At 35.1% G+C, this 71080-nt stretch overlaps 6 protein-coding genes and 1 non-coding gene across 13 annotated transcripts in view; 5 read left to right on the forward strand and 2 right to left on the reverse strand.

The window, feature by feature from the left end:
* Window positions 1–8247: 8247 nt before the first annotated feature.
* LOC110708815 lies at window positions 8248–9036 on the forward strand. The gene has a single exon (XM_021887041.1). The coding sequence runs from the start codon at window positions 8248–8250 to the stop codon at window positions 9034–9036; it is 789 nt and encodes a 262-aa protein (XP_021742733.1).
* A 9466-nt stretch (window positions 9037–18502) lies between these two features.
* LOC110708285 (ammonium transporter 3 member 1) lies at window positions 18503–25356 on the forward strand. Its single transcript, XM_021886377.1, has 3 exons — window positions 18503–19251; window positions 24089–24374; window positions 24524–25356. Exons 1-3 carry the CDS (start codon window positions 18613–18615, stop codon window positions 25057–25059), a joined length of 1461 nt encoding a protein of 486 aa, XP_021742069.1. The 5' UTR covers window positions 18503–18612; the 3' UTR covers window positions 25060–25356.
* A 2836-nt stretch (window positions 25357–28192) lies between these two features.
* Window positions 28193–40260, forward strand: LOC110708286 (DNA repair protein XRCC2 homolog). Of its 4 annotated transcripts, XM_021886378.1 has the most exons (11): window positions 28194–28677; window positions 28767–28914; window positions 30120–30244; window positions 30599–30669; window positions 31183–31245; window positions 31863–32000; window positions 32965–33067; window positions 38696–38756; window positions 39008–39090; window positions 39661–39733; window positions 40173–40260. In XM_021886378.1, the coding sequence occupies exons 1-10, from the start codon at window positions 28498–28500 to the stop codon at window positions 39682–39684; spliced, it is 996 nt and encodes a 331-aa protein (XP_021742070.1). In that variant the 5' UTR covers window positions 28194–28497; the 3' UTR covers window positions 39685–39733; window positions 40173–40260. The 4 variants fall into 4 exon arrangements, with proteins under 4 accessions (XP_021742072.1, XP_021742070.1, XP_021742071.1 ...); XM_021886379.1 differs by lacking the exons at window positions 39661–39733; window positions 40173–40260 and having other exon boundaries at window positions 39008–39332; XM_021886381.1 differs by lacking the exons at window positions 39661–39733; window positions 40173–40260 and having other exon boundaries at window positions 38696–38767; window positions 39008–39091.
* On the reverse strand, window positions 28305–28377 carry TRNAA-UGC. The gene has a single exon. It is a non-coding gene; the product is annotated as a tRNA-Ala (tRNA).
* A 670-nt stretch (window positions 40261–40930) lies between the features above and the next one.
* Window positions 40931–43848, forward strand: LOC110708287 (E3 ubiquitin ligase BIG BROTHER-related-like). 2 transcript variants are annotated; one of them, XM_021886382.1, is made up of 7 exons: window positions 40931–41153; window positions 41587–41719; window positions 42008–42057; window positions 42514–42555; window positions 42759–42880; window positions 43171–43279; window positions 43569–43848. In XM_021886382.1, exons 1-7 carry the CDS (start codon window positions 41013–41015, stop codon window positions 43614–43616), a joined length of 645 nt encoding a protein of 214 aa, XP_021742074.1. In that variant the 5' UTR covers window positions 40931–41012; the 3' UTR covers window positions 43617–43848. The 2 variants fall into 2 exon arrangements, with proteins under 2 accessions (XP_021742074.1, XP_021742075.1); XM_021886383.1 differs by lacking the exon at window positions 42514–42555.
* Window positions 43849–61981: 18133 nt separating this feature from the next.
* Window positions 61982–64582, forward strand: LOC110708290 (beta-1,3-galactosyltransferase 7-like). Of its 2 annotated transcripts, XM_021886386.1 has the most exons (9): window positions 61982–62128; window positions 62277–62335; window positions 62677–62909; window positions 63090–63153; window positions 63247–63319; window positions 63424–63544; window positions 63671–63758; window positions 64035–64160; window positions 64285–64582. In XM_021886386.1, the coding sequence occupies exons 2-9, from the start codon at window positions 62301–62303 to the stop codon at window positions 64550–64552; spliced, it is 1008 nt and encodes a 335-aa protein (XP_021742078.1). In that variant the 5' UTR covers window positions 61982–62128; window positions 62277–62300; the 3' UTR covers window positions 64553–64582. The 2 variants fall into 2 exon arrangements, with proteins under 2 accessions (XP_021742078.1, XP_021742080.1); XM_021886388.1 differs by lacking the exon at window positions 61982–62128 and having other exon boundaries at window positions 62159–62335.
* A 114-nt stretch (window positions 64583–64696) lies between these two features.
* LOC110708289 (translation factor GUF1 homolog, chloroplastic) overlaps window positions 64697–71080 on the reverse strand; it is a 20266-nt gene continuing 13882 nt past the window's right edge. For both annotated transcript variants that reach the window (XM_021886385.1, XM_021886384.1), the window contains exons 13-22: window positions 69824–69904; window positions 69649–69735; window positions 69256–69327; window positions 69021–69155; window positions 68836–68909; window positions 68590–68677; window positions 67426–67503; window positions 65547–65622; window positions 65261–65301; window positions 64697–65039 (exon numbers count right to left, since the gene is read on the reverse strand). In XM_021886385.1, coding sequence (XP_021742077.1) covers window positions 64944–65039; window positions 65261–65301; window positions 65547–65622; window positions 67426–67503; window positions 68590–68677; window positions 68836–68909; window positions 69021–69155; window positions 69256–69327; window positions 69649–69735; window positions 69824–69904 — 828 coding nt within the window. In that variant the 3' untranslated portion in view covers window positions 64697–64943. The remainder of the gene's footprint in view (window positions 65040–65260; window positions 65302–65546; window positions 65623–67425; window positions 67504–68589; window positions 68678–68835; window positions 68910–69020; window positions 69156–69255; window positions 69328–69648; window positions 69736–69823; window positions 69905–71080) is intronic.

A 71080-nucleotide genomic window follows, 5' to 3' on the forward strand; every position in this document is an offset into this window, starting at 1 on the left:
GAAGGTTTCAGACGAGGCTGAATAAACAATTTCCAACTGTTGCTGTTATCCTTGATTTTCTGTCTATTATTAAAAAATGGATATCCGAAACACAGGGCCAACTGAAGGCAATGTTTCGGATAATGGCTTTCTGGGATACAAGGCTCAGTTAAGGAAATATCCCAGAATTGTCCATGGATTCATGTCTTTGGAGAACAAGTCTTACTAAAGTTTGACTTCAGCTGAAAGACCAGTGTTCTTTAAAAAGACGAGTTTTGTCAGCAATCTGAAACCCAGTTACCCGAAGGCGAAGGTTTCAGACGAGGCTGAATAAACAATTTCCAACTATCGCTGTTATCCTTGATTTTCTGTCTATCATTGAAAAATGGATATCCGAAACACAGGGCCAACTGAAGGCAATGTTTCGGATAATGGCTTTCTGGGATACAAGGCTCAGTTAAGGCAATATCCCAGAATTGTCCATGGACTCATGTCTTTGGAGAACAAATCTTACCGAAGCTTGACTTCAGCTGAAAGACCAGTGTTCTTTAAAAAGACGAGTTTTGTCAGCAATCTGAAACCCAGTTACCCGAAGGAGAAGGTTTCAGACGAGGCTGAATAAAAAACCCTTAAAGAGTAGATAGAACCAAGAAAACTTTGAAAGGATAAAAAGTTGCAAACATTTATATAAATGGTGGCTCCAAGGCCTTTCATTAGTTCAAAATGTACTTACAAAGATTGTCCTGCCCCGAAGGGTTTACACATGATATTTTTTCAGTACATCAGCGTTCCAGTGATTTTTCAACTCAGTTCCATCCAACTGCCGAAGTCGGTATGTCCCTGGCTGAAGCTCATCACAGATTTCATAAGGCCCTTCCCATGCAGCTGAGAGTTTCCCATGGATTCGGCCTTTCTGAACTACAGCAGCATTTCGAAGGACAAGGTCTCCAATTTTAAGAGGCCTTGCATGGACCCTTCGGTTATAAAATTTGCTGATTCTCTGCTTATAAGCGGCCATTCTGTCTCGGGCTGAGTCTCTTACTTCGTCGAGGAAATCGAGAGATTCCCTCATCAGTCGCTCATTCTCAGCCGAGAAGTGGTGCACTCGTAGGCTCTTAGAGCCAATTTCCACTGGAAGAACGGCTTCGGCACCATACACCAGTTCAAAAGGTGAATAGCCCGTTGCCTCTTTTTCAATTGTCCGAAGGGACCAAAGGGTTCCAGGGAGCTCCTCCAGCCACTTGGACTTTTGATCTTCCACCCTCTTCTTGAGGGCATTTAGGATCTGTTTATTTGCAGCTTCGGCTTGTCCGTTACTTTGCGGGTGGCATACCGCTGAATATGCCAGTTTGATGCCGAACTGATCTGTATACCGCTTCAATGGTAAGTTATCAAATTGCCTCCCATGATCGAAGACAAATACTCTCGGGATGCCAAAACGAGTGATGATATTCTGCCAGATAAATTTTCTGACAGTTTGCTCTGTAATGTTCGAGGCTGCTTCGGCCTCGATCCATTTACTGAAGTAGTCAACACCAACTATCAGCCATTTTTTCTGGTACACAGCCTCTGGAAATGGTCCTAGTATATCCAGTCCCCATTGGGCAAACGGGAGTGGATTAAGGATCGGCTGAAGATCCCTTGCTGGATGGTGGATAACTGGAGCGTATTTTTGGCATTTTTCGCATTTCGGGACCAGCTCCTTAGCATCTGCGATCATGGTGGGCCAGTAATATCCAGCCCTCAATGCCTTGTGGGCTAAGGTCCTTCCCCCAATGTGGCTCCCACAGATGCCGAGGTGAATCTCCCGTAGGATATAATCTGCATCTGTTGGTCCCACGCATTTCAGCAATGGGGCTGAGAAGTACTTTTTCAGAAGTTCCCCCCTGAAGACAATGAACCTTGAGCTGGTTCTCTTCATCTTGGAGGCCAAAGCTTTATCTTCGGGAGTTTCTCCCCGAAGCTTGAAAGCTAGGATGGGGTCCATCCAACTAGGCTCTGGGTCAGCGCAGCACACTTCAGGTGCTTCGTCGACACTTCTCTCTCGACGCACTTCTACATATACAGATCTGTTCAGCTCGGTAAGAGATGAACTGGCAAGTTTGGAGAGGGCATCGGCTTGAGTATTCTGACCCCTTGGGATCAGCTGAACCTCAAAATTTTTCAGCTCTGCAATGACTGACTTGGTCTTGGCAAGATAAGCTATCATGGAGGGCTCTTTGGCCTCGTAGCTGCCGCTAATCTGATATGCAACTAGCTGAGAGTCTGTTTTCAGGAAGACATGATCGGCTTCCAGGGAGATGCACAATTCTAGGCCGGCGATTGCTGCCTCATATTCGGCTTCGTTGTTCGAGGCCTTAAAAGAAAATTTTAGTGCATACTCAAAGGATTTGCCTTCGGGAGAAGTTATCACTACTCCTGCCCCCGAACCGTTTTCAGTGGAAGATCCATCTGTAAACACGGTCCAGACTTTCTTTTCATTGTCTAGCGCTTCTTGGTATGAGCATTCGGCCAAGAAATCCGCTAGAGCTTGAGCCTTAATGGCAGCCCTCGGACGGTAGCTGATGCTGAATTCGGTGAGCTCAAAAGCCCACTTGGCTAGCCTACCAGATTTTTCAACCTTGCCGAGAACTTTTTCCAACGGCTGATCAGTTAAGACCACTATCTGATGGCAATCAAAATAGGGCCTCAGCTTCCGAGCAGCTACTACTACCGCGAAAGCGACTTTCTCGAGTAGAGGGTAGCGAGTCTCGGCATCCGTCAGTGTATGACTGACAAAGTAGATCGGTTGCTGACTTTTACTTTCTTCCTTCAGCAGTACTGCGCTGATGGTGGCTGGGCTAACGGCCACATACAGGTACAAAGTTTCTCCTTCTGCTGGGCTAGCCAGCGTTGGGAGTTGAGCCAGATGCTCCCGAAGCTGTTTAAAGGCGTCTTTTTGCTCTTCCTCCCAAACGAGCTCTTTTGTTTTCGGGAGTTTCAGGGCTTTGAAGAAAGGTAACCCCTTATCTGAAGCTCTGGAAATGAACCTCGAGAGGGCTGACATTCTTCCGGTGAGCCGCTGAACATCCCGCTTTGTTTTCGGCTCAGGAAGGTCGAGCGCTGCTTTGACTTTGGAGGGATTGGCATCAATCCCCCTTTTGCTGACTATGAACCCAAGGAATTTCCCTGACTTCACGCCGAAGACACACTTCTTCGGATTCAGCTTCATTTGATGCTTTCTTAAGGTGGCGAAAGTTTCAGCCAGGTCCTTAACATGGTCCTCAGGTTTTTTGCTTTTGACGATCGAATCGTCGACATAGACTTCCATGTTTCGGCCCTTTTGATCGGCAAAAACTTGATCCACCAGCCTTTGATAGGTTGCCCCCGCATTTTTCAATCCGAAGGGCATCATTTTGTAATTGTACACCCCAGCGTTCGTGACGAATGTTGTCTTTGCTCGATCGTCGGGGTGCATGAAGATCTGATGATACCCCGAGAATGCGTCCATGAAACTAAGCAAGGCATGGCCACTTGTCGAATCGACTAGCTCATCGATCCTCGGCAAGGGATAGAAATCCTTTGGACAAGCCTTATTTAGGTCCGTGAAGTCAACGCACATCCTCCAAGTACCATTGGCCTTCTGAACCATCACCACATTTGCCAGCCATTCTGGATATTGGCAAGGTTCGATGAAGCCTGCCTCCAGCAATTTTTTGACCTCGACTGCGATGTCTCGGTTCTTATTAGCGGAGTAATTCCGCTTCTTTTGCTTAATTGGTCGACACGTTGGGTCAACATTAAGCTTATGGGAGATGAGGTCTGGACTTATCCCGGGCATATCAGTTCCCGAGAAAGCAAACACATCTCTGTTGTCCCGAAGGAGCTGAATAAGTTCACAACGGGTGTTCGGATCAAGGTCCATCCCGATTGTTACAGATTTCTCAACGTCTCCTTCGGCCAACTCAACTGTTTCAGTCTGTTGGTCCATGTCCATTGCTGATGGACTGGACTCTTCATAATCTGGCCTGCTGCCTATGTCAGCAGGTGTCCCAGTCTTTTTGTTCTTCGACTGGCTCTCTGAGTCTTGCTGTTCAGCTGAAGAGCTAGCCTTTTCCCTTTCGGGCCCTTTACCTCTGGGTTCAGATCCTTGGGCCGAAGCACTTAGGCCTTTCGGCTTTTTTGTGCTTGGCTCTCTTTCTTTTTCTTTCTCCTCCTCATCCTTGTCGTCATCTGGGCGACTACTGGATGGCTTGAGTTAGTTGCACCTTCGGGCGTCCTTTTGGTTGCCCTGTATCCTTTCGGGGAAGCCGGCGTCTGAGACGTAAATCATCAGCTGATGATAAGTTGAGACGACCCCTTGGATCTCATGAATTATGGGTCTCCCCAAAATCACGTTGTACACTGAAGGAGCGTCAATGACCAAAAAATTCAATCATGACGTTCCTGGCTACCTCATCGCAGCCGATGGTGATAGGAAGTGTCACCTTCCCATCTGGATAAGTTGAAGCCCCGTTGAACCCGGATACCGGTTAGGGTACCGACGTAAGGTGCTTGGGCTTCAGCTTGATTTGATTATAGGCCTTTCGGAACAGAATGTTTGCTCCGCTGCCACCGTCAACAAGGACCTTACTGACGTCGTGGTTGGCCACCGTGGCGATGATCACCAACGGATCCTCGTGAGGGAACGTTATCCCCCGGCAGTCGGCGGCTGTGAACGTCATGTTCGGCACCGGCGATTGGGGAGACTGAATGTCAGCGTTGTTCACCTGGTGAGTCAAAGCCCTAAGGTGTCGCTTGTGCTCCCTCCGGGAGCATATTCCTCCCGAGATAACATTGATCGGAGAGAATTTCCCCTCCGGCTTTTTACTATTCTTCCGGGGGAAGTCGAGGTCTTGCCGAGAGTCCTTTGCTGACTTCTCGGACTCTTTTTTCTCGCGGTGATCCGCGATGTATTTTTTCAAGTATCCCTTCCGGACCATGTCCTCTATCTGGTCCTTCAGTTGGATACACTCCTCAGTGTTGTGTCCCGGAGACTCGTGGAACTCGCACCACTGATTTTTATTTTTTCGCTGATACCACTCTGGGAGTGGTCTCGGCTTTCGGTAACTCTGCTCCTCCTTCGTCACGCTGTAAGTTTTGGCGCGTGGAAGAGAGAGCGGAGTGTAGGACTCGTATCTGCCTGTGTATGAGGCAGATTTTTCCTTCTTTGGGTCGCTGGCCGAAGATTGCTCCGAGGCCTTTGACTTTCCCTTTGCCTTATGGCCTTGGCCTTCAGACAAGGGTATTTGTCTTTGTTTCCCTCCCCCGAATTGAGGTTGGGTTTTCGCTTTGTTCCATTCTTCGGCTCGGATGAACTTATCCGAGGCATTCAGAGCTTCCTCCAAGGTCTGCGGGGTATGCATGACCATGAAGTCTAGGAACTTCCTGGGCTGAAGGCCATTCTGCATTGCAAAAACGGCTAGCCCCTGGTCCAGCTGAGAGACGCTGGATGACTCGTTACTGAAACGGGTCAGATAGTCTCGGAGGCTTTCGGTTTCCCCCTGTTGCAGACTCATGAGTTCTGCAGTAGTCTTCTCTCAGCAGTTTGCCGTGGAAAACTTGCTCCTAAATTTGGAGGACAGATCATCCCACCCTGTTATGGAGCCTTGCTTTACTCCCTTGGAGATCCACGCTTGCGCGACCCCCTTGAGAGTGGTTGGGAAATATTTGCACCAAGTCGCTTCGGATCTGGGGCAAAGATGCATATGAGTCTCATACGAGGCCACGTGGTCCTTCGGATCCGAGGTCCCGTCATATGTGATGTGCGACGGTATTTTAACCGTGGGCACGTGCTCTTCCAGTATCCATTGCTCGAATGGCGAACTGGCGGGTAGCATAACGGCCTTGCCCTTGTTCCTGGCCGAAGGGACCGCGCTCCGCCCTCTTAGAGAGGTAGGAGTGGTTTTCGTCCCTGGCTGGGAAGTCTGGGCCTCGGCCGCAGGGAACGAGAGGCGACTGCGCACGCTCGGTTCCTTGCCGCCGAGTCGGTCGAGGACACTTCGGCGAACAGTCTCAGGTTCTCGGTGAGTAGATTCTGGCCGAGAAGCTGAGCTGCTGCTCTTATGCGTTTCTGGTCGGGAGGATGAGGATCCTTTTAAAAATTGAGGGTTCTTTTTCCTCTCTTTTTCATTTTTCCAGGTATCCTCTTCCCACTCTTCCAGTTCCCGGAAGGAAGGAAGCTTCCCACCATCATGGTCTAGCTTCCTCCGCTGATGCCGGGTATGCGGAGGAGTTCGATCACGAGGTGGTGGCATATTTTGTGCCCTCATCGCCTCCATGAGCACTGCCAGCGCTCTTGCCACCTCCTCCGAGCTGGGCCCCGTCAAAGGGGTCCTTGGCCGAGTATGGGAATGAGGGCGCACAGTCAATGGTTGGCTTTGGGGCACTGAATGTGTCCTATGATCGCACTCACCCCTGCTAGACCGAGAGTGACTCGGCCTATGATGAGAGTCATGAATTACGGGAGAAAGGAAATCCTCCCTGTATGATCCTCCCCCCGAGCTGGCACCCTTGGGAGAGTTCCGGTCCGGCGAGGGTGATGGTGTAGGGGTTTTAGGCTTTTCACCCGCTCCTTGACGGAGGCCTTTGCTCTTGCGGTTCTTAGCCATTGCTACTAAGATAATTGCAAGATGATCTTGGTTAGAAATTTGGCTTAAAGATTTTTGAAAGTCTTCCCCACAGACAGCGCCAAATTGTTTCGGGTGAAAACAATGGGACCTTGCCGAAGGTCCGATGAAGTGGTGAAGACTAGATTCGATCCAAGAAATGTTGGGCCGAAGGTTTCCTGCACAGTAAACACACGTAAAATAGCCTCGGGGGTGTTGCCGAGGAAGGCCCCTCCGATGCTAAAGTCAGTACAGTGCGTAGAAAGAGAACACTATGCAAGAGAATTAATTGCTTGAGGCTTTGCTTGAATGAATGTACAAATGTAATATTGATGGCTTTTATACCTCTTCATACATGGAGAAGTTGGGCCTTAGCCCAATTGGCTTGCCTTGAGGACTGATCTTTGACTTTAGCACAATTGGAGAGATGAACCTTGACCTTGGGCTTTTAATTGGATCATTTAATGCCTAAGCCCAATTGGACTAAATTGGACCCAAACAAAAGTAATGACATGATTGTGCACAATAATCCTCTACATAATCAGAACCAAAAACCAGAGGAAGTCGAGGATTTTTGTTCTTGGATTCTTGTCAAGAAACCAGCCAGAAAAAGGAACTCTGCCACCGTGCCTGATGGTCCTAAGGGGCCAGACAAAGGTGGTGTTCGAACTGAGCAAACCAGGGGTGAAAAAGGAAAGAATATGCAAAATATTGGGAATACTGGAAATAAGGGGATCGGTTCACGATTTGCAGCTCTTGATTTACATGAAGAAGATATTGTGGAGCAAGAAGAGGAAAGAAATAAGGAATTGGTAAATTTGGAGAATATCTCCCAAGATAAGGATAATTTCAAATTTCCTTCTATCAATTTAGGAGATAATTCCCAGTAAAACAAATCAAAAAATATTCCTAATCCCATGATGAGAGTAAATAATAACTCAAAGAGTCAACAGCAATCAAAGCCAAAAAAATCGGTTACCAAAGTTTATCAAGATAAGAATAAAAAAAATATCTTCTCAAGATCTAAGGGAGACACTAAAGGAAAAAGAAGTCAATACGGTTGATTCTGTTACTAATATTTTCACTCAAGCAAATCAAGGAAAGGAAAACTCTATTTTCCAATTCGAAGCAAACCATCAATCCATCCCTCAAGCTACCCTCGAGACTTTCCAAGCCACTAAACTGCCAGAAGAAGCCAATTTTGAGAATTCTCCCTCTATCAGTCATGTTTCGAGCTCCTTACCCGATCACTCTGAACATCCCCCCGGGGAAAACCCTGTTTGTTGGATACGAGATGGAGCAACCGTACCTAATGATCATGCACCCTAAGTCTCATGTTCTGGAGATGAATCTAGACTCATTCCTACCACCAATCTCGACTCCGAAGGAATTGGTGGAAACCTTGAAAATTCCAGTTGAGCTCCAACGCTTGTTGAGACTCATTAGCCAAGCTTATTTATCAACCCTTTCATAAATTCCTATGTCTATGGAAGAAAGCTTACCTAATTTGGCTTTGGATTACTTACCAGTTACTTGTATGATGTGGAATGTGCAAGGATCTGGAAGCAGCAACTTCATCAGTTCTTTGAAAGATCTAGTTCGAACTCATTAACCTAATGTCTTGACCCTTGTCGAGACTCATATGGGAGGGGAGCAAGCAGAAAAAATAGCAAAAATTATTGGCTATGATGGCCATGAAAGAGTGGATGCTATGGGGTTTAGTGGAGGTATTTGGGTGTATCGGAAAAAAGATTTAGTGACAATCAACCCAATCCATAAACACAACCAACACATCACAATGGAAATCACTAGAGTGGGTGCAACTCCTTGGTTTTTCTCTATTGTGTATGCAAGTCCGGATGCCACGAAAAGAAAAGAATTGTGGGAAGAATTGAAATCCTTTGCTACTCAACACAACAAACCTTGGTTGATAGCAGGAGATTTTAATGACACAAAGTTCCTCTCGGAGAGGAATACTTCATGTAGGGAAACTGATAGAAGATCCGCCTTATTCAATGAAAGGATTGAGGATATGGATCTCATTGAGGTTGAATTCTCAGGGGCGGCTCATACTTGGGCCAGAGGTCGTTCACTGGAAACTAGGCAAAGTGGTAGACTCGATAGAGCTTTATGTAATGAAGGATGGGCTTTGCGTTTTGAGAAGGCTTCAATGAAACATCTTACTGCCATTCACTCTGACCATTGCCCAATTTTTATATCCCCTAATGGTTTTGTTCCAATTCAAGCTCTTCATAGACCCTTTCGATTCCAATCTACATGGATGTCACATGAAAATTTCCAGGAATTTGTGTCTCAAAAATGGGATAAAAGCAGGCCCTTGATGTCTGCTCTGTCAAAGCTTTCAAATGATTTAATGCTATGGAATCGAGATACTTTCGGAAACATATTTGAGCAGAAAAGACCTTGGTAGCTAGAATTGGTGGTATTCAACGCATGCTATCTACCAAGCAGGATAGGGGATTGATTAAGCTTGAAAGCAAGCTTCGTCGAGACTTGGATGAATTTTTGACTAGAGAAGAAACATTGTGGTACCAAAAATCTCGAATTGATTGGTTGAGAGATGGAGATAGAAACACGACTTTCTTTCACCTAAGTACAATTGTCCGTAGGTGGAAGAACCGTATTGTTGCTATTAAAGGAAGTGATGGTGAATGGTTACAAGACAAAGATCGAATCAAGGATAACATTGTGGGTTACTTCTCTAAATTGTTCACAGAAGAAGGAGAACCAAGTCACTTTGACGTCCCTCAAGACGTATTTCCAGAGCTTCCTTTAGATTTATGGAGACAGCTTACTCAACACTACTCAAAATTTGAAATTGATGCTGTAGTGAAAGAGATGGCTGCTTTGAAGGCACCCAGACCTGATGGGTATCAAGCGTTGTTCTATAAAAAAAATTGGGAACTTGTGGCAGCAAATGTGTATGATACAGTTATCCCAATCTTGGAAGGAAATGACATTCCAAAAAATTTTAATAACACTTTTCTAGCCTTAATTCCAAAGAAAGAGAAACCGGAAGTTGCATCTCAATTTCGCCCCATAGGGCTGTGTAATGTGGCTTACAAGATTGTCACTAAAGTCATCATTAATCGCCTCAAGCCAATCCTACCGAATCTCATCTCTAATACCCAATCAAGCTTTGTCCCGGGTAGACAAATAACTGATAACATTGTGATTATGCAAGAGGTCCTTCACACTATGAGACGAAAGCAAGGAAAAAAAGGGTATATGGCCATCAAAATCGACTTCGAAAAGGCATATGATAGACTTTGATGGTCCTTTATTCGTGATACCTTAGTTCAAATGAACCTCCCTATCACTATGATAGAGGTTATAATGGAATGTATCACTACAACGTCGATGCAAGTCTTGTGGAATGGAGAACCTTCATCTAGCTTCAAACCGAGTCGAGGTATTCGCCAAGGTGATCCCCTATCACCCTATTTGTTTGTGATGTGTGTGGAGCGATTTTATCAAATTATTGAGGCTTCGATTGTGGGTGGTTATTGGAGGCCTATTCGTGCTAGTAGAGATGGTCCTCTCCTCTCTAATTTATTTTGTGGATGATATTGTACTCTTTGCCGAAGCATCAGTAGACCAAGCTATTTTGATCCAAGCTTGCCTCGACAGATTTTGTCAAGCCTCGGGTCAAAAAGTTAGTCTACCTAAATCCCGTATTTTTTTCTCAAACAATGTTGATCATGTGTTGCAAGCTAAGATCAATGCAGCCTTAGAGATGGAAGTTACCACGGATTTAGGTTTGTACTTGGGTATGCCGACTCTCACAAGCCGAGTCACAAAAGACACATACAGTCATCTTTGCGAAAAAATAGATCGTAGGTTAGCTGGGTGGAAATCCAAATATTTATCCCTTGCGGGACGTATCACTTTGGCCAAATCAACATTGTCAACCATGTCTCTTTACTCAATGCAAACAGCAAAAATACCTCGTACAATTTGCGATAGCATTGACAAGAAAATGAGGAGATTTATTTGGGGTGGGAATAAAGACAAGCGCAAGGTCCATCTGTTATCCTAGGAAACACTCCAAAGGCCGAAAGGAAATGGTGGAATAGGCATATATTCGGCTAAGCAAGCGAATACATCATTCCTTGCAAAACTGGGCTAGAGAACACTCACTGAACCACACTCTCTTTTGTCACGGGTTCTTCGTGCAAAATACTGTAAAGGGCGTTGTGACATAGATATGTTTGAGCCTAAACAAGGTATGTCGAATGTATGGAGTGGAATTACAAGTACAGAAAAATTTCTTAGTGAAGGGATGCATATGGCAGTGGGAAATGGTGATAATACGCTTTTTTGGGATCATAAATGGGTAGGAGATGGGCTGCTAAGTGATTTAGCTACTCAACCTATTCCACCAGAGCTTGCAGGGGCTACAGTGGCTGAAATGTGGGAAGAAAATCATGGATGGAAGTGGCATATCTTTTCTCCTTTTCTATCACAAGATACACTAAAACTCATTCAGAGTTATGAACTTCGAATGGACCCAAGTATTGGTGACTTGGCCTATTGGAAGGGTGATGCAAAAGGGAAATACACCATCAAATCTGCTTTGCAAATCTTGCGCCATGAAATGGATATAATTGATTATCACTGCTGGGATTTAATATGGAAAGCCCCTGTGCAACAGAGAATTAGAGCTTTCCTTTGGCTTTCTTGTCATGATCGAATTATGTGCATGCAATTTGAATATGTTCAAACACAATCTTACGGATTCCCCAAGATGTTATCTATGTGGTCATCAAGAGGATTCTACTCTTCACATCCTCAGAGATTGTCCAGCTGCAAAATCAGTGTGGCGCAAACTTGTTCACCCCACTCAATTTTTCCAATTTTTTCAAGGTACTTTAAAGAATTGGTTACAATTGAATTTAGCTGGAGAAGAAAGTTATATGACTGAGGACTGGCCTACAATTTTAGGTGTTGTTATTTGGTGGATATGGCGTTGGCGTAATTGCCATGTGCATAATCGAAGCGAGGAAATCCCAATTGACATTAGAGCTTTTCTTCGTATTAGAATTGAAGAAACAAAATGCAGATTTTCTCTTCATGAAGAGCAACCAAAGAAGCAACGAATCAATGCTAACATTTCTTGGCAACCTCCTGCTTTTGATTAGTATGTGCTCAATTGTGATGGTGCTGCTAAGGGCTGCCCTGGACCTGCAGGTGGAGGGGGTATCATCCGTAACAGTGAAGGCAAGTTTATTTCTGGTTTTACAACTAACTTTGGAAGCTGCTCTGCTTTTCGTGCTAAAATATTAGCCTTGGTTAAAGGCCTCCAACTAGCAAAGAATCTGAGAATCAAGCAATTAGAAGTGCAACTCGAAAACCTTGCTTGTGTGCAAATATTACGCAAAGGAGAAGGGAATGGAGGTGAGAATGTTCATGCTATCAACGAATGCTTGAGAATGCTCAACAATGATGAATGGAGGGTAAGAGTAGCACATATCTACAGAGAAGGAAATCGCGCGGCGGATTGGTTGGCCAACTGCGGAGTCTCTCAAGACACAATTTTTAATATTGTTACCTTTGTTCCCATATAGTTAGGAAGGATCTTGGAGGAGGATGCAAGGGGTGTTTCCTAGCCTCGATTTGTACCTCCCTAATTTCCAGTAGCTGTAGTTGGCTTTTTTATTTTCTTTGGTTTTGTTGCTTGCTTCCCCTGTTAACTTTATTTTTCTTTTTTTCTTATTTTCGAAAATATCTTTTGAAAAAAATAAAATCTCCATGTTTCCCAAAACTTGCGGCCTACTCTCCCATGTTCTTCTTCAATCATGGCTTTGCATATTGAGGAGTTCATGGTTCCTTAATTCAAGGGACATGATCTTCTTAGTGGGTATGAGTAGTGGCGTAATGGATTTGCTGCACAATAAGGTTTTTCCAATATGTTTATTGCTCTATAAATAGTCTTTGAAATCTGATGGAAAAACTTACCCTTGCTCACATAAGTTTTCAAGCTTCAAATCGAGTCAAGTGTCAATTCCACACAAGTTCATTTGAGTGTTCTTAATGTTCTTATACTAGAGTTTGTTTATTTTTCGAGTTGTAATTTGGGGAATGGGGAAGTTCGAGTGAACGTTTGTGTATAAGAAAGAGAAGTGAGAAAGAGAAGAGAAAGAGAAGAGAAAGGGAAGAGAGAACAGAGAAGAGAGAAGTAAGAAGAGAGAAAAAGAAGAGAAGAGTGACAAGTTGGGTGACTTGTTCCTCGGGGTTTCAAGTTCGTAGAGGAACTTGAGTTTGAGTCTTTAGTTTGTAATAGGACCATTTTCCCTATTCTAGTGAAGATTCTTTTCCCAAAATCCCAAGTGGTCGTGGTTTTTCTCCTTGTTAGGGCCAAGGAGTTTTCCACGTAAAAATCTCTCTTGCATTGTTTAGTTCCTTTAGTTAATCTTTCAGTTCCTTTAGCTAACTTAATCTTAATTTCGCAAAAAGTTAGGCTAAAGCCTCATACTACAATTCAACCCCCCCTTCTTGTAGTATTCATTGAAACAACAATTGGTATCAGAGCCTAACTTCTAAGAAAATCAGGAAACCCTGAAGAAGAAAGGTCTTGGAGAAAATGAATACTCATGAAAAGCTCGAGGAAGGATACTCAACTCAGAGGCCTCCTATGTTCAACGGCAAGTTCTATACCTACTGGAAGAACCGCATAGAGATCTTTATCAAGGCAGAGAACTACCAAGTCTGGAGGGTCATCGAGGTTGGTGATTTCGAAGTTACCAAAACAAATGCTCAGAATGAGGTAATCCCTAAGCCTATGTCTGAATATGAAAAAGAGGACTTTGATAAAATGGAAATAAATGTTATGGCTGTGAAATTGCTCCACTGTGGACTTGGATCTCACGAACACAATCGTGTCATGGGGTGCAAGAACGCTAAGGAAATCTGGGATTTGCTATAGATTACTCATGAAGGAACTTATGAGGTTAAACGCTCAAAAATCGATCTACTTATGTCTAAGTATGAAAGATTTGAAATGCAACCTAAGGAAACCATTCAAGAGATGCTAACACGTTTTACTAACATCATAAATGAGTTGGTTTCCCTCGGTAGGCAGATTCCTACAGATGAGCAGGTTAGGAAGGTTCTTAAAAGTCTTCCACAAGATGAGAGATGGAGAGCTAAGGTGACAGCCCTTCAGGAAACGAAGGACTTTACAAAGTTCAATATTGAACAACTAGCAGGTTATCTCATGACTCATGAGCTACATCTTGGAGTCAAAAATGAACCCATGAGGAACAAGGGATGGGCTCTTAAGGCTGAAGAGGAGGAAGACTCAGAAGTGGACGAGGATGAGGCTGCCCTGATTGTGAGAAGATTCAAGAAGATGTTCAAGAAAGGCCGAACCTCAAGGAACTTCGGGAAAAAGACCTCAAATTCAAAACCTGACTACAGCTGCCACAAGTGTGGATCCCCAGATCACTTTATCAGAGACTGTCCCCTTTGGGAAAATGATAAAGGAAAAGGAAAGGCTAAGGAACAGGGAAAAGAAAAAGAAAAAATCAACATGAGGAAGGCCATGATAGCAGCCTGGGGAGATTCAGACAATGAAGAAGAAGAAGATGACCAACCAGAAGAGGAGACGGCCAATCTTTGTCTGATGGCCAAATCAGATGATGAAAAGGCTTACGACCTTGAGGAACTCCAGAAAGAGGTATTTCTTGATCCTAAATAGCTTAAAACTCTCTCTAAAGATGTCTTGATAGATATATGTCTAGAAGAAGAAGAATTCATTAGAGATACATGTGTGAAGTTGAATAAATGTGAAAAAGCTCTTAAGGTTTGCAAAGAACATGGTGCTTGGTTAGAAACAACCTATGCCAAGTCTTAAAGCAAACTAAGAGAACTTGATTTTAAATACAAGCACATAACTGAGATAGCTGATAGAATTAAGAATGAAAGTATTCTTCTGAATGTTGAACTAACTCAGTATAAGCTCATAAATTCTGATATCAATTCTAGCAGCTCCTCAAGCGATCAGTTGCTAAAATTCAATGTTGATTTTGAAAATTTGAAAAATGAGCTTTCTACTTTAAAAACCCAAAAGGATCAACTTGAATCGGAACTGAATGCTAGAAAGGATAGAAGTATTGACCCAAAAGTCATACCTAAGTGGATAGCTGAAGCTCAAGGAAAAAGAACTGAAGGCCTTGGTTATATAACCAAGAGGAAAGGTAAGCAAAAGAAATATGTTGAGCTTCCTAGCATGAAGTTATGTACTTTTTATGGTAAGACTGGACATCTCTATGGACAGTGTAGAATAAGAGAAGAAGCTGGTAAAAGAAATGTAAAACAAGTGTGGGTCAAGAAAACTGATATTGCATCCACGTCTAAGGAACCCAAGGAAACCTGGGTTCCTGATCCTAATGCTTAGTTTTCTTGCATGTCCTAGTGAGGGGGAACAACTCGTGGTATCTCAACAGCGGTTGTTCAAAGCATATGACAGGTGATAAATCAAGATTCCTCTCACTAGAAGACTACCCTGGAGGAACAGTAACCTTTGGGGAAAATAAGAAGGGTGAGATCATTGGAAAAGGCAAAATTGGAAGATCAAAATCTCATTCCATTGATAATGTGTTCCTGGTCGAGGGCTTAATGCACAATTTGCTCATTATATCACAATTCTGTGATAAAGGAAACTCTGTAAGTTTTACTTCTGATTCTTGCAAAATCATCAACAACAAGTCAAGAAAGGTTGTTCTAGAAGGAACAAAAAGAGGGAACACTTATACAGCTGACCTCAACTTAATCCCAAGGAACAACCTTACATGTCTGAGTGTTGTTGAAGATGATCCCCTGCTATGGCATAAACGTTTTGGACATGCTAGCTTTTCATTACTGGACAAGCTGAGGTCAAGGAACTTGGTTGTGGGACTTCCTATTATCAAGTTCCTACAGAACAAAGTTTGTGATGCATGTGTGAAAGGCAAGCATGTTCATTCATCTTTTAAATTAAAGAAAATGGTAAGCACTACAAAGCCTTTGGAATTAATCCATATGGATTTGTGTGGTCCCATGAGAATTCAAAGCAGGAGTGGCAAGAAGTATGTGTTGGTTATTGTTGATGATTATTCTAGATTCACTTGGGTTATTTTTCTTGCTAGTAAAGATGAAACTTTTAACGAGTTTGTTGCTTTTGCCAAAAAAATACAGAAAATCAGTGGTCACTCCATAGTCCATCTCAGATCAGATCACAGAACTGAATTTGAGAACTCAAGATTCAATGAGTTTTGCAGGGAAAATGGCATGAATCATAACTTCTCAGCTCCAAGGACTCCCGAACAGAATGGAGTTGTAAAAAGGAAGAATCGAACCCTTGAGGAAATGGCTAGAACGATGTTGATTGCAAGTGGATTGCCAAGGAACTTCTGGGCTGAAGCCGTGAATACAGCATGTTACATCCTCAACATGGTAACAATCAGAAGTATCATCAACAAGACTCTCTATGAACTATTCAGGGGAAGGAAGCCCAACATATCTCATCTTAGAGCCTTTAGTTGTAAGTGCTTTGTACATAATAATGGTAACAAAAACCTAGGGAAATTTGATGAAAGAAGTGAAGAGGCTATATTTCTAGGATATGCCTTTGATAGCAAAGCTTATAGAGTTTACAATAAAAGCTCAATGTGTGTTGAGGAAAGCATTCATATAATCTTTTATGAAGTTAACCAGTTTGTGAGTGTACAGGAACAAGAAGATGATAATGATTTTGAAATTGGATTAATAAGAGACAGGGATGAAGAAGAGACTCAAAAGCAAACCAAGGAAAAGCAGCCTGCTCCAGAAGAGGATCATCAAGAAAATGAAGAAGTTCCTCAACCCGATGAACAGGTAAATGAGGAACAAGCAGAAGAAGTAGGAGGAACAGAAACAGAAGCTCCTCAAATTGGAGTTCCAGCAAGGGAATTTCAACCAGTTCATTCAAGTATCAAGGTTCCCATCCAACTGATCTCATAAATGCTTAATGATTTTGATGATGACACAACCTCACTTACTTAAAAACTAATAAATGCTTAATTGTTTAAGTGTGTACTCAGTTACAAAGACCTGGAGAATAAAGTGTCTTATAAAGATATCATGAGGAACAAGAAGGCCAGAAGCAGAGCTATCCATAAAGAAGAGTTCCCTCACAGGAACTAGCGCTTCAGAAATGAAGACTGGAGAAGAGAAGGTTCCCTCAGGGAACAGAAGCTCCAGAGAAGAAGCCTCATCAGAGAAGAGAAGTTCCTCCTAAGGAACAGAAGCCTCGGAGTAGAAGCTTCATCAGAGACATGAAGACTAAAATATATTTTATATTTTAGGATTTGTGTAAGTATAAGAAGTTAATTATACTCAAAAATTCTGTGTGAAATTAGTCTTAAAAGATAAAACTATGCATGCTAGAAATTAGGAAATTGGTTAAGTTGTTAAATGATTATCTTTTCTTAACTTAAAGATTTTATTTATTTTCTGATTTTCGAAAATATCTAGTGTAGAAAGATTTTTTTTTTTCTTATTTTCGAAAATATCTTTAAAATCTCCATGTTTCCCAAAACTTGCGGCCTACTCTCCCATGTTCTTCTTCAGTCATGGCTTTGCATATTGAGGAGTTCATGGTTCCTTAATTCAAGGGACATGTTCTTCTTAGTGGGTATGAGTAGTGGCGTAATGGATTTGCTGCACAATATGGTTTTTCCAATATGTTTATTGCTCTATAAATAGTCTTTGAAATCTAATGGAAAAACTTACCCTTGCTCACATAAGTTTTCAAGCTTCAAATCGAGTCAAGTGACAATTCCACACAAGTTCATTTGAGTGTTCTTAATGTTCTTATACTAGAGTTTGTTTATTTTTCGAGTTGTAATTTGGGGAATGGGGAAGTTCGAGTGAACGTTTGTGTATGAGAAAGAGAAGTGAGAAAGAGAAGAGAGAACAGAGAAGAGAGAAGAGAGAACAGAGAAGAGAGAAGTGAGAAGAGAGAAAGAGAAGAGAAGAGTGACAAGTTGGGTGACTTGTTCCTCGGGGTTTCAAGTTCGTAGAGGAATTTGAGTTTGAGTCTTTAGTTTGTAATAGGACCATTTGCCCTATTCTAGTGAAGATTCTTTTCCCAAAATCCCAGGTGGTCGTGGTTTTTCTCCTTGTTAGGGCCAAGGAGTTTTCCACGTAAAAATCTCTCTTGCATTCTTTAGTTCCTTTAGTTAATCTTTCAGTTCCTTTAGCTAACTTAATCTTAATTTCGCAAAAAGTTAGGCTAAAGCCTCATACTACAATTCAACCCCCCATCTTGTAGTATTCATTGAAACAATACTATTACTAATACTAGCTAATTTGTGAGCTATAACATTGCCCGATCGTTTAATGAAAGAAATTTTAAATTATATTTGTGTAAAATTAATTTTAGATAGAGTGTTTTTTTTTTTAATCTGAATTTTTTTTTTATTCAAATGTAATATTTTGAAATGATCTGACATAAAATTATTGGTAAGGTAAAACTCAACTCATAATTATGTTTTACCTTTTAAATTATAAGTATCTCATTCTTTATATATTTCAGTGATATATTCTTTTATAAATTCATAATTTATTTTATAATTATTTGATATGTTCTTTCCGCTTTAATTTGGGTATACCATGCACATAGTACACCCGGGTGTACAAACCACCAATTGGTCTAGATAAAGTTACTCTTAATAGTCTCAAATGACACACGGTGTCTCCAATGTCGTCTCCAATAATCTCCTTCAAGTGATGTGCTAATATCTCAATCAAATATAGTCATACTCATAATAAGTCTTTTTCATTTTAATTAAATTCCATAAACCTACTTCAACTAGTCAAAGTCATATATACCTTATTTAAACTACACAACTACTTATATACGTTATTAATAAGCTAGATTCACATCAAATTCCCTCTTCTCATATGATACCTCCCAAACTCTTGGGTCTTTGAAAAGCCAACTTTGTTTCATCTTTACAAAGTCATGGTAGACAACACAACCATAGTCCCAATAGCATACATTAACAACTCAACCTCGGTACCACCATGGCTGAACAAAGGCGACAACGCATGGCAAATGATCGCGGCCACCCTAGTCGGTCTCCAAAGCGTACCGGGCCTAGTAATCCTCTACGGAAGCATAGTAAAAAAGAAATGGGCAGTCAACTCCGCCTTCATGGCACTCTACGCCTTTGCAGCCGTAATAATATGTTGGGTCACATGGGCATACAAGATGTCCTTTGGTAAACAACTTCTTCCATTTTGGGGTACAGCCGGTCCTGCTCTAGGGCAGGACTTCCTCCTAAGCCAATCCGAAATACCGGAATCAGTCCATCGGAATCATAAGCTCCTCAAGCAGATGTATCCGATGGCGGCCATGGTGTGGTACCAAGGGATGTTTGCAGCTATCACTATGATATTGCTAGCAGGGTCATTATTGGGTCGGATGAATATAAGGGCGTGGATGATGTTTGTGCCGCTTTGGTTGACGTTTTCGTATACGGTGGGTGCGTTCAGCTTGTGGGGTGGAGGGTTCTTGTTTCGTTGGGGTGTATTGGATTACTCCGGTGGTTATGTTATCCATGTTTCTTCTGGTATTGCTGGCTTGACTGCTGCTTATTGGGTAACCATTTTTTCTCCTCCTCTCAATTTCATTGATTTTAATCATTATTTTTCTTGTACATTATTATGTCGTCATACATGCATGACTTTATTTGACAATATTGTTGTGGGTTTTAGGGGATAAGTTATTATTTGATCATTTTTATACAGAATACCGTTTTTTTTCTTGGCGAAAAATAATTGCTATTACGAAGTACAAACTTTAGAAGAAGTAAATACAGAGTAACACATTATAGAAGCGTCACAAACCGTTTATTCGATTCATTTTGTTTGCAATACTCGGTGTCTTGGTCATATTTCTATATAATACACCTTACATTTGTCCAGGGCTTTTTTTTTTAATGGAAGAATCTTGAGTTGACTAGTTGAGAATCTTAGGTGGATAAAATGATTGAAAATTAAAATACACCTCTGTATTTAATTTGGTCAATTAAGCAATTACTTAGTAGATTCCAAAAATCAAAAAAATTATATTATACTTTGTGTATATATGTCAAGGGCATTGCGACGAACGCCCCCGGGTCATTGGATACGCATTTAAAATATTACCTTTTCTTTAAGATATTTAAAATATTACTTAAAGTGGTATTAATTTGGGAAAACATAACAAAATCACGGGTTGATCGGAGTAATTAATGTTAATTTTTTATTTAATCCTTCTACTTTTAGCTAGATTATTCAACGCCCTCGGGGTGTTCATTAGCTTTGGCCATATATCAATATATACCTGGACTTATTATATTATAAACTTAAATATAAATGTACAGAATTTTATATTAAAAGAACATATTAACAAAGACAGAAGGATTAATTAATGAGCTAGCAATATCATTCCTTTCGTTGTCAATGATTGTTTTATTTATATTTTCATTTTAAATTATATTTGATTTAGATTGTAAAATCATTGAACATTTGATTTTATATAGATTTGATTATATAATGTTTATGTTAGTCACTACAAGTGTAGAGCTGGAACATGTACATCATTGACTTGTAGTTGGTATTAATTAAAGTAAGGAGGCTTTAAATATCTTGCCTTTCGATTGGTTTATTTTTTTTGTTAGTACTCTATTAATTAGACTAGGCATGACCATCACCTAACTACAAACTATCGTTCCTCTATTATTCCTTATGTAGGATAAACATTAGACAATAGATTCACAAAATGTTTATGCAAATTTTAGAACATAATTTAATATAATTAATGGACATGCATAGTACAGTTAATACTCCATATGTCATTGTCGATTCTTCTAATTTAAAGAAAGTTATCATCGTACTGTATTCATCAAAAAACCTAATAAGGTGTTAATGCACAAATATACTATGAGTGCCCTACATCAATTTTAGTTTGCGAGGCAAGTTGCTCAACAAATTTTACCCAGTACAAATGATGTTAACGACGGCATACTTGTTAATATGCAACTTTGACTAATAAACTCTTTAATTATTTATATGTATAAAATATTGAAATTTGAAGTGTATACATTAAGACGATTCTATGAAGTACTAATCGTAGTATATGACTGTGTTTATTATTAATAATGTAGATAGAGATTAATAGAGTGCATGTAAATAGTGTATAATTTGAAGTAAAAAATTTATTTAGAAACGGAAGGAATAATTACATACATACTCTATATAAAAGCAACTTAGCATAAAACTTGTTCCCCTAGCAATGGTTCTTGATTTTTAAGTATTAGACAATAGAAATTTGTTTAAACTAGATTCTTATTTTGTTTGCATACTGATAGTTATGGCCGCCTTGATTGACTAAATTAATATAATTGGTAAAACATTAGTTGTACAAGGAAAATATTCCCATTGCATCCTAAACAATTGCATGACCCTTTCATGACAATTTCCTATCAATTCCAAAATTTCTACTAGTCAGCTTGTTTTTCGTATTTTTTTTTATCTATTCTCTTTCTTTGATTAAAGATTTATAAATAATACTTCACTTTTAATATTCTAGAAGACGTGGAAGAGATAATTAGAATGAGAAGATTCATTACATAAAAAATTGGACAGAGAATTTTCTTTATTTAGAAAAATACAAATATATATCTTTTAAAAAAAAATGAAAAGACCAAGTCTATTATTGGAGTCTTGACTTCTTGAAAATTAAGAGTTATGCTTGATAAAATTAGTAATAATTTTGATGATCTGCGTCATCATTTGATAACCACAAATATTCAAGTAATACACTTTTAGAATTTTGTCTCCATCAATCAAAACTATATATGGAAATGATAAAAGTAGTGTTTGATAATTAGTTGGGTCTTTTAAGATACTTGTGTCCAAATATAAAGTTAGATCTTTATGAAATTAAAGTTAGAAATACTTGTTATAGATAGCTTTCGGACTTTAAGGAAAATGCTATACATACCCCTTAGGTCTATATATAACCATTAAATTTACACTTAAAAATCGTAAAAAATTTAAGGAATCATCAAAATATAAAAACACTAATTACACTGATTTACGCTTGTTTTTGTCATGAATTCCTAATTTTATTCAATTTTCAAGAGTGTATTTAATACATAGGGCTATATATAGCATTACCCTAACTTAAAATATAATTTCTGGCTAATGTATTGATTGTCAAAAACTATTAATTAGAGCTAAATGTTTTAACTTTATTGTAACATACATGAAATAACAATAACAATTTCGTCAAAGATATACTCTTGAAGTATTGAACACACTTAACCGTTTAAGGGTCTGTTCTCTTACGTTGAAATTCAGTTCAATTCAATTCTGTTCTGTTCAATTCAGCTCAGTTCAGTTCAATTCAGTTCAGTTCAGTTCAGTTCAGCTCAGTTTAGTTCAGTTCAGTTCAGTTCAGTTCAACTCAGCTCCTAATTTCGTTCTCTTATGAAATATTCATTTCACTTCAGTTCAGTTCAGCTTAGTTCAGTTCAGTTCAGTTCAGTTAAGCTCAATTCAGTTCAGTTCAGTTCAGTTAAGCTGAGTTCAGTCAATGAGAACAGACCCTAAATCTTACCCATGAGAGGTTAAGTTTGTTTCGTGTTGTAAGTAAGTTTGTTCGATGATTGTTAACTATTGTAGTAAATGTTAGCTGTGGGAATCTAACTGCTAACACACCAACCATAGAAAACAAAATAATAAAAGTAGTAAAAGAAGTACCAAGTATATTGAAGTATTAAATCTATTATTTCAATTTGAATTTCACAAAATCAATTATCAAAAGTGAAAATTATGCAAATTCTCTCTATTTTTCACTCTATCCAAAAGTAAAGATTTCCCTCTTTTTCCTACCACTCTTTTTTCTTCATAATTCATAATCGTGACAAAAGACAATATTGCAATAACAACTTGGAATCGAGAGAATGCGTGCATAAGTACATGCACTTCATCCTTATCACATTCTTCCAAATTATATGCTGTAACCAATTCAAATTATTTGGTGGCATAGATTGATAGATAGACAAATATTTTGAGTCAATCAATAGAGTCAATGATTGCATTGACTTGGTGACTTTTATCATAACTCAAATTTATAATTTCGATCATAAAATTTTGTTTATTTAGGTGACACACTATAATTATCTCATTCTTTACATCTCTAAAAGTTAGATGGAGTAGATGTTTGATAGTAAGACATTCAATTCACACACCAAGCATTTTGGCACCTTATTTTGTAAGACGAGCATGACTTAATAAGCATTAACAGTATATTAATACATCCACCATAATATCATTATCTAAGTTGAAAATAGCGTTTATTTTTGGAGCTTATATAGTGATATTATACGGAGAGAATAAAGATTTAAAAAAAAAATATACGGAGAGAATAAAGTGTTCATGTTTGAATAATGACAATTGACAAGTTGACAAATGACCAATTTGTCCTTGGCCTACCACAATTGACGACTGATGTTCATATATCGTTCATATTACATACTTCGTATATATGTCTATAAGCCAATATAGTTTAAGCCATGTTTCTACCCCTAGTTGGATTAACCTATTACAACCGTTTTATATTTTTTTCCAATTTTAAAATTTATAATATCTCATAAATAATACTCCGTACACCAAAGTTGTAAAAAATATAAAATGGAGATAGTATATTATTTCTAGCTCAAGACAAAACAAATTTGTACGGGATAATAGAACAAGAAAGCGAAATATCAAATCTAATTTTTAATATATACTACCATACATTGAAAAATATTTTGAATAAGAGCTCAATTTTGAGTTATGATGAACTAACTTGAAATACTTATAACATGATCAGTATTTGATTGTTCACATCCCTCCGTTCTTTTTTTATCTGCTCATTTTCCATTTTGATATGTTATTTTTATTCCTTTATTTGTTTTATCTTCTCAAATCTATTTTTTTTTTTACAAGCTCAAATCTAATTTTTAATATATACTACTTTTGTTTATTCCTTTATTTGTAAAGAAAATTTTCATTTTTCTCACTTCTAATCCCACCACATGCATGATCCACATAAAACTATATACCTAGAAAGTAAATCGGGATGCATGATCCATTTTATATGAGCATTGTTGAAAGATAAAAAGAAAATTAAAAAAAAAAAGAAGTACATCATATAAAAAAATAAAAACCCTAAATATGAAAATATGATCCGATTGAAATTGGACCTAATTCGGCTTTATGAATACGAATGATATATTCCGAAAGGAAATACGGATTACATTCAATTTGGCCAACCTTTCCATGTTATGTAGCTTGATGTCTTGTGTAGTTGTGTGTGATCTAAGTGAGTTGACAATGCATGCATGCGTCATCTAAATGGACACAATATACGTAAGATTGAGTGTAATTGGAAATTTTGTATGTAGGTGGGTCCAAGATTGAAGAAAGATAGAGAAAGGTTTCCTCCAAACAACGTATTATTGATGTTGGCAGGTGCAGGATTACTATGGTTAGGATGGTCAGGTTTTAATGGTGGAGGCACATTTAGTGCTAACATTGAATCTTCCTTGGCTATCATTAACACCAATGTTTGTGCTGCCACTAGCTTGCTCATGTGGACGTTACTTGATGTCCTCTATTTCAAAAAACCTTCCGTTATCGGAGCTGTTCAAGGCATGATGACTGGCCTCGTCTGCATTACTCCTGGTGCTGGTAATTTGTTACTCCCTTTGTTCCATATTACTTTAGATGCAACTAGTTTGACTTTAATTGTCAAACATGACAAACTTTGACCAAATTTAATGTGACATTTAGTTAGTGCTTAAATGGTTAAAAACGTGTTCATTTGTATATATGTATAGGTCTTGTCCAAGGATGGTCAGCAATTGTGATGGGCATATTATCAGGAAGCATACCATGGTTCACAATGATGATTGTCCACAAAAAATGGAAACCAATGCAAGCCATCGACGACACACTAGGAGTTTTCCACACACACGCGGTGGCTGGACTCCTAGGAGGTGTACTCACCGGCATCTTTGCCAACCCTAGACTAACAAGGGTGTTCTTAGGTGAGGAAGGCGTCTCCAAAGACAAACGAGGCGCAATCTATGGTGGTGGAGGAGGAGGAACCCAAGTACTTATGCAAATAGTAGGAGGGTTATTTGTCATAGGGTGGAACCTTGTGTCAACTTCTATAATTTGTGTGTTAATTAGATTGGTAATTCCACTAAGAATGTCCGAAGAAGAGTTGTTGATAGGAGATGATGCCGCGCATGGTGAAGAGGCGTATGCATTGTGGGGTGATGGGGAGAAGTATGACTCTACGGTGCATGCTCGTCAACTTGATGATTATGTGCCTAACACTAGGTCTATTGGTGCTACTCAAGTTGTATAATATAAGCTAAGCTACTATAATATTAGACGGACCAGGGAGTGGCCTGCAGCCCAGGCCACGACCCGCCCCATGATTCAAAAATTGTATAATACAATTAAGTTGCAACAATATTTGTTAGAGACAATTTGGCTGAGTTGGTTGCATCATTGTCTATGTCTTGTTTGGGACTTGATGAGACCAAAATCTAAATTTTAGATTTGAGTTGGAGTGTAACATAACTGAGCTTGGGTAACATGTTAGATTTCAAATGTGCGATGTGTGCTTCAATTCAAATTTGATGATAACCCTAATTTATTCATTTACGGGGATTTTTTTATTTTTTTTTTTATAATAAAAAACCTATATATTTTTTTGTCAAAATTAGTTGTTGTATATTGTGGTAGCTATTAATAAAATGTACTAGCTATCAATAAAATGTACTCAAAGTGATTTAGTTCTAGATTTACTTAAAAGGTTTGCTTTAAATAAATTAAAGTAGACAATAATTTTTCTAGAATTGATCATGCATGCTTGTGAAAGTCAAGCTATAAATACATTCACTGATAAATTAAAACCACTAGGGCTAGCTCATGAATCTAGTGCTTCAATTTACAGGTTCTTTTATTTTTCACAAGTTGACAAGTTGACGCTCATTCAGTGATGTAAAGCTGTCAAACAAATCGTCTCAAGTCATCGATCAAATTTGTATTATTTGTTGATAAAGCTGTCGAAACTCACTTGATTCATTAAATCAATTTTTATTAACTCTCTAAACTAATGCAACACGTAGAATTAAATGATTGGATGTATCGACCCAATGATCATGACTCATTACCTTCTTTGAAGTAAAGTTGTTAAGAAACTTTTAATAAACTAGCTAGATAAATTTGGTATTCCCAATTAGATTGGCAATTCCACTAACAACATGTTCTCTTCGGTTTAAATTCAGTTCAATTCAGTTCCAATCACCTTGATTCAGTTTCTAATTTCCTTCTCTTATAAAATATTTATTTCAACTCTATCCAGTTCAGTTCAGATCAGCTCTAATCAGCTCAATTTAGTTCAGCTCATTTCATAAATCAGAACATGCCTTAAGAATGTCCAATTGAAAGTAGATATTCAAAAGAAAATTAGAGACTAGTGTTTAATATCCACCTATCTTTTGAACGCATTAAATTTCACCTATCTTGACAACATTGTACAATTCTTTTAATGCATACAACAATGTAGCTGTACATACAAGGCATACAATAGTTTCAAGCTTAAATTACAAAATAAATATAAGGTGCTTGCCCACGTACGGCACGACACTTGAAGGTGAGAGCATTAGACCGCAGTACTCATCAGTCATCACTATCATTTTCCCATGATCGAGACTCGTGAAGTTGCATGATCATGACCTAAATGTTAAGAAATGTTAATCCATTCAATTATAAAATATTGAATTCAAAAGTGAACCGATCGGATTATGTATGTTGATGACCCTAACCAATATGGTATTGCCAAATTGATAACTCACTCAACATGAAACCAAACTAACCTCGAATATGTCATAACATACTAATGATATACCCTGTGTCCCTGTCCAAGTACAACTAACCTCAAATATTTCATAACACAATAATGATATACGGGAGTACAAGTATAGAACGTTGGTTATTTGGTAACTCTAAAATGAAAATACATTAAAAAAAATTTCATTTATTAAAAATAAGCTAAAAAACACACACAATACGTACTCGTGTAATATAAGAAACATATTAAGCTCGATCCTCCTTATCCTAATCAGGGGCGAAGCCAGGAATTAAACCTTGAGGGGGCCGAGGCTTATATAAAACAAAATATTTCAATACTTATATATTTTTTTCCTACTTTTTTCATAGCAAAAAAATTACTTTTGCACTATTATACATTAGCTTTGATCTAACCATAATTTTTACTAGTATTTAAATTACATTGTATTATTTTATATATAAAAAAAGTTGCTACATTAACGTTAAGAATTTCATGATTGCCATTATATACCATTAATATGTTACATCATATATTAATAAAAATTATAAAAAGTTGATTGCTTGAACGTAAATGTTGAGATAATTCCAACAAGATCTACAAAAGAGTATTAAAGGAGTATGCGAATGTGTAAAATTTGATACACGGATTATTTTAAAAAAAATAAGTAAGTAAATTAAATTGTATGATTAAACTAATATAATTTTAAATAAATCATATATTATAACTTTACCACTCATTTTTATAGATATCAAACGGTAAGATTCGTCAAAAATGTTGATAAGTAGCTTAAGTGCCAATGTATTAAAAAATAATTAAATAAAAATAAAAGAAAGAAAATATGTTGGATTAAAAGAAACAGGTAATACTAATTTTAATTTTGTAAAAAATTTGAAAGGATAAAGGTAGTATGGATCGATCCTAAGACCTATGTTTTTATTCCACAAGTAGACCTAACTACCACTGAGCTATAAGGCCTATAACATATTAGACAACATTTACACACAAATCTGAATATTTTAAGGGGGCCAACACTGTAAAAACAGAAGACCTGGTTGTTGGGCCACAGGGGCCGGGCCTCCACCAGCCCCCCCTGTGGCTCCGCCCTTGATTCTAATAATAATAGGGGAAAAAAATATAAATAATTAATGGATGTACATTCAAAATCTATCTATACTATATACTAAATTAATCAACGGAGGGACACTTGACATGATTTTATGAAACATTTTCCCCCAAAATGCAATATTTTTTCTCCGTTTTTTTTATAAAAAAAATTAAAGGATAGACATTATTAAATTCAAAAATAAAAAAAAGTTTTACGTAAGTCATTTAATTTCAATTGACTATTATTATATCATATTTTATAACTCCGTGTATTACACAGGGACAAAACTAGTCTGTTGATAAAAAAACGACAAATACCTCCTCTGTTTTCTTTTACTTGCAACACTTCCCTAAAAAGGAAATATCACATTACTTGCAACACACTATAAAAGGAAAGTTACTCTAGGGAAAAACCTATACTATTTCCCTTATTTAAAACACATGACCAACTAAATTACACTCCTAACAACCACTCAAGCTATTTTAAAGTTTATTATATCATGTCAATCCCATATTTCTTAATCACTGCGCTAAATGGTGGGTTGCATCTAAAAGAAAACGGAGGAAGTATAAGATTAAAAATTGTTGAGAAAGGGTAATTTGGAAAACTAAACTTTAGATTGATAGGCAAAAAACCAAATTTTAGATGGAGATGCGGGGGATCGAACCCCGTGCCTCTCGCATGCAAAGCGAGCGCTCTACCATTTGAGCTACATCCCCATTTTATTAATCCCATCACTACAACTATATTTAACCCTTAATCTATCTACTAATTGCTTGTCTACCTCATTCCCGCCTAAAAACAACAAAACCCCAGTCAAAGCAAAAACAACTCCATCAATGGCGGACGTAAGAGAATGGATAACCACCGACGAAACGGCGGAAACATACTATTCTAGGGTTTCAACCTCCCGTCCTCCGCTTCTTCTTCCGCCGCTTCACCGCCTTCCTCTTCGCCCCGGCAATGTCGTCGAAATCGTCGGCCCTTCTCCCTCCGCCAAAACTCACATCCTTCTTCAGGTCCTCTTTTCTCATTTTCCATCATTTTTCTCCCGAGTTTCAAATTTGTTGTTTAAAATTTTTACAATTGTATCATTGTTTTTTTTTAGGTTGCGATTGATTGTATTTTGCCCAAGGAGTGGAAAGGTGTGAGTTATGGAGGGCTTGAGAAATCGGTGATGTTTATTGATTTGGATTGTCGGCTTGATATTTTGCGTCTTCTTCAGCTTCTTAAACTCAGGATTTATAGTTTTCATCGTATGTTTTTTTTCTTGTTTAATTTTGATTGTTTTGGCGTTTTGAGTTGATTTTTGGAGTAAGATTTTGTGGGTTAATTAGTGTTGTTGCATTTGTATGCCGTTAATTGAAAAAAAGGGCAGAATTTTATATGAGACGGACTTACAATTTGATATTCGAAGTTGTTTATTATGAAGCCGAGATGATATTTCTGTTTTTAGGGCTTACTTGGATTGGGGATAAGTTTTATCCATCATCTTCCTAGGATAATGTATAATTCCCCCTTTCATCGTTTCTCGTTGTGGTATCGCTTCATCATCCCTTCCATTGCCACCTAAACTTATCTTCGTTTCCTCAATCCAAGCATGTCCTAAAGAGTGACTTGATTTCTTACTATGTTAGACACACTTAAGTGTCAATATCAGTTTTCAATCACATCCATGGACATTGGTTTAAGCATATATGAGAATAGAATGGTTATAGAGGACAAAGATTTAGGTAATAGCCTAAGGATTGGTATTTACAAGACTTACCTATTTTGTTTCTAATTACTGTACAATTGACACTTTAGAAGTTGCCTTTTTCTTTTTTTGAAGTAGAGGGAGTATTTAGAATTGATGACTTCTAATTTGAGGCATTAGATGCTTAACTTTAATACTAAATATATTGTTCTTGTGTAAATGTGCCATTATAAGTTTTGCTGATTGTTTATAGGGATCCTTTTCTGCTCTTTTGTTAATGCGTTATGGGTGAAGGTCTTGGAAAGGGGAGGCATTTAAAGTTGTAAACTGCTTTATCGAATTGTATACATTACTATGAAAAGCCTCATGGCTAATTTTGGATTCTTCCACCCCCGACTTTTCTTTCCTTAAACAAAGTCTTATGGAATGATAGAGATGATATGAGGCCATTATGAATGTGCTTTTGTGACTACACATCATGACAGCCAAATGTCTAGCATGAGCCATGAGCCCATCAGCCCATGATGCTCGGACCATTTGAGAATTGAGATCAACTGATGGAGGTCTGGGCTTTCGTTGATTTTTAGTTGGGTGCTGGATATAATTTTTAAAATTTGGCACTCTTTAATAATGTTGCCTGACCACCAGAATATTCTGCATCTAAATTTATTGGTCAAAGGTGACCTCAGTGTATGATATTGTAAACTATGTTAGGCTACTGAGTTGCTGAAATTTTTCTTTGACTTTGTTGAGAATGATGTACAGAAGTGAATAACGAGCTACACTCTGTCAGAGATTGGACCTGTGATGAGGAACTAATTCACAACTGTTTGGAGCGCTTCCTATATGTTCGTTGTTATGATAGTTTAGAGTTTCTTGCTACGCTGAAGGTGATGAATGTTAATCTCTTCAAGTGTCAGTAGCTAGATCTGCTTTAGAATGGCCATTTTGACTAGACAAATATGAAGATTAGCTAATAATATTTTGTTATCAATTACCTGAGTAATATGCTGAAACTGAAAAACTATATATCAATTAACAGCTGCGTCAGCTATTATTATCTTTTATCTGTTATTATTGAATTTATATTGATCTTGGAAGATTGGAATCATCATCTGATCAACTTCTGCATATGTTATTTCATTTTAGTTTTTCATTATATATAATTGTTAGTTCATATTAATTGGCATGCCTTATCATCTGATCTTTAGACATTGAGTTTAGTTCTTTTTATTGCCTTGTAGACATTAAATTATCAACTTCAGACCAAAAGGAAGAAGCTTGCTTCAAAAGTCTGCTTCTTGATGATTGACAGGTTTGCCTAAGATTGTAACTGAAATTGTAGTCCTGCTTCTTTTGAATTGATAGTAGTTTCCTATGTTTGCATTTCTTTTTATTAATGTGAGTACAATTATTGTCAATATTACTTATATATGTATATCACTATGTAGTTTTAAATTGTTGGTTATTTTATCTCTTGTAATATTGAAGTTGGATCTTTCTACTCAAGTTGAAAAGATAAAACAAACGAAGTAAAATCAATAGTCGGCATATATTTTAAATTAGGATGTCTACAGGAATTAGTATTTTTTGTCCATATTTAATTAGTGGGAGGGTTGATTTATTTTTCTGAATTAATGATTAAATCAAGAGATAGTGAGCTGAACTTGCAACTCTTTATGGTTATTATTTAGTCCACATTAGCAAAAACTTAAGACAATAATTTGAGATCTCATGCTAAGCCTACGTTCATAGTTCTTTTGAATTGGAAGAGTAGTATCACAATGAAATTTCTTTGATAAAATGCTCAGGCTCTATTTTTTGTCAGTATAGGAGCTTACTATTGGGTTGACCGTGCTTCAACATCCATGCCTCTTGGGTCAAACAATAGGTACCTTCTTTCCCAAGTTATAAGTGTATTTTTGCCTTTTTGTTAATTTTCTCTTTTGATGTTCTGTGCTGAGTCATGTCTGCTGTTTTTGAACTTTCATGGTTATACTTTGAATGTTCCATGTTTCTTTTTCTCTTCTCCAAACATTTTTATTTCGCACATTTGAGAGAAGAATAAATTTTTGGAGCTGAGATCTACCTGATAAGTTTGTTGCTATCCCTAAGAACCTTTTGTTATCTTAAGCTGTAAAGCTTTCTTCTCTTTCTACACTGCCTGGAGGTGGTAGAGTGGTTTTGAGGTTTTCAAATTGTAGGGGAAGTAAGTGATGCATTGTTGATCTTATTGTCATTGTTTTGAATTCAAGTATATGACTGGAATTAGAGCAACTGATGTTGGTGATTTTAGATTTACACATGACCACTTTCAAAGTGTTTATAATCTTAATATAACAGTTATGCGGTTATGTCACTTAGGTACTTTATGTCAGCATGTTGAAGAGAGTTTCCATCTCTGTCTTTCATTTTTCCTGCTGCAAATGTGTCAGTCATATTGATCCTGTCAACTGTGATTCATAAGAAGTATTTAGAAACCATAACTACTTTATCAAAAAATTTCAGGAAATTATTCTCTCTTCAAAGTGTGATGGAAGCTGTAGTCTGTGAGATGAAAAATTGTCTGCAGGTGCAACCAATGCTTGTTTTGGCTACAAAAGCTACAATATTTGGTGATAAGTCAGTAACCAATGACATCAAAAGGTAATATGTACTCTGAATTGCAGCTGTTAATGAAATCCTTGTTGTTTAGAATTGGATAACTATTTCCACTCTAAGCAATAAAAATTTTCCATTTAAGATTTTAAGCAAGACACGAAGTGTTATGTTTAGCTGAAGGAATAAATCAATAAAATTCATTAAACCTTCATCGATTAGGCCCAAACTCATTAATGCACCATAGTCTGTTGTCACTTGTCTTCTCCTGAAAGCATTTAGATGAGAGTAACAATAATTATTTTTCTTTAGGTCCATAATTTATGTTCTTATAGAATCAGATAAACATAAATTACAGAAGGATACAATATTTTACAAAATGATGTACTACTAAGCCTTTGTTTCCTACTAGTTGCAGTTTGCAACATACCATCTTGGCAAGCATTTTAAGAAGTTAAACTTTTCTAAATGCTCCTTAAAATTTAAATATTAAGTTAAAACCTATAAACCCAACTCTTTCCTCTAACTGGCGTTTAAGTTATTCAATCAAGTTGTTCGTTGGCTTTATTCAATCTGTTCTTTAAACTGCATAGTGCATTCCCAAAGGTTTGTGTTGCATGTATAAAGAAACAAAGGATCATGATGATTATAATGATAATTTTAAATTTCCAGTAGACCAAACTTTAAATAAAGAGACCAAATCACACCAGACTTAAATATATATAGACCAGATTCCCTTTTTTTTTTTTTTTTTTTTTTTTTTGAGGTGAATGGAACGTTATCACTAATAATATATTTTCACTGCCAAGGTAATTGTCCTTGGGTAAGCAATCTTTAAAGAGTACTACTTATTATTTATACATGATTTCTTATACAATTTTGTTTACTGTACTTGCTGTTAGTAAAATTCAAAATCATTTTGGTATATAATGGATTAAAAGTCTGGTGACTGTATGCAATCTCAACGTAAGTGATAAGTACCTTAGCTCGGTTTTAGTTGCCATTTGAACAGGCCTTTCAGAAAGTGGTCTTCACAAGATGCATCTGGTCAACACACTATAGAAAGCAGTTCTGAGAATGTATTGCACCGTGAATATATGCCTTCGGCCTGGCAGGTAAATTATTTGTATAATAAAATATGCAGATGTGCTGATGCTTAGAGTTTTCTTGTTGTTCCTTTTTCTTTTCGTAATATTATATACGGATTTTTCACCAAATACCACTGAGTTTAAACTTAATTCACCGTATACCACCAAAAACTTTGTAATACACCTTGTACCACTCAGTTACTGTACATTAACACGAAATGCCTTTTTCCTTAACTGCCGTTAGTCTGCCATTTGAGGGAATTTACCAATTCACCATATACCACTACTGTTAAAAATTATTTCACCATATACCATTATTTAAAAGTTATTTCACTACTTACCAATTTTTTTGTAACGGTAATATTTTTAAAAAAAATAACCCTTGCACACTTGTAACAGCTACTTTGTTTATATAAATGTAGTGTTTGAGGGAGATACTAAATCAAGTCACACTTCTAAAAGCTAGAGTAAAAATGTAAACAAACTTTGTTTATATAAATTGGTAGATGTTTGTCTTCAAAAAATTTAGGGCTACATGATTTTGCAATGGTTGTAATAAACAAGTTTGTTGCATAACAACTAAGTGGTTAGCATTTTGTCCAAAAAAACCTGACACTAGTTTGAAATGTTTTCCCCAAAAAATTATACATAATATGGCAGCTTCAAGGATTCTAACTGTCAGCCTTTCTCTTCCTCCCTCTTCCTTTGCCTTGCTGCGAACTGGATGCTGCATTTTCTGCTTGTTTTGCTGCTTCCTTTCTTGCCTTACAGGTTTTTGCATTGTGTCCCAACTCCTTGCAAAGACTGTACTTGTTGTTCTTGTGCCTCTTTCCTTTTCTTGCTTCATGAGATGCTCTCCTTCTCTGCTTAGCTGGTCTCTTAGCTGGTCTGCCTGCAGCTCTTTTGACAGTTGGTGGTGCTATTTCAGGCACATCAAATGCTGGCCAGTGACTTGGATCTGACATGGGATGGATGTGGTCTCCATAAGTCAGCTTGTAAGCAGCTCCCTTGAAGTATGGTGACACATAATCTGCAGCTTGAAGTCTTTGGCTGTATATGACCCTTAGACCATGTCTGCATGGTATTCCTGACCCTTGCCACTTCCCACAACCACAGGTCATTGTCTCACAGGGAACTTCACATGCCCATCCCTGACCTCAAACTCTCCACCACCAGCTACTGTCACATGACACAATCTGGACTCCTCACTTCTTGTCTCCAAAACTCCCTTAGCAAACTCTGTTAGCTCATTAGGATCCATATCAATTGCTTTGTCAAACCTAGAACCCATCCTTTTCATGCACCAATTCCTTACAGCTGGTTTAAGTCCAAAAAAAAAAAAAAAAGGAAAAAAAAACAAAACCAACACAAAGAAATCACAAACCATCAGAACATGGTTCTTACTGTTTAATCACAAAGAAATTAAGGGGTCAAATGTTACCTTCCATTAAAGTCAGGACAGGCAAATCTCTGTTGTCCTTTGTACATGAGTTGAATGACTCGACAAAGTTTGTTGTGTTATGATCACAACAAACTGTTCTGTCAAACATGTACCTACTCCATTGCTCTTCAGTAAGGTAATCAAATGCTGCTGCATCATATTTCTTGATCTTTGACATTGCCTTGTCATACACATATGCATTGTATGCATTGCCTGCAATCCAAAAGAGTTTATGAAACTCTGTCCCACTCCACCCACCTTTTTTGCAGTTAGAGTACACATGCTGACAGCAGACCCTCCTAGTTGCTCTTGGGAATACCTCAAAAAGGGCTGATTCAACACCCTTCAACATACAAACACAAAGTTAGGTACTGAAAATTAACAAAAGAAAGACAAAGTTTAATTATTTTAAAAAGCAAGAAACTAACCCTCATCCTGTCACTTATAAAAGTCCAGTCATCCCTTTCAGATCCATATTGTGCAAATAAGATCCTTAGGTTTCTGAAAAAGTAAGTCCAGCTGTCTATACTCTCAGACCATAAACTATCACAAAAATCTCATTATTGCCATCAATGGACACTGTGCAAATAAGATCCTTAGGTTTCTGAAAAAGTAAGTCCAGCTGTCTATACTCTCTGTATCAACCAGACCATAAGCTATCACAAAAATCTCATTATTGCCATCAATGGACACTGCAGTGAGCATGACTCCTTTGTAATAGCCACTGAGGTGGGCACCATCAATCCCTATAATGGGTCTGCAGCCACCCAAGAACCCTTTCACCTGAGCTGCAAAAGAGATGAAACATGCCTTGAACTTTTCACCATTGCCCCCACTGTCAGTCCAAGTAATGAGAGCATATGAGCCAGGATTGGTGGCCTTTATTATCTCAGCATATTTTGGTAACAGAGCATAGGACTGGGCAAAACCACCATGAATTTGTTCCCTGGCCAAACACTTCACTTTGTAAAACAGCCTGGACTTTACTTGGATCCTAAACCTCTCCAGGCACATCATTTGTAGTGCATCAACAGGGATATCTGGGTTTGCTTCCAGATCTGGCCTCAAATGTCTACAAAGCCATGCTGAAGACACCATAGGATTCTCTTCCAGCCTCCCACAAGTTTTATGTTCCCCTTCCAGTATCTTTATCTTTATTGCCCAGCTGACCATGAATCCTCCAATTGCAATCATTGATCAGACACCTTGCAGTATATCTATGATTGTCAGCATAGTCTATTGTCACAGCAAAGCCTTCTTGTATGCAAAAATCTCTGAAGACATCATGAAATTGTTCCCTGGTTTCAAATATTAACCAAGGTTCAAGTTGAATTGACCCAAATGGTAAGTTAGACCAGACCTTGCCATTTTTGTACAGCTTGTCTAAAACATGAGTCCCATCCAGGTAGTCTTCAAAAGTCTTCTCTTGTATATTATCAGCTAGGTCTTCTTCTTCCACAATATACTCATCATCAAGGTTCAATTCCATATCCAAATCATAGTCATCATCTTCACTATCCTCAGAAGGCCATGGATCAGATTCACCATCACTGTCCTCAACTTGCACAGGTTTTTCGCTCCTTGTATTCACTTCCCTCCCTACTCTTTTATTCTTCACAACCTCAACACCATACTTTTCATACTTTTTTGCTGTGCTTCTTGGCACCCTCCACTCTTTTGGTTTAACTCTAGATTGCACTTTAGGCTTGGCAACAGAACTAGAAGCAGCAGTAGGTTGGGGTGGTGGGGGTGGTGGTGGTGGGGGTGGTGTAGGCTCCCTGGCTTGGGGTGGTGATTCATGCATGTGTGGGTTATTTGGGGAAGCATGGTGTGTTGGTGTTGCTGGTGGAGAAGGGTGCTGACTTGGTGGTGGAGATGTAGGCTGACTTGGTTGAGTTGACTGCTTAGGTTGGGTTTTTTTCTTCCTTGGAGTTACTTTTTTCCTTCTACGAGATTTTTTGGGTGGTGATGGTGTCTTACTTTTTTCATTTGAGGGTTGAGATGGTTCATTTTGTGAAGGTTGAGGTTGAGAAATGACTCTCATCAGCTGCTGCAGTGTGGAATACCCTAACATATTCAGTCTTATCTTCTTCTGCATTCACAACAGGGACCTCTACAGCAACAGTAAATGGTTCTTGAGCATTAAGCTCCTCCTCAACTTCTTCAGCCTCTGATTTCTCCTTCTCTCTTCCTCCTTCTGCCTAATTTTGTCAGCCCTCGTCTTCAAATTTCTTGCCCAACTAGTTTCTGCAGACTTGAAGACAACATATGGGTTTTCTGTCTCTTCTATGAACACTTCTATTTCACCCTTCCCTTCATTCAACTCCCACATTTTCAACATTGCCCCATCATCAACTAACTCTAGCTTACGATTAGTTCTAGGTTTACTCACAAACAAAGTGAAGTACTTAGGGAGGAAAACATTCTGCTTTACTGAATCCTCAAACATATACTCAAACAACTCCATCAAATTGGTCTTATCAGTGTCATCCACCCTAACATCAAAACTACCACCTGGCGAACGAACTAATAGCCACAATGCACTCATCCTAACAATGAATAATAAGCAACAACAATTAACATCACATCACCAGTTAACATCAAACTTAATCTAATCACCAGTTAACAACTTCCAAACTAATCATTCGAAGTTAATAGCATAACATCCAAACTAACATAATCATTTTCGAATAAACCCTAACCCTAACTCAATTTCGCAAAAAACAACAAAATCAGAGCTCGAAAATCAAATCAATGAGAAGAATATTACCTTTAGAAAGCTTAACTCAACACAGGTGAGAATTTCGAGCGAAATTCAGTCACGAACAACTTCCTCTCTCAAACCGCTCCAAACAGGTTCCGTGTTCAATCGAAAAGCCCTAATTATCGTCCTACTAGCAACGTCTACTTTAGATCGAAGAAAGTTTACAGCTTTTGGATTGATTTTTGAGGATCAACTTCAATGGTGAAGAACAGAGAGAAGCTTCAATGGAAAGGGAAAATGGGGGGTCAATTTTTTTGAATTACAAGTGTGATGTTTGGGGGAGTCAACCCTATTGATGGCGCCAGTTTTATGTATAAGGGCAAATTGGTAAATTCCCTCAAACGGCAGACTAACGGCAGTTAAGGAAAAAGGCATTTCGTGTTAATGTACAGTAACTGAGTGGTACAAGGTGTATTACAAAGTTTTTGGTGGTATACGGTGAATTAAGTTTAAACTCAGTGGTATTTGGTGAAAAATCCGTATTATATATTCCATTTTGGGTAATAAGATATGTATTTGCTATGCACTATGAGCTTTGAATCTGTCTTTCATGATCAGCTTTACCAAAGGAGATGAATTTGAGGATAGTTCCATTTGGTGAATGGCTTAAACCTAGTTTAACTTGAATTAGTATCAACATGATCAGATGCCATTTGGGTTATCTTGAAGGGGCTTCACTAAATGGCCAATCTCAGAGTTACTGTATTTTTAGTTGGCACACTTATGGCCTGTTCAGTACATAACATTGTCTGCGTAGAAAGAAATGAGGTGCTCACTCTCTTATGTATGACCTATGGTGTTCATGTTAAAAACAAAAATCAGGTTATTATTGTTTGTACATTTGTTTACATCCAAGGGCCACACCCAGCAACTTTCTGGTTGCTTATTTATGCTCATATGCAAATGAAATTGAGCTTAAAATATGCTATAAAGTCATTGCTCCTTTGTGACCGGTCTTGCATTTACTTCAGAGTATTTATTCTAACTTTAAGCTAACCCAACTATTCCCCCCTCTCCCTAGATTTGTTACTCTTGCACACAGCAACTTGTATGCCTATTTTTTAAAGTTCATGAAATCTCTGAAGAGAAAAAAAAAAAAAAAAAAAAAACAAGGAAGCTGTTACTGACATTAGGTTGACATTTCTGCTTTCTATTTCAGTGAACTTGAATACTTCTACATGCTTAACCCATAATGTAACAAACATTTGATCTGCAGGCATTTGACATTGTTGTTTTTTCCTTTTAATTTTATTTATTTATTTTTTTATTTTTTTAATTTATTGGACAGTAGTACAGCGGAATCAGTAGTATGTATTTTAAAAACTCCTTGTGTTCCCCCACCCTCTTGGACTGTTATAATCAATATTATTAGAATTTTGTCACTGAATTGGCTTTAATTATCGTTATTCTTCTCATGCTTAATTAACACTTTTTCTAATTGATCTTGCAGTCCTTTGTTACACAGAGGATATCGGTTCGACCATCAAGTTCAGAATACTGTGCCAGTAATTGTAATTTATGAGTACTCTTCTTTTCCTTTTTTCTTTATGTCATTATAAGTAAAATAATGCAGTACTATGCATAATCATGGTCTTTTGGGAGCAAAGTTGTGTCTCTGCTTGTTAAATGCAAGGCTGCAAGTATCATGATTTCTGTAGAAAGTTAGAAACTACCAGTGGCTGGGTCTCCTGAATGCTTTTTTTTCTTTTTGGTTGCTATCTCTGCATACTTACACCAAATTTGTGATTAACTTTTGGTGCAGATGACACTACTGATGAGCAAGTTTACTTAGCACAATGGTTGCTGCCGCCACTAGGCTTCAAAGACAAGTTTGTGGTTAAAGATGTAAGGATAAAGATTTGATGTGCTTACCGAACTTGCTGAAGTTACCTTTTTGGGTCAATCTAATTACAAGGGTCAATATATATAACTCCTGCTATGTCATGCTTATCTATTGTCTTCAAAGTCATTTGTCTACAAAGTGCAGCCATGATTTTGCTAAAGTTTCTTCTTTAACCAACAGCCAATTAACATTTTAGTTGTTTATATCATTATATGTGATGCTGGAGTAAAATGAATCTGATAGTGTATTGTTTACATCCTAGAATTTCTAAAACAGTACTATTTTCTCTACTTTTACAAGGAATAATCAAATTTGGCTCATGTAGCCGACCTCACTTATGATATTAAGGCTTTATTTGATTGATTGATTTAATCTCCACTTCCCCATGCTTTACTTTTGTTATGTGTTTTTCATTAGAAGGGTTGTGCAATTTGAAGTCTGATGTATTGTCACACAATGCAGTTTTCTTGCATTTTAATGAGAAGCGAAAGATAAGGGGGATGTTATTAATAAATAAATAAACTCATGTTTGTGCCTTGGTACCTTGTGCTTATATAGTTGTCTACGTGCAGGCTGGCATATCAGTTGTTCTTTGATATTGATATACAAAGGCCAAAGCCATGGAAGTTTTTGAAGGATCACATGGTATAGTTTTTGATCTCAACCTTGAATGGCTTGCTAGATATACTTTGGATCAAATTCAATTAGTTCACTTAGCTCGTTTTAACTATTTTATCATTGATAGTCTCGTGTTTATTGGATTTAGAATTAAGAGTCAGTCAGAAAGAACCTCTCTGTTATTGCATTGCAGATATAAATCCAGATTTATTCAAATTCCCTTCTCCCTTATAGAGGTTGTAGGGTTGTGTTTATGATAATGACTGAAGAATGTCGAGCTGTGGAAGATTTTCTTTCATTTTAAAACATATGTATAGAATTGAACGAAATGTTAGTAATTTAACCAGTATTAGTAATAATATGCTCAGTGCTTCACCGTCACTCTCTCAAAAAACAAAAATGCTTTACCTAAGCTGCATCATCAAGCACTTTTAATGGGTGGTTATTTTATAACTTGTAACTGCAGATCATGGGATATAAAGTGCACTTCGGACATTGCTAGTTTTGTGACTTATTGATTCAGAGAAAGAAACTAGCCTTCGTATGAGAAGCCGGGTTTTCTGATATCCGGGCTGTTCTAACCTTTGTTTGCTAGAGCATGGGAATTGGGCAAATTCAACACGTCAAGCAAAAGCAGGATTGTCATAACTCATGGGAAAGATACAATACATATGAATTGTAAAGTTACGATCTATTATCCTGTTGTGTATTATATTATGTAAATACAGACACTTTGACCAGACATAATCCTAAAAATGAGTTTTGTATTACCCAAGGGACCGATAGCTTGCAAGTAATGTTCTTTGAATATTCTTCGAGGATCGGAAATGAAAAGTCTCATCTTACTGCTTGAAAATACTTTAGATTCTCAATTGATTCATTTAGATATTTGCATTGTTAAGTGTTCAAATAGGATCATATTCTCCCTAAACCCTTAAAATTAATTTTTAGCAACTTAATCCCGTCTATTTAACCATAGCTTATCAACGTAGGCGGGAATGATGATGGATCTTTTCATTTGGGGCAAGTATAAGGTGCAAACTGTCTCACTTTGCAGTGCCTTGTGTACCAAGAACAGAATATAAAGGGAATATGTTTTGAAATTGTAAACGTGTATTATAGTACTTCTCCTAAAAGAGGTTGGCCAACAGAAGCAACTTTTCTTCTGTAAAATTATATAATTGCTTTCCTTCAGGTTTTTCTGCTTGTTTGATATAATACCTCCTTCAAAATCTAAAGCTGCAAGATAACAATTTGTGTGATACAAAGGAAGACGTTTTGTCAGAAGATATTAAGGAAGAATATAATGGAGAACAATGACCAGCAGGCAAAGCAGCAGCCGCAGCAGTCACAACAGCAGCAGCAGCAGCAGGCATCGAAACAGCTTCCGTTAAATCAGTTGCAGCAGGATTCCGATCATGCTTTTGCTATCGCGTTGCAAGAACAGGTTTTTATCTCTTTGCTCCTCTGAATTCTTCCCTCTCAAATTTAGCCATAATATTACATGGTATAAGTGGTCCACCTTAACCAGTTTATTCAAAGCTTGGATGAGATAGGCCTATTGGGTTAGTCTAGCACTGCTCCGAAATAGCCGGGTGCAATAAGTGGGGTTTGGGTCCCTCCCAATAGTCTTATTGTACTTCAGGGATGGCACGAGCCGGAGTTGATTTTAGTCAGCTAGGCTCATGGATAAATAGGATCAACCTGGTTTCAAGGACTAGTACTCTAGTAGTTTATATGAATTTTTATTCTTTTGTTTTAAACATGACTCCTAAAAAGTAATAATAACATAAAGTTTGTGTCAAAAAATAACAGAAAGTTAACTTTTTCATAGTAACTTCTCTAGTTCTCTTACAAAACTTGTTTGTTTGTGTGATTAGGAAAGTACATTTACATTTCTGGAGACTATTAGGAGTGACTCAGATGACGAAAGCGAGGACGAAGAAGAGGATGAGGAAACTGGAAGTTCATCATCTCATGACTTCGCTGGATTTGATACCCAAGAATTTTATGGTAATTTTTTTCTCCACACAATTTGATTGTATCTTACAACTTGCAAGGCACAAGTCTCACAACCAAGACCATTTTTTGGCTACGTACTCAAAAGATATAAGCATATGGACGAAGAAATAACCTTGATTTTACCGTATAAAAAATTTACTTCGTAAGTGATTATACATAAAAAAAAATTGTCATAGATAAAGTATACTTTGTAGAAGGAAAGCCCAAATTAATTGTTTTATCTTCTATTATTTTTATTTATAATATTTAAATTGGATTATGACTTTATCTTGTTGGCAGATGAATTAGAATTTCTCGAGGAGGATGAAGAAGGTAGCTACACTGATGAGGTTATTCCAATTGCTTTTAATATTGTACCTATAATTTTTGCTCTCTTTTTCATATAGTAACCATTCCTGTCAAAATTTAAAAAAAATTAAAAAATCAAAATAATATGAAAATTTGTACACTTGGTATTACTTGCATAAGTAATATTACATTGGCAACTCAGCATATTTTTAATATACTAAATCCGATACTTATTATTCGTTACGAGTCCGAAATGCATCCGTAAAAGATAGTCCACTTTACAAGTTTAAAGGAGGTTCCATTCCAAAATCATACGACAATAGGAGGAGTAGACCTTTAACCTTGATTGACTCCCTTTTATTCAACCAATGTGAAACACTTACATGTGATGATACTTGGGAGATCTATTTTTCAACGCAAATCGAAATCATATAATATTGTTTTTAATATCTTGATTGACAACTCAAATACGCAAACATACTTTTTTTTTTTTGTAGATCGAGGAAGATGAGATTGACCTAGACGAAATGTCTTATGAAGTAAGTCATATCCGTAGTTTTGGTTTACATTTTATGATCTAGACTTACAATATTCTAAAATAATTGTGATCAAATATCTTATATTATTAGGCTTTTATGCATTTTCATGCACTAAGAATTAATAAAATGTTTTCATGAGATAAAAATGACTAGCAACGAGACTGAGATGTTATTAAAATTGTAAAATTTATTATTAATTTCAGGAATTATTGGCATTGGGAGAAGTTGTTGGAGAGGAGTGTCGTGGATTATCTACTGAAGAGATTACTTCATCATTGTCATCATGTGTTCACAAATTTGTTGAATGCAAAACCACAATTGATAGGTGAGCTTTGTTGATTGAATTTTCTTTATTTAATTTTAATTTATACGAATTATTTTCTTCAATGTTCGTTTATTATGCTATAATTTGCATTATGTTTGTTCAAAGTCAGACTTGATTGTTGATGGGGCAGTCTAATTAATAAAAAGCTACATAGTTTGATGGGGCGAACTAAGAAAAAGCTACACGACTTTACTTGGGCCACTAAGGGAGGGGAATGATGATGTACTTGGGACTTTATAATGTCTTGCCTAAACTTATATGCTAATTTTAGAGATCATCTTATTTTGTAGGTGCGTAATATGTCAAATCGAGTATGAAGAAGGGGAACAATTGGCTGCCTTGCATTGCCAACATCCATTTCATACCGATTGCATAAATCATTGGCTTCAAATAAAGAAGGTAAATCTTCATTCAACACATACATAGTATTTTATTTATTTATTTATTTATTTATTTATTTATTTATATGGTCTATCCATTCGTACATACTTCGTACTACGTATATTATAAACGAGAATCGAGCAAAAATTAAAGTTACTGATGCCCTAGATTATACTGTGATAATGGTAGTAGTATATACGAAGTACATGATAATACAAATTGAATACTTGTAGTAGAAATTGTATGCCAATCGGAATTCTATTGTTCTGACTAAGTTTCATTACTACGTATTTATCTTTGATTGCAGGTTTGTCCCATATGTTCTGTAGAGATTACGCCACGATGCAAATCTTGACAAGATAGTACATCGTTATCATATTCCTCGACATAGCCCATTCTTAAGTGTTTCGATTCAATTCGAATTTGCACATTTATTTTATGGGAATTTCGTAAAGATTTGAAGTTCACTATGTAAATATACATAATTCCCTAAAATTGTAAATATACATTATTCCCTAAACACTATATAATAAACACTATATATATTTGAAGGGCATTACCCTAATAAACTTACAGTAAAATGCAAACAGGGTTACTTGTTTTAGACTAATACAGTCCACTTAATTTTTAAATCATACTTCTTACGTTTCTTTTTAGTTGATACGAATCTTTAGTCGCGTTATATATAAATACGTATAAATAACATATATAGAATAGGTCAATGTATATACTTCCTACGTTTTTCTTTTATTGCACCATAAAGACTTTTACACTATTCACGACTTAATCTTGTTTGACTATCTTTTGTGATTTATCTATTAGGAAAAACATATATAGTCATGTTGTATCTAGTTAGATTCGTCTTGAAATCTACTTTTCAAATATCAATTTTTATAATTTTTACAAAAGTATAATTAAAGATATTAATAGCCAAAGTAATGCATTGACAAACGTGAAATCCATTATGGTGCAATAAAAAAAGAACAGATGAAGTATATATATTTTTTTTGAAACAAAGAATATATCCATATGTGAGAACCCAAACTTATAAGAGAAATGAACTAAAATTTAGAACATGTAAGTAAAAATTTAGAACATACGAGTAAAAATATAGAACATATGAGTTGAAATTTAGAACATGTGACTCTAATTAAAATATAGAACATATGAGTAAAAATTTTGAACATTTGTGTGAGTAATAATTTAGAATATTTGGTTTGAGAATTTAAACATATGAGTAAAAAAATTAAAGAATATACTTTATGAAATTTAGAACATATGTATGAGTAAAATTTAGAGAATTTGATTTAATATTTAAAACATGTAAATAAAAATTTAGATCACCTGGTATAAAATATAGAAAACGTGAGAAAAAATTTGGAGCATATGATAAATAATCTTAGAACACGCGTTTTTAAATGTAGAACATATAAGTTAATATTTTGGAACAAGTTATTTAAATTTTATAACATCTAACTTAACTAATTTATTTTTTAGAACATGTGAGTACCAATTTAGAGCATCTCACTATATATATATATAGAAATAGGATCATATGAGAACACCCCCCTTATGTTAGAACCCTATTATATGTGAGGACATATTACAACCGTTGGATTAATTGCATCCAATGGCTACAATTTATCCCAATCAAATGTAATTTCAAATACAATTTTCCACCATTTTCTCTCTCCTCCTTCATTCGAGGCGCCATTTTTCTCTCTCCTCCTTCAATTTCTCTGCTCCCTTCTTACTACTCTCTTCCTTTGCTTTGATTCTTCATCAATTCTGCTTCTAACTTCATTAATTCTTTGTCAAGGTAATTTTCGTTGATTTTAGTTTGATTTTCGTTGATTAAAGTTTGATTTTCGTTGATTTTAGTTTGATTACTTAAGGTTTTTGTCAATTTTTTGGCGATTTTCGTGTGATTTTTTAAAATTTTCAAACTTATTAGTTGATTTTAGTTTTAATTTTGCTTCATTTGTTTATTTAGGGTTCTTATAGTGTAATTCGAACTTTTATTTATAATTTCTGAGGTTATAAATGGTTATGAGATTGATTTTGTCAATTTTGGTACTTGCATTTCACTAATTTGTGCTTAAATTTTGATGCACACTAAGTGTTTGACAATATTCCCCAATGAATCCTATTATTTTATCAATTTCAAATGTAGTACATATTTAATTGATGATCTTCTTATTTAATATTCCCCAAGATTGTATTGAGTCTCAGCTTAGATCCTATGACCAATAACGTTGTACAAGAATTGAAAACCGAACCTAGCGGAGTTGTCTCAAGACTGATTTTGTTTTGGTGGGTATGGATATGTGATTCTGGTCCGAAAACAAGATTGATGGACAATCTTATGCAGTGAAGAAAGTCAAGCTTAGTGTCTTACATGTGTCTTTCTTTGGGTCTAAACCTTTTAACTTCATTAGTTTATGAGTGATTTTCACTGTCTCAGAACTGTTGTTGCCCTGGAGACTGAAGCTAGAATATGTAGTTTGTAATACTACTTCAATTAAAGAATTCTCAATCATATGTGCAGGAGTGTTGGTTTTTATGGTGATTTGTAAGTGTAGTTTGATCACTTTGTTGCAAAAGAGATCTGATCTGATTTTTTTAATGACGCTTAATTTGTTGTACCTCATGATTTACAATTTTTTCTGTGCATTGACATTTACATTGATTGCTTGACATTTGATATATATTGTGCTACTTGTGGAGAAGGGAATGAAAACCAGAAAAATTGATTGAAATCGAAATATTAAGCCAAGATCTTATGTATGCACGATTAATGATTTGTTACTCTGATGTGATTTTTTTGATAGCAAAAGCATACTGTTTGCCTGTTTGGTTTCTTATTTACTTAGTTACTGATAATTTTAGTTTCCTCTTAAATATAAAAGTATTTTCACCATGGGGTAATATGCTCTCATCCTCTGTTTTTCATATGTAAGCTCATCCTCTGTTTTTTGTCTGCAAGCCTATTCTCTGTTTCTCATATATGTAAGGTTTTATGTCTTCAAAATTTGTTAAATAACTTAAATATCAGTATTTATCTTTTTGTGTGCAGTATACATTCCTCTGATTTACTCACTCTATTTGGATCAGATAGTAGAATTGGACAGAAAACGGAGAGTAAGAGTGGGATTAAGTTAAACGGAGATGAAATTTGTGAAAGAGAGACGTGGCCACTCGATCCTGATGTACTACCTGCATGAACAAAGGTATTCTAATTCTGTTAGAATTTTCTTAACTTAGTTTTGCCACAATATAGTAGGCAAAATAATAAATATTTGATTCAATGGAACTGTGTAATAGTTTGGCTTATTGGTGAGGGGTGATGTAAGCAATGCACAATTAGTTGTAAGAAGAAACTAATAAAGCTTAGTTAGGCTACCCATTTATTGCACAATTAGTTGTTTGAAGAGACTAAAGCTGGAATATGTAGTTTGTAATGAGCAGAAAAACATCTCGGAGCTTATCAGGACAATTGTTGTTTCAGCTCCTTAAGGGCGTCCTTCCATCCATTCTCAAATGTAGTTTTCTATGGGGTGTATGATATACTTGAAACTCCTATCTGAATTCAGCTTAAGGAAGGGAAAGGTTAGAGAAAACGATGTTCCAGGGGCAGGATATAACAGCCTTGAGTCTACCGGAATTGAGCTGTGTAAGAAACTAAGAACCTTACTGTATGGGCCTATACCTGGTGCTTGTGATGAACTGTTACCTATCCATTTGAGGTGGTCAGGGGACATCTTCAAATGCAAGTTTCATGGAGCAAGATTGATTACTTTGGCAACTTATATTAAGATAGTCAAGCAAGGAGGGATTTTGGCTCTCTATGTTGGACATCTTCCCAGTATATTCAGGTATAAATGATTAGCCTATAAATGAGCCTAATTATTTTTTGCTCATTTGTCAAATGAGTAAAAAAATTCAATGCTCCTTTGTCAAATGAGCAAACTATTTAATGCTCATTTGTCAAATGAGCAATTAATTTTTTGCTCATTTGTTAAATGAGCAATTATTTTTTTGTTCATTTATCAAATGAGCAATTATTTTTTGCTCATTTGTCAAATGAGCAAAAAAATTCAATGCTCCGTTGTCAAATGAGCAAACTATTTAATGCTCATTTTTCAAATGAGCAAATGATTCTTGCTCATTTTGTCAAATTAATGCTCATTTGTGATTGTGTTTAAATGTTTTAAATACGTTAGCCTACTAGCTCAAGGGTAGAGCATTGTGCAAATGCACAAAAGATGTGGGGTTCGAATCCCACGTAGGTTCATTTAAGTAATGTGGAGACACAAGTTTGTAGTGTGAGCAAAGAAATGAGCAAACTACACCCAATTAGCATGTAGAGTAGTGTGAAATTGTAGAGTTTGAAGATTTTGAATAGTTAAAGAAATTTATTTCTTTTGGCTGTTGGGAAAACAATACAAAAGACACCCACTGCTTCCAGTTAACAGCCTTTTCGTATGTTACTCAAACATTTGACAGCTTCTAAAACATGATTAACAAATTGTACCAAATGCACAAAGAAAACGATCTATGCTAGTGATAAGCATTTAGTTAGTAGTGTTGAGCAGGAAATGTGTTAGTCATATAGAAACCCAAATACAGAAACTTCTCTTGGAACGGAGCAGCAAAATCATACCAGTAGAAGTGGCAAAATTAGAACTTTCAGTGTCAGTTGTATGCAGCTGTCTCTATAAACATCTTGAACTGCAATCTTCATTGTTATTTCCTGTTCCTTTCCCACACGAGTGTTGCGATCAATTATTACGCCAATGCTAACCGCGAAATTCTTGTGTACTAAGCAGTTGCATCTTCGTTTATTGACACTACTTGTGTAGCTTGGCATCAGAAGAAGAAGTACTGCAATTATGTATACAGCAGGAAGCATGATTAACTTATAACTTACAAAAGTTTGAAGTTAAGCTGGAAAAGGAACACCTATTATTTGATCAAGAGGAAGTTGCCTTGGCTAATTCGTGCTAAAAATTTCGGACATTGCATAAGTCATATTACAATTATAAGACATGTATAAGAATTGAACAACGATATTGTTGAGCAGAAAAGGAGAGATGATCAAGTTTTTTTGAAGGTTTTTTTATATAGTTACTTATAAATACAACCTATGTAGGATTCGAACCTACATCATCTATGCATTTGCATAGTGCTCTACCACTTGAGCTAATAGGTTTTTAATATAGATCAACGCCCTCCCATAGAAGCAGAGGAAAACAATCACATGTAGAAAATGAAATGCCTCCATTATAACTACAACAACCACCATATCTCACAAATTACCCAACACATGCTCACCGAACACAACTACTACTAGGAAGTATTATCAAGTAAATTAGTAACAAGTGAATATGCACCCCCTTAAACACACTTACACACACACTCTCAATAATTAGAACTGAAATCAAATTCTTAAATAAGAATGTACACGACCAGGAGAAAACACACACACTTACACTCACTCATACACATAGACACACACACACACATACACACACAATAATTTCAGAATCTAAAATTAGAACTGAAATCAGAACTACAAGCAGAAAGATGAGGGGGCAGGGGGGATAGGTTTGTGCAGGGAAGTGGAAGAAGGGAGTGTGGTTGGTGTGCAGGAAACAGATCAAGAAGAAGGGGGTGGGGCTTGTGCACAGGCAAGCAGACCAAGGAACTCAATGCTCATTTGTGAAATAAGCAAACAATTCTTTGATCTTTTGTCAAATGAGTAAATAATTGAATGCTCATTTGTCAAATGAGCAAATAATTGAATGCTCATTTGTCAAATGAGCAAATAACTCAATGCTCATTTGTGAAATTAACAACTAAGTATTTGCTCATTTGACAAATGAGCAACTAATCATTTGCTCATTTGTTAAATTAGCAACTAATTATTTGCTCATTTGACAAATGAGCAACTAACTATTTGCGTGCTCATTTGCTAAATGAGCAAAAAATCGATTGCTCATTTTCCAAATGATCAAATAAATGTTTGCTTATTTTTACAAATGAGTAACTAATTATTTGCTTATTTGACAAATGAGCAAACTAATGGTTGCTCATTTTACCACCCACTTGATGCTAGCCTCAGCTACACTGCAATACACCACATGCCCAACTGCCTAACGCGCTCAACAACAGCTAGTGAAACAACATCACACCCATCACAAATTGCTCACACCATTCACACAACGCCCAAGGCCACAACAAATAAGTCTTGCTGCTTCTACCAATAAACAACTCAACATACCAAAACATGCATTACTTATCCAATTACATAGGGTTCAATTACATTTAATTACATTAATAATTCATTAATTTAGCATAATCCATACAACACAACAATCCAAAATTATTGAATTCTAACCAATCTAACCAGAGAAGTTATTGAATTCTATCATAACAACAATAGTAGGAAACACAATCAAAACACCAAAAATACTTGCAATTGTAAGTCTGAAATTCTGAATCTTTGTTTAACATGGAGTATGAAGCAATATCAGTACGTATTTGTAGACTAAATATATCATCAACAACCAAATTATAATATTCTCGCTTACCAATGTCCGCAAGCATATACTGTATATATGTACACTTACATCTTCCAAGAACAAAGCAGCAAGGTGTCTAATTCTCGAAAATTTGCTAACTTGCAAACTCGATACCAGGCATTGTTAGTGACTTGCTGCAGAATGTACAAAGAATACTTTTTAGCATAAAGAATATCATGAATTGAAATTTAATCCAGGAGTCCAGCATATTGCACTACTAACATCAGCCCAAAACATATAACAATCATTTTTTGGTTTGTATAGTATGCTCAATATGATTATAATATGTACAATTCTTGCTGACCACTACTAACATTCATATTCAAAAATTTCCAGATTACTAAAATCGAAATTAAAAAATGTGAAACCCAAATTTTTGTAATCAAAATCGCACAATCTTGATTTAAAATTCGAATTAAATCACAGACAACAACAAAAATCAAAATCAGATTAACTTACAACAGCAAAGGATGATGAAAATTTTGTGATGTTTTGAATTTTCCCAATCGAAAATCGCATAACCAGATTTTGGCAAAAAACCTAATTTTCGAAATCAAAATCGCAAAAACATGTTTCAAATCGATCAAATTTAAAATTTAACTGAAATTTACATACCTTAACAATTATCGCAAGAAATTGATGAGCAAAAGCAAATAAATTGAAGAGCGAAGAAATGGAAGAGCGTGAAAATCAGAGAACCTGGAGGAAGAGAGAGAAAATCTAAAGAGGAAAGAGAAAATCTCAGCTGTTGGATTTGATGTAATCTAGCGGCTGAGATTTGTCCTCACATAAGGTGAGAGTTCTCACATATAGGGTGGTTCTCACCGGATCCCGACCCTATATATATATATATATATATATATATATATGGGAGGGATCCGGTAAGAACCCATCCTTATATAAGAACCTTAGTTATATAAGAATCAATCTCATCCGTAGGATTAGATTAATTCGAACGGTTCAGATTAAAACACGTATCCTCCCTCTAACCCCTTACCCACCACCCAAAATTTTCTCTCTCCTCTAACTTTCTCTCTCTTCCTCACGTTTCTTTCCTCCTCTCTCTCTTCAAACCCCAAAAATCTCCCTAATATTGCAATTTGAAGGATTTTAATTTAAGGTATGTTTTTCTTTTCGATTTTGTTTAAATTTCTATGAAATTAGCATGATGTTGAAGTGGATTTTGTTTTTCTTTTCGATTTTTTGAGTTTGATTTTCGAAAATATTGGGCTCGAATTTTTGAACTGTTGATTTTTTTGTTTTTCTTTTCGATTTTTGTTGAAAAATTTTATATAGTTCGATTTTTGTTTTTCTTTTCGAATTTTCGAACTCAAAGGGGTTTTCATAAGGTATTTTCATTACAATGCCTAACATGCTACAACTTTTAATTCCCGTGGAAAGTGATTGGTACATCTTATAAATTAATCAAACGAGTACAATTTTATGGATAGAATGGTTATTGCTTATAGTTTCAACCAACCTTATGTTGCTGATTTATGAATTACTCTTATTTTATGTTGGTTTATACTACATATTAGAGTATAGGACATATTGTGAAGACTGATCTTCATTCAGCAATTATGCTCTTGACAATTATGCTTTGTTCACTTCCTACAGGAGAAAAGGCGTGGGAAAAGATCCTGGACCAATTCAAATGATGAGAATGATGTTTGCAGGAAGAAAGATGAATCATCTGATGAGAAGCCTCTAAAGAGGAAGAGTAGGAAGGAGATGAGGAGGAGGAGAAGCCATCGACAAGCAAATGATACTGGTGCTTCTTTGAAATGACTAACAACATACTTTCCTACATCATATCTCATACATATGTGAGCATTGCATCCTACACGAGTGACTAAACGTTTCCTAGTAATACGAACTTTTCCTTCTTCATCAACGGTTTGTTGAGCAATAGGTTTTTTTGTTGCCTTGAAACCTTCCTTATTACAAACTCCATATTGAAAAGCAATTATATCTTTGTTATTCTTCTTCCTTGTAGTAGTAGATTTCCTAGAAGTAAACCCAGCGGCATTTGCATATGCTTTATAAAAACTAAGACCCTCTTCGGGATCTTTGAATATCATCCCCAAACGAGGTTTTAACTCTTCGGGAACACTTGAAATCCATTCCTTAGTGGTACCACTAGGGCTAAATGATCCAACAACCTCAGGAGTACGATAAATAACACAAATTGCATTAGAACATAAAAAGAAAAATTTAAAACTAGAGGTTAATCTTTAGAACTTACAATAAAAGTCATTAAATATGAAAAAAATATTGGAACATTAAGAATAAACTTGAGAACATAAAGAGAAAGAGAAACATACATAAAAAACTTTAGAACATAATGAAAAAAGTTTAGAACGTTAAGAATAAACTTTAGAACATAGTAAATTACTTTATAACATACAGAATAAAATTTAGAATAAAGTGAAAAAATTTAGAAAATAAAGAATTACTTTATAACATACATAATAAAATTTAGAATAAAGTGAAAAAATTTAGAACTTACAATAAAAAGAAAAATTTAAAACTAGTGGTTAATCTTTAGAACTTACAATAAAAGTCATTAAATATGAAGAAAATATTGGAACATTAAGAATAAACTTTAGAACATAAAGAGAAAGAGAAACATACATATAAAACTTTAGAACATAATAGTAAATTGAAATTAAAGTATTTAAACAATAAAAATTACCTGAATGAGTAACAACGGAAGAAGGAGAATTATCTTCAACATCATCTAAATCCATGAATATGCCAAAACCTAATTATCATAAATACAAATTGTAGTAAAAAAAAAACAATCTGAAATTACTTATAGAAGAAAAAGGTAATTAAAGTTTATGTATTATTTTTCCCTTATGTTCTACAGTTTTCCATTATATTCTAAAGTATTTCTATTATGCTATAAAGTTTTCTATTATGTTCAAAAGTTTTCTATTATGTTCTATTATATTTTTCCCTTATGTTCTAAAGTATTTCAATTATGTTCTAAGATTTTCTATTATGTTATAAAGTATTCTACTATGTTCTAAAGTTTTCTCTTATGTTCTAAAGTTTTCCCTTATGTTCTAAAATATTTCTATTATGTTCTAAGATTTTCTATTATGTTGTAAAGTATTTCTATCATGCTATAAAGTTTTCTTATTATGTTCTAATGTTTCTATTATGTTCTAAAAATTTCTATTATGTTCTACTACCTCCGTTTCTTATTAGTTGCAACTTTGAGGTATTATTTGTGAGATATAGAATATCCCAAAGTTGCTACTAATACGAAACAGAGGTAGTATTATATTTTTTCCTTATGTTCAAAAGTTTTCCCATATGTTCTAAAGTATTTCTATTATGTTCTAAAGTTTTCTCATATGTTCTAAAGTTTTCCCATATGTTCTAAATTTTTCTATTATGTTTTATTATATTTTTTCCTTATGTTCTAAAGTTTTCCCTTATGTTCTAAAGTATTTCTATTATGCTCTAACATTTTCTATCCATATGTTCTAAAGTATTTCTATTATGTTCTAAAGTTTTCCCTTATGTTCTAAAATTTTCTATTATGTTCTAAAGTTTTCCCTTATGTTCTGAAGTTTTCTATTATGTTCTATTACATTTTTTCCTTATGTTCTAAAGTTTTCTATTATGTTCTAATGTTTCTATTATACTCTAAAGTTTTCTATTATAGTGAAAAAAACAATTTGAAATTAAAATCCAATAATAGAAAAATTCAAGCAAGAAAAAAAATTGAAAATGAAAACTAGAAACTAAAAAAAAAGCGAAAAAAATTAGGGAAAAAACAGAGAAAAAAATCGAAAAATAAAAAATTGAAATCGAAAAAAAAAAAAAGAAAAAAAAAGCGAAAAATAAAATAAACAAATAAAAACTTGAAAATAAAAAATCGAAAAAAAAAACTGAAAAATCGACAAAAAAAAACTGGAAAATAGAAAAAAAAATGGAAAATCGAAAATAAGAAATCGAAAAAAATGGAAAATCGACAAAAAAAATACTGGAAAATAAAAAAAAACTTGAAAATAAAAAATAAAAAAAAAAACTGGAAAATCAACAAAAAAACTGGAAAATAGAAAAAAAAAATGGAAAATCGAAAGGAAAAAATCGTAAAAAAAATTAAAAATAAGAAATCGAAAAAAATGGAAAATCGACAAAAAAAAACAAAAAAAAAAAAACTGGAAAATAAAAAAAACTGGAAAATCGAAAAAAAAAATATGAAAATAAGTAATCGAAAAAAATGGAAAATCGACAAAAAAACTGGAAAATAAAAAAAAATCGAAAAAAAAATTGAAAATAAAAAATCGAAAAAAAAACAGGAAAATCGAAAAACAACTTGAAAATAAAAAATCGAAAAAAAAAAACTGAAAAATCGAAAAAAAAAAAACTGAAAATTCAAAAAACATATTCTTAAAAATCGAAAAAAAACAAAAAAATAAAACTTAAAATCGCAAAAAAAATCGAACCAAAAATCAAAACAATCAAACTTAGAATCGCAAAAAAAAAAACGCAAAAAAAATAAAATTAAATCAGATTTTTTTTAGCAATTTCATAAACTTACCAAGTTCCTTGAGGTAGAGGAGAGAGAAGAGAGAAAAGGTTGAGGAGAGAGAAAGGGCTGAGGAGAGAGAAAATGCTGAAGAGAGAGAAAGTGTTGAGGTGAAAGATTTAGAGTATTTTTGTTTAAAGTGTGAAAAAAAAAGTTATAAAGAATTACAAAAATACCATTACTAAAGAGGTATTTTAGATGGTTAGATCAAAATCATTGAACGGTTGAGATAAGTTCTTATATAAGATTGGATTCTTATATAGAGGAGGGTTCTTATATGAGCCTTCCTCTATATACGAAGTGTATATATATATATATATATATATATATATATATTATAGGGAATGAGATCAAAATCAACTACAAAAGTTAATAGAAGACCCTTAAAAAACAATAAAACCACGAGAAGTTTTAAGTTTCTCTTGTTGATAAACAAAACATGTTGTAATCCCCCGTATTTTTTAAATATTTTATAAATTTTATTTTATTTATAATATTTATTTGTTATTTTCCGGAATTTAATTTCAAAAGTTTCAAATTATTAATCTAGGTTGAAAATTATTTGAACAAAATATTTTATGCACCTTTATTTTACAATTTATGTCCAATCAAACAAGCCTAACCCATTTGTTTACTTAATTGACCCATTAATTTATGAGGCCCAATCTTTCTATTTACCCTACAACATTCTCCCCTATAAATACCCCATTAATCACCAAAATTTTCCCACACTAAAAGCTTAGTCTTATTTTTACTTTCTCCTTTGTTTTATTAATTTGTGTAATTATAATGATTGATTTATGGATTTTGATTTTATTGTTTGAAATTAATGTAATTAGTATCAAATTGTATTTTGATGATTAAACTTTATAATTTCAGATTTTATAAATGTCATAATTTTCAGATTTTGTGAATTTTATAACCTAGGGTTTTTAATTATTGAAAATCATGATTTTAGGGTTTTTATGAACAATTGATTTGGGGCTTTTATAGTAATGATGTTTTGAAATTTTGGTGATTATATTTAATGATTATTTTAACTTAATTTCAAATTATTTTGAACACTTAAATTCGGGTTTTAATTTTTAGATTTCCGTTCGTTAATATTAATCCCGATCAGGTTCTGAACTCATCCGATTTTGATGAAAAAGTAGTGTTTTTCATGTGAAAACAATGTTTTAAGAAAGACTCACTATCTCGTGTAGTGAGCACCACCCTCTCGTGGCCAAATTCAGCCTCTAAATATGATTTTCGGGCAGTTTTTGATTTTAACGAAGTTTTTTATACTTAAAATATTATCCTTGAGTTTGATTAATAAAATTAATTATATTTAAAGTAAATTAAGCATAAATATATGTTTTTATTGAAGTTTTAAGTATTAGAAATAGTTTCTAAATACTACTTTTGACGTTTTATAAAGAGGGTTTAATCACCCATTAAAAAGGGAGATTATTAGGGGGTTTTATATAATTTTCAGATTTTTATTAGACTTTGAACTTGCTGTAATTTCATGTATAAGAGTGTATTTTAAGGTTTTTATGAAGAAAATTTAAAGAACTATATATAAGCCTTTAATTTTAACTAAAGGGAAGATTTTAAAGTGTTGTTTGATTTGGATTTTGAAGGTTTTAAAGTAAGTTGATTAGTATTGCTGTAAATTTGATTGATTGGGTATTGATTGAGATGTTATTGTTTGGTTTAGGAGAGGAGTTTATTGAAGGTGATTTCTAGATAGTAAAGTGGCATACCAATTCGTTTATTCAAGGTACGTACAAGTTACGAAACCTTAGCTTGCTTGTAGGTGCATGTTTAAGGACGGATCGAGAACTTAGTATCATGTATAGGGTTGACTGGGTTAAATTGTTTGGTTGTACAATGTGAATTTCAAATGATGTGCACTATTTTATATTGCAAGTATTATTTGTGCTATAATTATGCAAGGTGCGCTTAGAGGCAAAGGTATGTGATTGGTGTAAAGATTAATTTATTACTCATTCATGATTATGCAAACATAATGAGTAAAGGAAGAATTTCAGTCTTATAAGACGAGGTTAGGGTTTTGGGGTGCCTTATGCACTCAAGTTATACACCGAGGTAGTTAAAGGAATAAATAATAAATGTTGCTTGTCACTAATAAATCAAGAATTGAAATTGGAAAGTTGTTTTACTTGATTGAATTGATATTGGATTGATCGTACTGTTTGCATATGAGTCATCACCAAGTCTAAACCTGTAAATCACGTAAAGTGCAAGATGGATGAGCAATAAAACTCTGGATTGGTGAACTTCTGGAGTAATGACAATCAGGGGTTGGGGTACACGGGGTATTAGCCGTGTACTTTTATCGAGGCCGTCTGATCTACGAGTCTCCTATTTCAAATATTTTTTTAAAACTAGGAGTTAGGTGAGATCTCATACTAACTACGGTCACGGAGTCGCGCCCGTGGTCGTTGGATGTTTATTGATGTTTCCGAAAGGAGGCATGAGGCTTTTCTTTTATTGATGTTCCAAATGGGACATGGGTTGGACAACCTTGTCTATTGCTAAATCCAATGAAATAAATAAATGAGTTAGTTAATATTAACTAGTGAAGTCTTAATAAATTTGATAGTTGAGTCATGTGTCGAGTCTATAAACTAATGATGCGTGATGATTGACTATTAGTATCATGTTAGGGATTTCTTTTATGTTTTGCAGCTTGTATGTACTCAGCTTTGCTGATTGCGTGCTTTGTGTGTCTTTCTTTGGTCATGGCCTTCGCCTTTGAATGACTCTGTGACGATCCAATTTTTACACTTGTAATATTGGGGAGCAGATTAACCACAGGTTCTTACACACGCAGCATTCGCATCAGGGTTGTGGGATTTTGAGTGGTGAGTTGGTTATTATTCGCATTTAATTTCTTTTCAGAAGTTTGAATTTATTTAAACTATGGTTTTATTTATTTATTACTTTTGTGGGGTTTTGAATAAGGGCCTTAAGGGTTCCAAGATGTAAGATTTAATTTGGTTTTGGTTGTTGGTTTTGAAACTTATATATACTTGATTTAGTTTTCCGCTGCTATTTTCTGAAAAAGCCTTAAGTTTGAACACGTGGCGGTAGCACGCCAGTAATTCTCTTGGATTTTGTTCAGGGTATTTACAGGTTTAAAGAGAGAATTATTGGGGTGTTACACATGTTTCTAAAAAGCAAAATTGTAATCAAATGCAACTATTTTTTTAGTGTAATCACTACTTGACATAGCGGTTATGCCCGGAACCGCTATGTGAGATAGTGTTTTAATTAGGGCCTTTTTGGTTGGGAGGAATTGGGAGGAAAAGAAAATAAAGAAATGGAAAATCATTAACCCTTTGATTAACGAGTTTTGTTTCTCAATGATAAATTGGGGCGCCCTCGGAAACCACTCCCCTCCCATCCACCCCCCAAAGGCCATTTTAACGTAAAATCACTAACATGGTTGTCATCTAAGTCTTAATTTACTGACTATAAACACGACAACATCTCCAACTTCTTGAAACCAAAGATAGTAAAAGGGTAGCGCATCTATTAAATGCAAAATTTATTTTGGGACACTCGTTTTTGAGAGAAATAGTCTATTTCACTAGTTTAAAGGAGATTCCATCTCAAAATCATATAGCAATAGGAGGATTGAAGTAGCCCCTTATATTTTATGAATTGTGACACTCACATGTATTGTTTGAAAAGGTCATACTTCAATACTCCCTCTCACATGTGATACCATTTTTACTTTGGTCACATGACTCACATCAGATGTCCCCGAAGGGACCACATGACTTACATCACATGAGGTCAAAGTGCAATTTCAATAGTTTTCACCCTCATATGGATTCAAATTCAATTTGGCCCACAATATATTATAATCATTAAAGTACCTAATTGATAGACTTTGATACTAAATTAAATAAAGGCTTGGGCTACAACAATCATAAGAAAGAGACTTCACAAGTCTTAAGAAAGTTGAGTCCCAAAAAGATAGTAGGAGAATTAGTCTCTTAGCCTTATAAAATATTTAACTCTTTTTTATTTAATAAATGTAAGACAATCACATGTATTGTTGTAACACCCCAATAATTAAATAAAATAGAGGTAAACTATTGGCATGTTACCGCCACGTGTTAAAAAACCAAACTTAAGTCTTTAAAATAATATAGTTTAGAAAACTAATAAGTCAAAGCTTACAAAGTGGAACCAATTCCAATCACTCGACACTTTATGAATAATTTAATTTGGAGTAAGCAATAGATGAGGTTGTCCAATCCACCAAATCATTTTGGACTCAAATGACCATTTAAAATAAAAGTAGCGCGATGCAAGAATGGACGGGACTCTATTCTCACAAAGTTAGTCTATGATCCCATCCAACTTTCATTATAAAATAAAAATGTAAATACCAAAAGAAAGAGGACATGTTGATCAAACAAGCCTCGAAGAGCCACGGGCTACCACCGTGTACGGCCAGGGGCGTAGCCAGGATTTTAAACCTAGGGGGCCGACAATTGAATCAATATATAAATATATGACTTATTATTATAACAATTTTTTTTGAATCGCAATTTATGAGTTTTCATATTAAAAAATGTCAATAATAGATTACATGTTAAATTTATTGGTGATTTTTTTTCTTATGTATAAAACCGGTGTAAATTCATTTGTTGACTATTAACCGCTCACTTTAAAAATTAAGAGCTTCTTATTTCATGATTATACCAATCTGTTATCCCAAAAAAAAGATGATCTATAGACAAATTTGAACAATTAGACAAAATTATCCGATTGAATACAAGTAGAATTTTGGCAAAAAAAATAAATAAAATGTTAAAAATAATAATATTAGAACACTAATTAAGTAGGATTGAACTTTGAACAAAAAATAATAATAGTACACCAAGTAGAGTCGAACCTTGAACCGGTGTAATTTATTTGTTGACTATTAACCACTCACTTTATAATAAAAGAAATAAAATAAAATAAAATGTTAAAAATAATAATAATAATAGAACACTACCACTAAGCCACCAAAATCTAGTAATAATAATAATATCTAGAGGAGCTATTGTAAGCCCAACTACCACTAAGCCACCAAAATTTTAACAATAAGTATATCAAACTATTTACATATATACTAAAAAACTACAGGGGCCACTTAATAGAATCAAGGGCCGTGGGTTTTGGCTACAGGGGTCGGGCCTCTGCCAGCCCCCCTGTAGCTCTTCCCTGCGTACGGCTGTACCCCAACCTATAATTATCAATACTCTATAAGTGCACGCTTTTCCAGAGTTTTATTACTCATTCATGTTTTGCTTTACGTGATTACAAGTTTAATTAATAGTCGTTTCATTCAAGTAAGCCATACATAATAATCATACATATAATTCACTTTTAATCTTATTGATCACATCATAAATTGACCTTTAATTCCATTAAACTTTCAATATATCCAAAATTGTTTAACATAGGGCCTGTTCACATTTACTGAACTGAACTGATTGGAGCTGAAATGAATTAAACTGAACTGATTGGAGTTGAACTGAACTGAACTGAATTGAACTGAACTGAACTGAGCTGAAATAAATGTTTTATGAGATAGAGAAATTAGGAGCTGAAATGTACTAAATTGAACTGAACTGATTGGAGCTGAACTGAACTGAACTAAAATTAAGTAAATGTGAACATGCCCATAGTCAACTCACCTAGCCATTTCGGCTTAATCACTTACTCAACATACTAACAAGTCATGCTTGAGTAACAAATAAAAATAATTTTAACCTCATGGAATAATTAATAAATTCATTCCACTTAAACCATTCAATTCCAATGCTTCAATAATCCAAATGTGGTTAACATAATTCAATAATAAAATATGTTTGTATCAACCTTCCATACAAACAATTAATAATTCAATTCAACATATTTGCATCCATAATACTATATAAACATACACCGAAACATTTATCATAAGCATATAAGCACATGAATTAATTTAATGTTTAATCAAACAATTTCCATCCAAGTGTTTTCAAATCATGAAACTAAATTCAAAATGGATAAGGTATCACAAACAATATATTTTTGGAAAAATTGCTAAAAATAATACAACCTTTGGCCCATTATTTTTTAATAATACAACCTTTAGATTATTTTGTAATAATACAACCTTTAGGGGGTATTCATTTTAAACAAGATAAAATCAAATTTTCCGTGGATTTTGAGGTTAAGAAAGGGGACGGATGAGTTTTTGGTGGTGGGGATGAGGGAGGATGGAATATCCCCTCCCCTTCTCTCACCTCAAAACTCACCGAAAATTTGATTTTATCTTGTTTAGAATGAACACCCCCTTAATGTTGTATTATTACAAAATAATCAAAAGGTTGTATTATTAAAAAAGAATGGGACAAAAGTTGTATTCTTTTTAGCAATTTTTCCTATATTTTTCCTTTCACCATCCTAATCCCTATACCCAAAATATCACATCCTTTTAATTACATCATGCAAGTACATTCCTCACAAAATCAAACACATTGACTAGTTTTCAACTAGTAAAAAGTCAATGTAAACAAAAGTAGTGGGTGGTTTAGACTCACATACATTGACTTCTATTGACTTTTCTACCAAAGTTACATAAAAAAACTCTACATAATCTCCAATGAAATAGTGCCACTTGTGAAAATAAAAAGAGGAAAATTGGGGACCATAATTAACGGCATTTAAGGTGGTCTAAGTTGAAAGTTCATAGTCATAATATAGAATTGTTACTACTACTAATTTCATTAAGAATATCATGATCATAGTAACTTTGTGTCGTTATAAATAGGTTGGAAGTTCATTCATACCAATTTGTATGTTTATTTAGAAGATTCATTTTCTCCACACAAAAATTTCCAAAAAAATTAATAAAATGAAGGCTATTAGCAAGAGTAATAATAGTGGAAAATCTTCTTTCACTTTAATTTTTGTTCTTTGCATTTTCTGCTTTTCTCTTGGATTGTTTTTCTCTAACAGGTTTACTTCTGTCTCTACTTATATTGGTTTTTTTTTTTGTTTTTTTTTTGAAACTTTGTTTATTTCTAATTATGTCCATTTTGCCAACTCTATCGCGAAATATTGATGGAAAAACATTATTTTTTTGAACAATCTAAGAAAAACAAAAAATATTGAAGTTGTTTTCTTTTTAATGTGGTTGTCCATCTCAAATATCTCCATATTTATAACATTTTTTTGTTCGTTATTTAAATTTATTTATTTTAATTTTGAGGTTATAAATCACTTGTGAATAGAAAGTAAAGTCATGATGATAGGTATAGTGTAGGGATAATGCATCTAAAATATCAGATAGAGTATATATTGCCTACATTACTTCTCTTTGTAGTTTTTCATAGCAAAACTATAGACTTTTAAGGATGACTTCCATAAAATTTTCAAAACATATAATGTAGATATAACACATGCACCTGCTAATTTCTAATTGCATAATTATTTTATAACTTGCAAAAGGTAAATAAAATAATTACTTTTTGTTTAAGAGAGCATAGCTTACACTGTGAAAGATAATTTACATTATTCCATATCATTTTGATGGGTTTATGACTTAATTATGAGGATACAAAAGATGTGTAAAAGCAATTCTATTTACATTTTCTGAATTACAGTTCTAACCTCGGATCAAGACCAAAGCATCTTCAATTAAGCTATAAAAATTGCGCATCAGAAAATGAGGTAATAGATTTTGCAACCATTATGTTCTATTTAACTATATTTATTATTCGCAACAAAGATAAAAAAAAGAGAGAGACTACTACAGAAGGGCTTTATTTTTTTATATTTTTTCAAGGACAGGGCTTAAGTAATTCGATGTATTTTGCAGAAACTTCAAGAGGAAAAAGGCATAATGGTACACGTACGCAATAATCAGAAAGCTATCATGTGAGTAATGTTTGATTTATTGGAACTTTCAAACAAGTTCATAGTCACGTGTTAAGTTACCAAAAAAAAAAAAAAAAAAAAAAATTACTCCGTATTATGAATAAAGAATTAATTTAATAATTTTAAAAGTTTCATGATACATTGATAACTTAATAGTTAATGCTCTTAATTATTTATAATTAACAAGTCAAACTTAACCCGCTCATCTATTGATTGTATTTAATTAATTCTAAAATTGTTGTATAAACCAGCTTTTATGATAAACCCTACAGGTTGTTTTGTAATTCATAACAACTCTGAATTATAACCAAAGTGTTCAAACCCTTGTGAATAAAATGCAGATCATTGGACAAGAAAATAGATGCAATTAAAACAAAGATAAAGGAAGGGAAGCAAAATATAAAGGATGATAAAAGATTAAACTCCATGACCAAATCCATCAATGCTCTCTCATCAAGGGATAACTTCACAACAGAAGGTAGAAGACAGAAAGTGTTTATGGTAATAGGCATCAACACAGCCTTCAGCAGCAGGAAAAGGCGCGATTCTGTTAGAGAGACTTGGATGCCTACTGGTACTTAATACCATTCAGTCATCTTATTCTTATACTTGAGTTGTTTGTACATAAAATAGTTTAATATGTTGCTCAATGTGTTGATAGCTCGTCTCCAAGATGATAATATTCAAGCACCCATACTGCCTTACGGGCATCTTAGCTCAAACTAACATGTCGAACTATGCTTTTCTTTTTCAGGAGAAGACTTGTTGAAAGTAGAGAAAGAGAAAGGGATTGTCATCCGGTTTATGATCGGCCACACGTATGTCTTTTCTCTAAAAACTTTAGGGAGTTTTACAATGATGCAAATCCTGATAAGAAATAAAATGAATTCTATTCTTTGTTTGACACACAGAGGTTCAGGTAATGGAGTTCTAGATCAAGCTATTGACGAAGAAGAGGCTCAGCACAAAGACTTCCTTAGACTTGTATGTGTTGATTATAATCATCGAGTCCTTTTTTTTTCTAAGAGGTTTAAATTGGAAAAAGAAATGGTACAGAACTGACTATATTGACTGATTGAAACTCACAGGATCATGTTGAAGGTTATCTGGAGCTATCTGCAAAGACGAAAGCATTCTTTAGTGCTGCTTTCGCAAAGTGGGATGCCGAGTTTTATGTCAAGGTTGATGATGATATTCATGTAAACCTGGGTAAGTGTACATTCAGTTTCAGAAGAATTCTGCTACTGTATCTCAGAAATTTTATCATGAATTCATTCACATTATTTTAGTTCTGTGATTTGAACAAAATCTCTAAATAGGTTAACAAATTTTCAGGAACGCTTTCTGCAACTCTCTTTCGCCACCATATGAAACCAAGAGTATACGTAGGGTGCATGAAGTCTGGTCCGGTTCTCTATCAGAAGTAATTCATCTTATTTAACTTGTATTCCTATTAATTTAGTATGCCATTAAGTCTAAAGCAATGAAACATAAACAAAAACAAATAAATAAAAGGATAAGAGATTATGCAAAAATGGTGATTAGAATATAAAAAGTTGTAATACTCGCCAAAGTAGATATCACCTGCACACTGCAGCCATAATGAAAGTTCAAAATAACAAGCTTAAACGTGGTTGTAGCTGAAATTATTTCCGATCTACCTAGCAAAATTATGTTTCTAACCTTGTCATGTTCACAGGGGAGTTAAATACCATGAACCCGAGCACTGGAAATTCGGTGAGATAGGAAATAAGTACTTCAGACATGCAACAGGGCAGCTTTATGCAATCTCCAAAGACCTGGCTGAGTACATTTCTATCAATCAGTAAGAATATCACAGAAAGCTAATTCCATAATTAATTTTAAGTGCACAAAGATGTGATAACATTTATACTTGGTATTTCTCTAGTTAAAATATGACAATTTACCTTGTTATCCTGATATTCCAGGGAGATACTGCACATGTATGTCAATGAGGATGTGTCACTTGGGGCCTGGTTCATAGGCCTTGAGGTTGAGCACGTAGATGATCACAGTATGTGCTGCGGGACCGAAGAATGCCAGTGGAAATTGAAGGGAGGTGATGTTTGCGTAGCATCATTTGATTGGAAATGCAGCGGGATATGCGAGTCGGTGGATAAAATGAAGGATGTACACACCAGATGTGGTGAAGATTCAGAATCTCTATGGCATGCACTCACTAATAGTGAACAATAACAAAGTAAATTGTGATCCAAAGTTTCTTCTCTTTGTTGGGTTCACCCTTAGATTATTGCAGTACAAGTAACACAGCTACTTAGTGTTACCAAACTACACTTATACTGGAAACTGAGGTACATAGAAAAGCAATAGACGGGATAATGCACAAAAAGCAGCACAGCTAGGCTGATATTATTGTTGCCACTAATCCATTATACCAACATAAAAAATGTACAAGTTTTTTCAAACTGATATGATTACAAGGAATATGATTTAATTATCTGAAGGTCAACAGCAAACCTAATAGCTTTTACATCTTTTGGAGGATATAACACTGCTGATCAGTATATATTCTACATGAAAAAATGGTTTTCGCAACTAAAATTCTATACAAGGTATACAAACCTGATCATACTACCTCCTTTTCAAGCTTCAACACAGCCATAAATGCTTCTTGTGGTACATCCACTTTGCCAATAGACTTCATTCTCTTTTTTCCTTCAGCCTGACCAAATAAAACATATTTGTAAGTAAAGAAGAAAGTGTCTTTTGATCCTGCTTGAGCCTCAAAATATAATTGGAGGGAGTAAAACTATAATTATTTGGCGAATTATAATAGTACTCCCTCCATTCATATTTATATATATTGAGCTAGTTATAGCCTTTGTATTAAAAAGACTGTTGGGGCGGGGGGGGGGGGGGTGGAGAGGGAATCAAATGAAGTACCTGTTTTTTCAGCAATTTCTTCTTCCTTGATATGTCACCACCTGTGTAATAGCAAAAATGATTAACGATAAATCAGCCATAAGAAAACAGTCTACTATACTTGAACAAACACAATGAACAAGAGGTCAACAAATTGCTTGGATTTTTATCCTGCTTGAGGCTCAAAATGTTCTCTTAGTTTTTACCGAAAAATAAGACCCTTTTTTTTTTTTATCATTATTTTCCTTCGGAATACAGAATAAATAGTAATTACAATTCCAAAATAGAACTACAAAGTTTGCCTCACCATAGCATTTGGCCAATACATCCTTTCTAATAGCAGAAATAGCTTCACTTGCTATAACTTTAGAGCCTATGCATGCCTGTCAGATGAACAAATAGTCAGTTCTTATTCATATCAGACAACAGAGTATGTTTATGACAAAAGAGAAATCATCTTAGTTAATAATTAGCAACATAACAAGAGAACCAAATTATATAAGGGAACTATTTTTTTGGAACAGATATTCTGTACTGCAGCAATATAAACAGATAAACAAAGTTCTCATAACCTCACAGACATCTTACGATACATGATTTTGGCTTCCCAATTATGATTAGTAAAATAACAGTCTATTATACAGAATCCAATAATGGAGTCTTCAATTTAGCATGCACCAGATGAACAAACCTAACCCAGCCTAAAACTCATAAATAAATAAAAACACCTGCATTCTTTGTAACAAAGGATCTCTTCAGAAACCCCAAGCCATTATCACAAATTCACAATATTGTTGTAAATCATACCAACCAGCATTAATTTAAGGAGGCAAAGAATCATTTACAATTGAAGAAGAAAACTAGATGATATTTATTTCAACAAGAGAGACCTTAGCAGTTCTAAGAGAAGGCGGAAAGCCCACACCAATTTCAATGAGATGATGAGAAGAGGTAGGAGGGTAAGAGGCAAGGGTTTGGATGTCCTATTGCAGAGTCTCTTCTAATACCAAAGATATGATGCCATTACTTAAACAAATATGATGCTTTTTTATACTCTTTTCTCCTTTCCTTTGAATTGAACTAAGCAAGTAAGCTAGGTCATTTCACTTGTTGAATCAAGGGATCATCCTTCATGCCTAGTTTTCTGAAGAAGGATAAAAGTTAGATTTTGATCTATAAATACTTCAAAATAGTGTTTGCAGTAAGTTTAATGACATACAATGAGAGAGTCTGAAATGCATTTTTTCTGTTTAACAGTAAAAAGAATTATGACAAAAAGGTCAAAAAACTATGGATTCGTAAGCCTCCCCACATAAACAAAACACGATGACCAATTGCATAGAGTCACTACGGAAAAGTAATGACGTATTAAATCATGACAATTTCCTTCTTTCATGAATTTTCAGCTTATAGTTGAGGGTTCATTATTTTTACCAGAAAGGTTAATAATTCGGGAGAGGGGAGATGAATGGATCAAAGACAAGCCTCACATCTAACTGATGTCAGTTAAGACTGATGGCCAGCCTATATCACCTATCAATGATGATGAGTAAGCTAATGTATCTGTGCCATACCACAACTTTTTTTGTTTTGACTGCTTGTTTAGCAAACATGGCTTTCAAATTAAAAGGTCAAACATTCTCTTTTCTTTAAATCCTATATCAGGAAATGATTGAATTAAGGAGCCTATTGCGGAAGCTGACAGCCTGATCATTAGGCACACAAAAAGAGCAGCTTTAGAGAGTCATACCATCCCTTCAAGGGTCCAACATAGCATATATTTCAGGATGTATGGTCATATTTTGGGTCCAATCTAGTCAACAAACAATTCAATTATACAGCCCTATTAGACGAGTTTGAGTAAGAAAGCCTCAGTAGTCAACGCATAAAACCCTGAATATTAAATAATTCCATAAAACTGAAAGCAGTGTCAGCGTAGAATCATGTCTCCATATAGCACTTAGCACAAGAAAACCAGATTGAAAAAAAATAAAATTTGACGTAAAAAAGGTTCCATGCACAATGTGAAAAGCACTGCCAGACTTATCTAAGAGATGTATAAAAGAACCCGATCTCCGTTTGTTTTGTTTATTTCTACTTGTCCTATAAATTTCTTGACTTGAGATTGGACTCTTATAGAACATCATGAACAGATACTTTCTCCAATGGGAAGATGCGGAACTTACTTGAATAGGTACTTTAAACATCTGGCGTGGTATAAGCTCCTTCAATTTTTGAGTCAAGGCCCGCCCCACACTGTACGCCTGTTGAGGAATCAGAATACAAATCAGTGATATAATTCAACAACAGACCACAAACCATTCATATTTATAGACAGAGAAATTTTAAATTATCTCTTGCATTTAAATTATTCTACATTTCTACTTAATCTTTCAAAACTGCTCGTTTACTGATGCAGGAGTATCTTCATTGTAAGGTGGTCAAACTTAAAAGGGAGAAACAGCTCCAATCTTGTGCCATAAGTTGGTTAAACTAAAAAAACCAGTTGCTGAGTTCATCAAGATTCATCAATTTGATACTTTCTCCTTTAGATCTCCTCTTTCTCCATTATGCTCCATTAGAAGTGCATCCATCTCTTTTTATATCTACTAAGATGTTTTTACAATGACTGACTTTGTGTTTTTGTTTTTTACTTAGCCGCATGTTGCATCTACACACCTTGTGAGTTCCCATGATCAACTTTGTAAGTTCATAATATGTTTGTCCCCTTGCACTAAGGAGATGTACTAACCAACTTCAGTTCAAGCAGTTAATTCTATTGGCAAAGTATGTATTACAAAAACTAGCATCAGGTGGTTCAAGAAAGAAACACAAAAGTTGATGAAGGCTGGTGGTGGATACTAATCAACCAAAAACTCAACAAGTTTTCCTATTTCTTCTTTGTCTTTATTATCTAAAAATGCAGGAGGGAGCAATAATGAACTTTCTTTAACTTTCAATGCTGGAGAGAGCATAATGAACCTTCTTTATAATTTCAATTCTACAGTTATCCTCACTACTTGGAGCTAGGTTAATTGACTAATTTATTGGGACAGTGGAAAAGTTTGCTTATATCATCTAATCATTTTAACACTAAATCTTCTATTCACATGTGCCAAAGTCTCTCCATGCCGCTTTATTTCCGCAAGTGTACTACATTTTAAAAGCCAAGGTTATGAAGTATAACAGTCCTTTGCATGGACATCATGCCTTGCTAGGAACAACACTAAGGATAATCAACAAATCTGGCAGCTGATAAAGTTTGCATTTCCCAATTCTAATGCCTTAAGCCTACAAGAGGAAAGTGCTACAAAAGCAACATATAATAAATCTTGAATGGACCTGATTACCTTATCCTTGTGAACAATAGTAGCCAATGGATCCACACGATCACCATTTATTTGAATATCAAGTTTAACCAAGTCGCTTTCCCGATATCTGGCAGTTCAATTGAACACAAAGTATTAACAATCTTATCTGTGATGATGACCATGGGGTGAAAAGACAAAACTAGAGATGTTTAGGGTATTAGGGAAAGCAGATGACTAAGTAAAAGAAAAAAAAATCCAAGTTTAACTAGAAACAATAGTCAGTACCCCACAAAAGTGTACTCCATGCTGGCATAACCCTTACTCCTGGACTTGAGCTGGTCAAAAAAGTCACCCACCATCTGTGACAATGATATTATTATTATTATTATTATTATAATATAATTGATAATCTCAAAAATGAGAAAGGAAGAGCAAATAAGAAATCCACTGATTTAATTTGAGAAATCTACCTCCGCCAATGGCATTTCATAGCTTAATGATGCTCTTATCTCAGTAATAAACTTCATTTCTTTAAACTCTGCCCTTCTATCTTGAGCCAGCTCCATCAATGGACCAATATAGTCTTTTGGTGTAAGTATTTCAATCTACATAAATCATTTTGGAATAGAACTTGATCTTTGCAAAAAAGAAAAAATTGTAGCACATAACATATAGACAACAAATTGTTCAAGTAAAGAAGAGAACCTTAACATATGGCTCGTCAATTGATTTCCGTTTTCCAGGTTCTGGAAGTAGAGAAGGATTGGAGCATTCAATCTGAATAAATTACAGCAAAATGAATTAACTAGAAAAGGAGGCGTTGACATTTTAAAAATCTAACTCTGATTTCACCCTTTATGAACCCTAATAATTAAAAAATGAAAAATAAAACAAAAACCTACAATAATACAGAATTCTCCAGCCCATCCCTTGGCCCCTTCAAGGAAAGAATAGCAGGAAAGAAATATCGGCAATAGTAATTGCATTATCACTGTAATCTGACCTTAGAAACAGCAGGAGACTAGAGTTTTTGAAAAATATGCAATTCTACAAGTGAACACAGCAAAAAAATCCTACTGAAGTTCAAAGTGCAGTTACCATTTCACCATCTGAGCGATTCACTCGATATACAACACTTGGGGCAGTAGTAATTAAGGACAAATTATACTCTCGTTCCAGTCTTTCCTGCATGATAGCTAAAGTCATTCTCTCATTTACACAGCCAAATATAATTTCAATATATAAAAAGCCATCTTTAAGAGAATCTAATTACCTGAATAATTTCCATGTGCAGAAGACCCAAAAATCCACATCTAAACCCAAAACCCATCGCAGATGAGGTCTCTGGTTCAAACTTTAAAAATGCAAAAAATTGTCAGCAGCCTTCATTTGGATATCACACCTGGCACTCTTAGCCATACATAACAGAATGCTACTAAAAAACACAGTATTTGAAAATAAATTCTACTTCAACCATTAACACTTAAACAGTTCCACAGGAAAAAGAGTAGAAAGATATTTTGTAAGGGAAAAGGAAGCTTAGGGAAGCCTAACTGTTGGCTCAAAGGGGAAAAAGGTATCCGATAAATATATACATTTAAAAAGAAAAGCAAAGATATATGAAGTATTAATAAATAATTGCTATAACAAAAATACTTCCTCCGTTTTCTCAAGTGTTACCCACTTTCCGTTTTCCCAAGTGTTACCCACTTTCCGTTTTCTCCTGTTTTTTTAAGGTCTACTCACTTTTACTTTATTCTTTTTATGGAAACCTTTTATTCATTTTTTATCACCTACAACCCCACTTTGTGGTCCTAATTTTATTTAATAAACCCCTTATTCTCTATCTCTCTCCTCTTTAAAGCAAAAGTACCCACATGCATGATCCCCATCTTTCACTTTTCCTTTGTTACCTTGCTACAGTAACTGAGTCACTCAGCAAAATGGAGAAAGTAGTTATTTTTAGCAAATACCTATTATAGAAGATATACAGATTTGGAATAATAATTTAATTAAATGTAATGAAAGAAATATGATGAAAAAATAGGAAGAAAAATATTTAAGTTTACTAAACACTAAGGTAAAAAAATGGCAAGATTTTTTTTTTTTTTTTTTTTTTTTTTACCCAGAATGACACTGTAATTTTTTACTCACTTTTAGTATAAGTTTATAGATTATTTGGCAATGATTTAAACTTCTAAATCCTTACAAAAATTTTTTTAAGATATAAGTTTGTGTATATAAGTAGATTAAGGCTCTGTTCAATTCACCTTATTTTAGCTGAACTGAAAATATATTTTTGCTGAACTTAAATTATTTTACTAAACTGAAATTAGTTTTGCTAAACTGAAATTATTTTTACTAAACTGAATCTCTATTATATTTATTCTTCAAAGTTACTGATTTTTACAGAACTGAAATTATTTTTGTTGAACTGAAATTATTTATTCTGATTTTAAATTATTTTTATTGAATTGAAATTATATTTACTAAAATTATATTTACTGAAATTATTTTCACTGAATATTAT

This window comes from Chenopodium quinoa, unplaced genomic scaffold (assembly GCF_001683475.1).
Source record: "Chenopodium quinoa cultivar QQ74 unplaced genomic scaffold, ASM168347v1, whole genome shotgun sequence".
In the NCBI taxonomy this organism is placed as follows: domain Eukaryota; kingdom Viridiplantae; phylum Streptophyta; class Magnoliopsida; order Caryophyllales; family Amaranthaceae; genus Chenopodium; species Chenopodium quinoa.

Bases quoted from the DNA above. Each gene is read 5' to 3' on its own strand.
- LOC110708285 (XM_021886377.1), top strand. From the start codon at position 18,613: ATGGTAGACAACACAACCATAGTCCCAATAGCATACATTAACAACTCA. The intron at 19,252-24,088 runs GTAACCATTTTT...TTTTGTATGTAG, and splicing joins GCTTGACTGCTGCTTATTGG to GTGGGTCCAAGATTGAAGAA. The intron at 24,375-24,523 runs GTAATTTGTTAC...ATATATGTATAG, and splicing joins CTGCATTACTCCTGGTGCTG to GTCTTGTCCAAGGATGGTCA.
- LOC110708286 (XM_021886378.1), top strand. From the start codon at position 28,498: ATGGCGGACGTAAGAGAATGGATAACCACCGACGAAACGGCGGAAACA. The intron at 31,246-31,862 runs GTACCTTCTTTC...AAAAAATTTCAG, and splicing joins CCTCTTGGGTCAAACAATAG to GAAATTATTCTCTCTTCAAA. The intron at 39,091-39,660 runs GTAAGGATAAAG...GTCTACGTGCAG, and splicing joins ACAAGTTTGTGGTTAAAGAT to GCTGGCATATCAGTTGTTCT.
- LOC110708815 (XM_021887041.1), top strand. From the start codon at position 8,248: ATGGGAGGGGAGCAAGCAGAAAAAATAGCAAAAATTATTGGCTATGAT.
- LOC110708287 (XM_021886382.1), top strand. From the start codon at position 41,013: ATGGAGAACAATGACCAGCAGGCAAAGCAGCAGCCGCAGCAGTCACAA. The intron at 41,154-41,586 runs GTTTTTATCTCT...TTGTGTGATTAG, and splicing joins CTATCGCGTTGCAAGAACAG to GAAAGTACATTTACATTTCT. The intron at 43,280-43,568 runs GTAAATCTTCAT...CTTTGATTGCAG, and splicing joins ATTGGCTTCAAATAAAGAAG to GTTTGTCCCATATGTTCTGT.
- LOC110708290 (XM_021886386.1), top strand. From the start codon at position 62,301: ATGGTACACGTACGCAATAATCAGAAAGCTATCAT. The intron at 63,320-63,423 runs GTATGTGTTGAT...TGAAACTCACAG, and splicing joins ACAAAGACTTCCTTAGACTT to GATCATGTTGAAGGTTATCT. The intron at 63,759-64,034 runs GTAATTCATCTT...TCATGTTCACAG, and splicing joins GGTCCGGTTCTCTATCAGAA to GGGAGTTAAATACCATGAAC.